The sequence below is a fragment of the Eleutherodactylus coqui genome, chromosome 1, assembly GCF_035609145.1.
Source record: "Eleutherodactylus coqui strain aEleCoq1 chromosome 1, aEleCoq1.hap1, whole genome shotgun sequence".
Classification (NCBI taxonomy): domain Eukaryota; kingdom Metazoa; phylum Chordata; class Amphibia; order Anura; family Eleutherodactylidae; genus Eleutherodactylus; species Eleutherodactylus coqui.
Window position 1 is genome coordinate 72,044,258 of NC_089837.1, and position 72,089 is coordinate 72,116,346.

At 42.4% G+C, this 72,089-nt stretch overlaps 1 protein-coding gene across 1 annotated transcript; it reads right to left on the reverse strand.

Moving 5' to 3' along the window:
• Nucleotides 1-27,160: 27,160 nt before the first annotated feature.
• On the reverse strand, nucleotides 27,161-50,954 carry TRIB2 (tribbles pseudokinase 2). Its single transcript, XM_066597107.1, has 3 exons — nucleotides 49,761-50,954; nucleotides 46,781-47,073; nucleotides 27,161-29,608 (listed from the first exon to the last, which is right to left on the reverse strand). Exons 1-3 carry the CDS (start codon nucleotides 50,028-50,030, stop codon nucleotides 29,140-29,142), a joined length of 1,032 nt encoding a protein of 343 aa, XP_066453204.1. The 5' UTR covers nucleotides 50,031-50,954; the 3' UTR covers nucleotides 27,161-29,139.
• Nucleotides 50,955-72,089: the final 21,135 nt, after the last annotated feature.

Sequence of the window (72,089 nt, forward strand, 5' to 3'; positions counted from 1 at the left end):
AGACGGGCGTTTTTTCGCGCGATTTGCGAATCGTATGACGGATGCGCATCCGCAAATCGCGTGACCGGTGCCCGAAAATCGCCCGAAAATCTGCTCCTAGCCGCGTTTCATTAGAAACGGGCCGGAGCTGTCCAGTGCATTGCATTCAATGGAGCCGGCAATACAGCGGCTCCATTGAAAGCAATGCGCTGCGGGCGAGTGTGGGATGAATTGTCGGGAAGGGCTTAAATATATAAGCCCTTCCCTGCAATTCATCCAGAAAAGTGTTAAAATAAAAAAATATATACATACTCACCTGCTCCCGGCAGTCGGAGTTCCCCGCGGGCGGCCTGCAGTGGGTGTGAAGGGGGTGTGAGTCAGACCTGCCCCCTGATTGGCTCAGCGCTGAGATTGGTCCCTGTGCTGAGCCAATGAGAGGCAGCAGTCACTCACCCATTCATGAATTCATGAATGGGTGTGTGAGTGAGATCTGCCTCTGATTGGTCAGGCTGTGACCAATTAGAGGCAGCTCATTCAGCAGGCGGGGATTTTAAATCCCCGGCTGCTGAATACTACTCACAGCTGTTCAGAGCAGTTCAGGAGGACTGCCGCCAGCCGCGCTGAACTCCGTCTGCCGGGACCAGGTGAGTATATATATTTTTTTTATTTTTACACATTTCTGGATGAATTGCAGGGAAGGGCTTATATATTTAAGCCCTTCCCGACAATTCATCCCGCAATTGCCGGCAGACCATTGCTTTCAATGGAGCCGGCTGTATTGCCGGCTCCATTGAATTCAATGGTCAGTGCTCGTTTAATCGAGACGAGTACCGCATGGTGCTCGTCTCGAGTAACGAGCAACTCGAGCACCCTAATACTCGAACGAGCATCAAACTCGGACGAGTATGCTCGCTCATCTCTATTCATCTGTCTATTATTAGAGTGTGGAGTAGTACAGTTTCTCCTTGGGAAGTCCAGCTAGTAGGCATGAAGAGACTTAAAAGACTCTGCAGTGCTAATCTAGAAAAGTTGGTATGTAAATGGAAGATCGTACAATGCCTCTATAGCACCAACTATTAGAAAGCCACTTTCCTACAAGTCAATGTCCGACCTTTTAACAAACCTTGTATCATGACTGGGCATACAAGCCAAAGAGAGACAGATGCCACTATAGAGATTGTACCATCTCCCATTTGCATACCAAATATACCAGAATAGCACTACATGGTGTTTTAAGTCTTGTCCCACCTAATAGGTCATCTCCACTGTACCCTATATCATAAGCCTCTCACCCAGCCAGCTGGAAACCCACTGTACACTAATGAGGGACAAAAGTTACAAAACAGCCTGCATGTATATAGTTATCTTTTCCTTCTAGTGAAGACTATGACTTTGGCTTATGTTCCCAGTCATGTTGCAGGTCATTTGAGAGATCAGGCATTGACTTGTAGGAAAGCTGCCTTCTAATAGGTAGTTCTCTAGAAGCATTCCACTATTAGAAAAACATTGAACAAGAATGGTGTTCATGGAAGGACACCATAAGGGAAGCTACTACTGTCCAAAAAAACTTTGCGCCATGTCTCAAGTTTCCCTTAGATCGCCTGGATGATCCGCAATGATTCTGGAAACATGTTATGTGGACAAATGAGACAAAAGTGGAACCATTTAGTATTAACAAATGCTGAAGACTCTGACACTTGTTGTATAACAGGTCATACAGTAGATATCCCATTCTGCCTGCCAGGGCACCAAAGGTGTTACAAAGCAAATAACGTGCAATATCTGAGCTCCCCCTAAATAAGCATACAATCAAAGTGTAGGCCTGTATCTGGCTCTCACCAGTGTCCAGTAGATCTTGGAAGATCTCAGTAGAGCAAGTGTCATAACAACTATAGCAGCATAATGTGTCACTCACCTGTACTGGTTGTGAGTTTGGTAAACCTCGATCCACATAGAATCCACATGAATCTTCATGGGATGTAGTACCAGGCATTAGTTTCACCCATTTTGAAGTGAAAATGTACCTGCATATAGAAGGTAATGACATCATAAGTACAGAAATGTGAATTGATCTTTTTAGCAGAAATGCACAACACTATGTTTGGAGGAAAAAGAACACTGCACATCAACACCAAAACTTCATCCCAACTGTGAAGCATGGGGAGGTGACATCATGGTTTGGGACTGCTTTGAAGCCTCAGCGCTTAGACGATTTCTGATCATTCAGGGAACAATGAATTCTAAGGTAGATCAAAACATTTGCAGGAAAAGTTAAGGGCAGCCGTCCATGACCTCAAGCTGGAGAGACGTTGGGTGATGCAGCAAGACAATAATGTAAAGCAAATAAGCAAGCAAATAAAATACACAATAGTCGAAAGACTTTTGTTTTGGAACATCTGAATCAGAGTCCTACCCTTGACCCTTATTGATATATTGTGGCATGGTATGAAGAAAGCTGTACATGCAAGGCATCCCAGAAATATTGATAAACTGAAAAACATTTGCAGGAAGGAATGGTTCAAAATTCCTTCTTAACTTCGTGCAAATCTTATTTACAACTAGAAGAAACATTTGGTGAGGTGATTGCTGCTAAACGGTGATCTACAGGTTATAAGGATTCACTTACTTTTTCTCCCTTCATTGACAATGATTACTCAACGTGCTCAATAAAAATTATGAAGAATACATCTTTTTTTTTGTTTCTCGTTAGATTCTGATTGTCCATAACTGTGACTAGGATAACAATCAGACCACATTTTATTAATAAACAATGCAGAAATCCGGGGAATTCCAAAAGGTTCACTTACTTTTTATATATCTGTCTGTCTCTTGTCCGTCTATCCATCCATCCTTATTTTTACTGGCTTACCATATATTTGCTTCTCCTTATCATGAATCACATTATCAGTATACATTCATGTCTATATCCACATACTGTATACACATAGTACATTTGTAGAGTAAGACATGATTTATGTATAAGACAAGTCTAATTACTGAGTTAGTGAGACGCTTCCCACTGAAATTTGGCTGAAAAGATAATATTTAAAAGCAAAGTGATTTTCGCTGCTGTAACATGGCCAAATCCAAGCAATGTGGATTCTCTCATGTTCTTAGATTTTGCCTCATTAATTTCAACTGTAAGTCTTACAACCTGTGTTCATCTGGAGCCAAGACACATGATTTACTTTATCCGCCAAGTCAATGTGTGATTATAGGGTGTTCATAAATTGACTTAACAAGACCTTTATTGGTTCACGCTAATACACTCATCTTTCCAGTTGCTGAAATCTTTCCAACACTGTATGCACGAAGTTTACTCCCGGGCGCTCACGCACAATATTTACCCCCTAATACCTCATAACATAGCGGGGTTTATGGTAGACAGGATGGCCGCCATCAATAATGGCCTACATTTACGAAACAGTTTACACTGAAAAAAAAAATTAAAAAGAGAAGACAAAGTTTAGGCCAAATGCATTAAGATGTGAAAATAGTGACCAGAAGTGAACAATGGGAGTAAATCAGAAACAGATGCGATACTAGAGATTAAACGTGAACATAGTTGGAGAGTCAAAGACTGATACGTAGTTCAGGAAAGTAGTTCCATTCCCAGGATGTTTCTGTGTCATTTCATCCTGTTTACTGAGTACATGGATGATTGATGAACCAGGTTTAAAGCTGCCATGTTTAAGGGGTTGTGCCAAGATAAAAAAGTTATCCCCTAACCAAAGCATAGAGGACAACTTTCTGATTGGTGGGGGAACCCAATCCTGAGAACAAGAGTCCTGAAATTCTCACATGAATTAAGCAATATCGCATTCGCCTCCAGTTGCATTTGGACCTTTGGGACCTCATTCTGGAGATCGGTAGGATTTCCAGTAGTTAAGCCCTCATCGTTCAGAATGTTACCTCTATCCTATGGAGAGCGGATAACTTTGTAACTTAGCATAACCCCTTTCGAATGGAAATACAATAGCCTTAGTTCCAGCTATAGGTTTTTGCCCTCCTTCTTCTTACTTTCTCCTTCACTATGTTCCCAGTTTTGCTAGATCATCGTTAATGAACCCTTGGCTCCTCTGACCACCCTCCTGAACTACCCTCTACTGTACCACATACTCGGTTTTGCTTGACTATTTTTACAAACCCTTCGCTTATCCAACTTTGCCTACTGCTTCACATCTGTATGTATATGACTCTCTTTGCCAAGTTCTGGACTGCCTGACCACACCTCTGATTCCATCTTCTGTATACCCTTCCTAAAAATTTTACATTATTGCTCATAGCAACTATATTGTATCTCTTATTGATTATTTGGTTTGGTTCTCTCCTGCTAAATGTTATTCAGGAAATTAGCCACCAAACCAGCTAGACACACCTAATTCCTGAGACGGTGATGATTACTCTCTCCATAACAGAAGTTGTGTTAAATGAGGGTGCTATACTACTGTCCAGTTGTTCTTTTTCTAGGAACTATTACAGTCAGCAACTGATCACTGTATTATAGAGTGAACACGGAGACAACATAAAATGTTGCTTTATCCTTGAATAGCTAATTCTTCAACTGCAGCCAATATGGCTGTACTTCCTGTCGCTGAAACAAAATGGCCACTACAATAAAGTCGAAAAATGTCAATAACTCTGTAGGTAGAACTAATACAATGAGCAAGCTAGCTGCTTTTTAAACTTATAATTTATTAATATTCAAACAATTTTACATTTATGGTTGACAATAGGATGCCAGATAGGTGTATACGTATGAACCCACCTTGCCACATATGGGTTTGTCTTAGGGCTATCTGCAGAGGCATTACCTGGGATACCCAAGTTTGCACCATTGAACCCCTCCAAGCGGGATAAGGTCTTTGTTGTAGGGTCCTCTGGCAGTTAATCTAGTAGATAGTCCCAGTGGTGCAACTGCTGATGCTGTGCAAAGCTGATGTACAGTACCTGATGGTGTGCAATGGAAAGTAGTAGGCAGGTGATGATCAAGGCAGGAGACAGAGATGTAGTAACAAGGTCCAGGCAGAGTGTCAGGATAGGCAGCGAGCAGAAGCAAAGTCCTGGAATCAAAGCCAAGGTCAGGAACACAGAAGTCTGGATAGTTAAGAGTCAGGCAGGAGTCAAAACTGGAAATGTACACAAACTAGGACTATGTACATAGCAAATGTCCGAAGGTATACAATGTCTCATAACTAGAGATGAGCGAGTATACTTGCTAAGGCACATTACTCGAGCGAGTAGTGCCTTAGCCGAGTATCTCCCCGCTTGTCTCTAAAGATTTGGGGGTCGGCGTGGGTGACAGGTGAGTTGTGGTGGGGAGCGGGTGGGGAGCGGGTGGGAACTGGGGGGAGAGAGGGAGAGAGAGATCTCCCCTCCGTTCCTCCCCACTCTCCCCAGCACTCCCCGACGGCCCCCGAATCTTTAGAGACGAGCGGGGAGATACTCGGCTAAGGCACTACTCGCTCGAGTAATGTGCCTTAGCGAGTATACTCGCTCATCTCTACTCTTAACATTTTCATGTTTTTAGTTCAGGAATTTAGTTTGGTCCATAAAATATTACTTTACTCTGATAGCTAGAATGCTTTACATGGAGGTGGATTCATTTACCACTCTACTATTACTAAGATAGCCAGGCAGGCTTAGCTTTGGGAAAAAAAAACATCTTGTTATTTATATAGCACCAACTTATTTTGCAGCACTTTCAAGTAATGTATTCATTACCATGACTATAAATATCCTGGCCAGGGCAAAGTCACTTGTTAGTACTTTAGCACCCGGGGCACATTCCCCAATAGTCTACCACTACACCCCTGTATAGTCCCCGGGCATTGCAAGTCCTAATATGATGATGATAAGATGCTAGTCATAGACCACCTCCTTGGCTCTACAGAACACACTATACAGGTCTTTGTCATGGGCCACAGGGTGAACCCCCCTAAGGCCATGCGTTGCTATAAACTACTTGTCTGGATCAACCTTTACATTTTTCACAGTTGTAACAGTTCAGCAATTCTCTGCAAAACCAGATGGTTGACAACGAATTCAACTTTTTTTTTGGAATATTTGGAGAATCTGAACCTTAACTAAAATATTTAAGTCTTAGAGTTATCCTTTTCTCATGTATTATTGTTCTTTTCAGGGTAACATGATACTATTACTAATCAAAAACGTCTCAACCAATGTACAGAACGCACTATCAACTGCATTCTCAGCCGCCTGCCGAGACAGAGCTCTCCTTACCATGAAGAGTTAGCACACTGTCAAGAATACTTTCTACTTGAGTGAACGACATTGTCAATACGTTACGAAACAGGTTTCTTTTTCTGTTGCCGTAACAGCTTGTGCTCCAATTAGGCTTCTTCTAGTGAATAACACATGTCACAAACAAGAAGAACCTGGAGATGACTTTGTATAATGGGCTTTTGTTCGAGTTTTCAGATTAATGTAGATGACATAAGTCTAGTGATTTGTCCAACAGTGATGTTGAAGACTTTGAAGTTTGGTGAAGTCAATTTAATTTTCAGCTTCAGTTCTATGTGACCTCAGGCAAGTTAAGTCATTTCACTCAGCCTGCGGCTATGGCTTGAATGGATAAACTCTCCGGGGTCTGTCTAAGACATCATGTGAGTAGGGAATAATGTAGTCTACACTGACATGGATGCTTAAACAAACAAGCTGAAATTTAACATTTTTATTAAGTAGGCAAAAATTCTTAAGACGTTGGCTTTACCGGCAGTCATGTTGTCTTTAAGGTCAACGCTATTAATAATGTATTCTCAAATGAACTGTATGTAAAAACCTACACTACATTGAGTTGAATTAAAAAGCAGTTTCAGCCTTGAGTGGTGCTCAAACCGTATGGTCTACCGAGAAGGTACCTACTATTAGGCAGTGGTCCAGGGGGCAAAGGAAAAAATACAACTATTATATTTGTCTAGGCACATAGAGATAAGAGAGATGGGCCCTGATGCTAAATCTGTAATGCCCCCCCCCCCCCCTCTAACTACCATGATGCATCATTTGCAGTACTGGTGCCCAAATATAGGGCAGAGGGGTCTTTCCGTTCCCCATATATGCTAAAAGATTGTTCACCGAACCTACAGATTTTGGATAGAACAGTTAACCATCTTATGTATATGGCGGTATCTTGACACACCCACAATGTCAAGAAAAAGAAAGATCGGGCATGTTGGATTCCAACATGCCCAATCATTTTCTCCTCGAGGGAGTCAAGTCTCTGCCAGAAGTGTCTGGCAGTATCTTCATCCCCTCTCCATTGAGAAGACCTGCATGCTTGGTTGAGCCGGTTGTGCATGTGTATAGGGGGTAGAGAGAACTAGCTGTTTGCCAAATAACCTTTTAGCCAACAGCTCCCTCTATATGGCTCTAGTAATGTGGATGGTCATGGTGAAATATTATCCATCGAGATGTTATGTTCCTTGGTCACATGATTGCAATGTCTAATGTCTTCAGTGCTGTCTGTTTATACCATGATTGTAGCTGTAAGGATAAAGCTACTTGCATAGTAGTTAACGTAAGCAGCTGTCAGTGTAAACATTCTTCTTAGCCTCGTCATCAAGAGTGACTCACGTCAGCCAAGTGAATGCGTTATACTATTAAATCCCATATTTTATATGCAGAGAACCCCTTTAAACTGTTATTGCTATTCGACAATCTGAGAAATCTGTCCAATGACTATAAGTTACCCATTAATGTATTCTTTTTATGCCCTCATATGGCTGAATCAATGGATATTTTACACCTTAGGGTCAAATGGTGGGATCGATGAATAAAGGGGTATTCCCAAATCGACTTTTATCAGCTATCCACAGGAAGTGACTGACAAAAGTCTGATCTATTGAGGTCCTACCACTGATAACCCCACCAATCATAAGGACAGGTCCTGTTCTCCACTTTCCCCTTCAGTGCACCACCTGTAGGAAGGAGTAGCTTGTCTGGAGTGGTGGCTGAGATGTGTGCTTCCACTCCATTCAATGCTATGCGACTGCTTGAGATAGCTAAGTTGTGTCTCAGCTTACCTTCAGCAGTTCCATAGAGTTGAATGAAGTAGCAGCACATACCTGGCCGCCGATCCATCAAACTCCTCCTTTGGAGAGTGCAGTAAGGAGAAAAGGGAGGGGCAAAGTGGTGGGACCTACATCGATTAGACTTTTATCACCTACTCTGTGGATAGGTCATAAAAGTTGATTCTAACTCTTTGAAGAGGTTGTACCAGAATTTCAAGTCGTCCGCTATCCACAAGATTGCTGATTGGTGGGGGTCTCACTGCTGAGACTGCTGCCGAATGGGAGTCCCATGTCCTCCATCCTCCTCACTGCACTGTTATTGCACCCCACCCCCACCCCCCGCATTGAGGAGGAGACTGAATGCAAGCGCACCAGTGCTTTATTCGCTTTCAGTAGGACTGTCGAGATACCCAAGCGGCACCTGCTTGGGTATTTTCGTCAGCCCCATTGTAATAAATGGAGCACTGAATGTACACGTGACAGAGTGATGTGACTGCAGGGAAAGAAGTGACCTCCACGACAAGGACTGGTGGAAATGACTGCAGCCTGTGTACGGCGCTGCTGAATATGTTGATGATATATAGATAATGTAACGTACAGTGAGGAGCAGCTCTACCAGCACTATGTAGAGCCATTTCCACTTCCTGTAGGTTAGCTGACTGCAGCTCCTGACATAATTTCCATCTACTTTTACTGTTTCTATTCGTGTTCCTAACGTTGTGTATTTCCCTGTGGGATAAGACAGGAAGCACAGTACAAGGCCAGTACATTATAAATATGAATGTAAAGACAGCCTGGAGCTCCAAACCTGGAATAAAGAATGTTAAATAGGAAAATATATGGCATAGGAGACAAATATATGTATTTGTACTGGTGGATTTACAGGACGTAAATATTAGATAGGAACTGCCTGTACACACAATAATTCTATCTATCTATCTCATATCTATCTATCTCATATCTATTTATCTATCTAATATCTATCTATTTATCCATCTAATATCTGTCATCTATCTACCTCATATCTATATCTATCTATCTATCTATCTATCTATCTATCTATCTATTATCTATCATCTATCTATCTATCTATCTATCTATCTATCTATCTATCCATCTATCTCATATCTATCTATCTATCTATCTATCTATCTATCCATCTAATATATATCCATCTATCTATCTATCTATCTATCTATCTATCTATCTATCTATCTATCATCTATCTATCTCTCATATCTATCTATCTCATATCTATCTATCTCATATCTATCTATCTCATATCTATTTATCTATCTAATATCTATCTATTTATCCATCTAATATCTGTCATCTATCTACCTCATATCTATATCTATCTATCTATCTATCTATCTATCTATCATCTATCTATCTATCTCATATCTATCCATCTAATATATATCCATCTATCTATCTATCTATCTCATATCTATCTATGTATCTATCTATCATCTATCTATCTCTCATATATATCTATCTATCTATCTCATATCTATCTATATCATATCTATCTATCTATCTATCTATCTATCTATCATCTATCTATCTCATATCTATCTATCTATATCATATCTATCTATGTATCTATCTATCATCTATCTATCTCTCATATATATCTATCTATCTATCTCATATCTATCTATATCATATCTATCTATCTATCTATCTATCTATCTATCATCTATCTATCTCATATCTATCTATCTATATCATATCTATCTATCTATCTATCTATCTATCTATCTATCTATCTATCTCATATCTATATCTATTTATCTATCTATCTCATATCTATCTATTTATCCATCTAATATATATCCATCCATCTATCTTATATCTCTATCTATCTATCTATGTATCTATCTACCTATCTATCTATCTATCTATCTATCTATCTATCTATCTATCTCATATCTATTTATCTATCTATCTATCTATCTATCTCATATCTATCTGCCTATCTCATATCTATCTATCTATCTATCTATCTATCTATCTATCTATCTATCTCTCTATCTCTCTCTCTCTCTCTGTGGGGATGAAGGATACCCTGCCGTGGCTGTCACAGCTAGCGCTGCTGCCGCCGCCCCCTTCGGTGGCCATGGGCGATAGTGTTGCTTTTTCTTAGCGCTGCAAGGGTTGAGTGAAGACAACACAAATGAGAAGTAAACCATTGAAAATCATTGGTTTCATTATCATGCATTTTCACTCACATCGCAAGAAAGCCTATCGCCAGTGTAAAACCAGCCTAAACCAATCAGTCCATGCACCACAGGACTTGTTGTAGCAGGGTTGTGAAGAAGGGCACATTGATACCCTAGGGGCCTTCTGCAGTGACAGGAAGAAGGTACTCATTGGCACTCAACCCCAAAGACACAGTCACATGGGCCAGGGCCGACATCAAGACATGACCCCAGCTTCACTTCCTGATTGCAGTCAGTGTGCCGCAACATCTAACTGTCTATAATTATAGGTATACAAGAGGCATGTGGTTATTTAAGGAAAAAGTGTATCTGAAATTCACTTAGAACTTCTTAGTCACTGCCAATACACAATTTTGCAGTGGTTACTAGTGGGCCTTAAGGTAGATGGTAACTTATTTTATGGCTGACACAGGAGTCCTATGCCAGATGGAGTGAGAACTTGGCTGTCTACTGAAGGGGCATATAATAGCATAGATGTAGGCTATGCTACGGGACCCTTGTATAGAGTGAGCTTGGCACTGGGTCGTTCTCTTCCTTTTGCCTTTTGAGGAACTGGTTCAAGGGTCATGGAAAAAGTGTAGAAGGGGAAATAAAAACAGACTCTTCTTTGTGTCATGGCAAAGGGCTAAATATCATCTTTCTTATGGGGCTCCTTTTCTTCTATGTAGACCATTGGCCAAAATACTACAATCTGACACAGTTATCACATTGTTTGGCATTATATTCACCTTTTAGAAACTGGATCTTCTGGTTACAGCAGTTGAAATTTACCACCCACCCAGCCCGCTTCCCTCTCCCTGGCCATTAACTGGCCATTCACTTGAAATTACTGTTTTCCAACAAAGATACACCCAGATTGGTGCCAATACTATAGCAAAAATTGTAGACTTATGTGCCTCAGGCAAGGTGTGTCTTCTTGACTTTGAATTGTAAAGTGGTCTAGAGCAGTAAAATGCAGGCAATTCTCTAAATAGAACAAGGTTTCAAAATTCACTCTATTTGTTATTGAGAACATTTTGTTATAAATACTGATTGCTATTTATCCATTTGTCATCATCAAGACGATTGGGGCAATTACAAATCCTTGTTTATATGCCCTATTAAAGCATATGAATGTCATTAAGTGGGGTCCCCTGCTCAGGACCACCCTCTATGACCCAAAAAAGAGAGTTTCTCAATAAGAGTGATTTCTATTCTGGCAAATCTTCTAACATACTTTAATATTGTTAGGACACTGGGTGTCGACCCACCATGCCACAGACTATTTTGGCTTAGGGGTACTCCTGAGGACAGAATCTTCAGTCCCCTGTTTTTCACTCTTTAACCCCACCAATTGTGATCTGGTCTTCGCTGCAGTGACCCCAGGCCATTACCTCACGAGTAGTCATTGTACTGTGGCAACTGACACACACATGTCAGGACAACTGTAGTGCGGTAGCGGAGGAGCAGACAGAGACGTGGGCAATATACAAGGCTGATGTCAGAACAGTTAAAGTTCTTACGTAATGGTAAAGTAGGCAGAGGGTCAGAGCAAACAACAGAAAGATATAACGTGGACAGAGATAGGTCAGGATAGCAGAAGACAGGAAAGCTGGGAGAAACAGACACAGATTAAACCCGGATTCAATCAGAATACAGAATCACCTTTGCAGAGCAATATGGAAATAATTGCTCAGGCACTCTCCAGTGCGGGAGAGTGCCTTAAATAACCTAAAAAACATCTGGATTGGGTGGGGGCAGGAAAGTTGGGCAGCAGTGAGAAAATGACAGCAGACACACAGGACAAAGGAAAGGCATAACCGATGGAAAGAAGAGGTAGGGGACATCATCAGCTATGGCTAGCTTCCATTACAACTAGATTTATCCTGCAGCAGCCACTGGAGGGGGAATTTGTAGCTGTCTGCAGCTGTCCTCTGCAAAATCAGCTCATTGCCTGGAGTGCCAGAAGTAATCAACCTTTTGCTTTGAACCCTGCATTCTGAGAGGGGCTGCTGTGCATGCTGGCACAACTCCTTCGATGGGGAATTCCAACCCCATATGTACGAATAATAAAATGTAATGAACTTACCTTTTCATTCCTAACCTGTTTCTTCTTTATTGATATTGTGGTCTCCGTTGCCACCTCCAGCAAGATAACACGATGTACTGTATACAGCATGACAAGAGGCAATGGAGCTTCATGGGCCTGACAGCACAGGGATAGAATGAAACATGGGCATAGTTGAAAGCATTGCAAGGGTAGTAGTTACAACTGGGTCCAGCTGTTTGAGGGAGCTTAAAGGTCCCTCTTCTATGTAAGAAGAGATGAACATTATAAATAACATGTTACGTGGTAGGTGACGACCTTTTATAGATTTTCTACTCCATTCCATTTGAGAGAATGAAAAAACATCTCTTCTAATATCAGATAAAACACAGCAACTTCAGAAGCAGCCGCTGATCACACCAGGGATCCCTTCATATACCGAATGGAGAAGAGAGAAGCACTGGAGAGCAATTACTGAGGTGGACTGGAAACAAAAAGGCTCCTCAATGAAAACAGTAGGTGGCGCTATTTTGTTATTGGTCCTGGACTATTTGGGGATAGAAACTTTTTTTTATAAGTGCAAAACGAAGAAATGCTTACCATCATGGGCTGAATTTAACTACATGCAATATCTTTGTGGCAACAAGCCCCTTAAAACAACATCAATAAAATCTCCCTTCCAAAAATCAGACAGGAAAAGCACCCATTCATTTTAATGATTGCATGCACATAGTCAAAAGAAGCAAAAATCACAACATGCCCCATTCTTGACCCACAAGAACAGCATGATCTCCCGCACATCGGTTTAAAAATCGTCCATGTGCAAGAAGCCTTAAACCCACCAAAAATTACAGCTGGATGCTTTACACATGCTTGTGTCACTTCATATCCAAAAAAAATTGTCTGGGACTATAAGGGAAAAATGGCGCCACATAAATGAGGAGAATAGGGGACACCAAAAAATGCTGAATAGGCTACAACAATGCAGGCAAATAATGGGTCTCCAAAAATTACCAACAAAGTTGGTAATTAAAATGAGTAAGAGGGAAGGCCAAAGAAATGAGAAAAATGATCGGAAACAAAAAAAAATGAAAAAAAAAGTAGGTCGCTAAAACAAGATAAACCACTTGGGCTCAAAAATGGGGACAATTATGTGTCATTAGATAGGGACATAGTTAAATTCACGTATAGAGTATTCTAATTATATTGATTATTTAAGCCTTGTCGTCCAACATGGGATTAGTAAAACAAACACAGCTGTAATTGCCATCTTTAGGTTTGGAATATATGTTACGCTGTTGTTTTGGGTGTTTCCGTTGTATTTCCTTCCTCCCCTTTACAAGCAAACAGCACTATAGTGTGTCTCCAGCATCAACAACAGATTATGCTTTTAATTCCTGTGACATTCCTAGGCTGTAATTAAGATGTCTGAGATGACTGGCTCAATGGGAGTGTAGTGGTTTAATAATGAATGGACTGGAGGGTCTAATAGCCAAGGGGCAAGAGAAGGAAGTGTTAACTCATTCCCAGTAGTCCCCATCCAGTAAAGTCTCCACTTGTTAAACAAATGAGAGCATCGAAAGGTCCTTTGTATTATACTGATGTGTCCTTCTTATAAACTGCATTCTTCAGCCTGTAAACAAGTATTTCACCAAACAGTACTTTTTCATGTAGGATTAAATGGTGGTAGGTACCCTGTTTCCCTGAAAATAAGACATACCCTGAAAATAAGACATAGCATGCTTTTCCAGAATTTTTGAGGATGCAAAATAAGTTTTCAGGCTTTTTGAGGATGCTTGATATATAAGCCCTACTCCAAAATTAAGCCCTGCTAACAATTAATTAAAAAAGTCAATTTAAATAGTGTCCAGGCAGCTATACATGTAAAAAAGTTAAACCTTTTTGAACAAAAATTAATATAAGACACTGTCTTATTTTCAGAGAAACACGGTAGTAGTAGAGGGCAGCAGTAGAGGGTGGTAAGAGAGGGATTTATGTGATACTCAAGTAGTAAAAAAAAAGGAATATAATAATAATCAGTAGATCCTTTTTTTTGGGTAGAACTTTGCTAAAAGCTGAGTTCGGGTTTGCACCGAACCAAACTTTTACCAAAGTTCGACCCGAAACAAAGTTATACTGGTTTGGTTCACTCAACTCTAGCCAGGTTGTTGACCATAGGATTAATATGAGTAGTTGAGAATCCAGCTGGGTGGAGACAAGATTCAGTTCTTCGATAATCAGAGGCACCAAAAATTTCTTTAGATATAGTTAAATCCTAAGCAACGGCAACACACAAGGGATCTATAGGAAGACAGCTGTCTTATCCTCTGTCTATGGCGAACCTTATCATCGCGCTTGATCCCTAGATTAGGAGGCAAGATGTGATCATGAATGTCTCAGTTTATAGATACTTGAAAAATAAATTGGGTCACTTCAGCAGTATCTTAGCACAGGTCTGGGAAACACAATTGTTCTACACCAAAGTGCACAGATTTATCATTGTTCTATACATCATTGCTCAAAAATCAATACTAATCTGTGCCGAGAGCTTTGTTCTGTTGTTGTGTGCCATGTTTCTTTCCTCTTTCAGCCAGTTATGTTTTCTGCCTCTTGTAGCTGGGTCCAAGAAGACGCTAAGCAGCCATTTTGAATACGCAATTATCATTTTGTTGCATATGCTTCATACAAATGCATAATCCCTACTTTCTCCTCATTTTTAGTAGTTCTATTGCATGTATGGCTTCTATACTGTATATCCTATACGTTGTGTTATTATGATATATAACACAAAATACCTGGTCCGGGGCATAATTTGTTGTCCTACAAAAATGGATATACTAACACGGAGAATACAAAATAATTATAATGAAACCCAAAAGTGGGGGGTGGGGAAATCTGACCATATCCTACTAATGCAATGAGACCTTAGCTAAAAGTGGAGCTCTTGCCCTGATGAGGACAACCCCACCTCAGCAACCTGGGACAACCCTGACTTTCTCTAGTTGGAAAACAGGGAGACGTTACTACAACAAATAATTATATACACAGTATTGATGCTAAACAGGCATAGAATGAGCCATGTGAAATAGCAGTGCAGAATTGCGATGAGCTCCCTGGACTAGCTGACTTCGCTACTGTCCTACATCTTTTTTTGCAGTTTACCAGTGACAGACAATGGTAGAGAAGGAAAATAAAAGAAAAATATAGAATAAAAGGGGAGAACTTCCAGCTTACTTGTAAAGTAAAACTCCTTTCTCTTTAACTCCACTGCAGAAAACTGAAACTGAACATTGTGTTACTGCAAGGCTTAAATGTGATCTGACCTAAAATTCACCAAATCCATTCCTTTCATAAACTAAGTAGGATTTAACCCAGCTCTCTGCAAAAGGGTGTTTATCCAGGGAGTTTCATCAAAGCCATAATCTGCTGCAAGTGCACAAGTCAAATTACTGCAAACATTTCTCTGTCTTGCCAGAGTCCAGCTGAACCTTTGCGCCCTGGAATGCGAAATGGTCCAAAATAAGACTCTAAGGGCTCCATCACACAAGAATATGCACAAATTCACACACTTTAGTATGCACGAGGTGCTTTTGCACGCATGTCTGTACTTTTTTGCACACGCAGGGCCTGCTAATATGCCTGTCAAACACCCCACCCCCCCTCTGCCCTGATTTAAAAGGCTATTTAGGCTAATGAGGTCCAGATGTGGTTTTGCGCTGTATTTCACGTATTCACTTGGGTATTGCGTACGCATTTGCACACCCACCATAGACTTCTATGCGGCCCTCTGGTGCGCAGATGCACACAACATAGAGCATATCTTTTTTGGAGGTGAATGCAAAAAAAAGGAAATGTGAATGAATCCATTGAAATCAATAGGTTCAATTCTCTGTGTATTGCGCATGCGCATTTTTTAATGCAAAAATATGCCCATGCAAAGGTCCCCTAGATAAAAGTTGGTTGGTGGTTGAACAACCGTAGACCAAGCAAACACCTGGTGAGCAATCTGGCCAAATGCGTTCAATAACATCGGTCAACAGATGAATGATCTTTCTGGGAACGAGGTCATTCATGGCTAGTGTGCTAGGCTCCCACCTCCTCTTCGCCCCTTGTTGGCCGCTAGCAATGGGAGGGGGCGGTGCTGAGGTCAGCCCCACCCTGCCTCCTCCCATTGCAAACAACCTGAGAGGAAGAGAGAGGAAAGGGGGTGTAAGTTTAGCAGTCACGCTGCTAAACTCCCTCCCACCTCCCTTCTCCAGCAGCTGTCATAGGCTCCCACAGGAGGCTCCCACTGATACCTTGTAGACCAATCAGAGGGGCAGTTTGTATTGGCCAGGCGTGAAAACCTGGCCGATATACACCCATGTGAATTCAGCCTCAGGCCGTATGCACACAGGCGGGTCCGATTCTGCGGCGTGCAAAGCAGGCATCCACGTGTACCTGTCTTCTTCTTTTCTGTACTGCGAATGGTATGGCTCGCCATTGGACATGCGCTGTAGAGATTTTTTTTTAATTCCTGCTTTTCCCGTGGAATCCGCAACCTGTCCGCAATGTCAATTGACATTGTGGACGGGCCACGGGTCGGACGGCTTCCATTGACTTCGATGGAAGCCGAGCGTGCGGAAACTGCCGGAAAATGGAGCATGCTGCGAAGAATCACTTTTGCATTGTATCCTATGGGTGGCATTTCTGCGTAATCCATAGGCGGACGCCCGCTCCGGATTCTGCAATTCAAATCTGCCCATGGCCTTTGTCTAGGGTATATGGGGACCTTTAGGCTACATGCACACAGGAGTCATATATTCCTCTGCCACTAGTGAGTACACACAAAGGACATACAGGTTTGTTTTACAGCTAGATTAGAGAGCGGCATATTTTTTCACTCTAAACAGGGTATAATAAAATGGTCCATTCAGTTCACATAACAAATTTGTATTCTTCTTTATCAAATGTCATCTATTTGTATTTGCAAATAATGTCAATCCCTCCTACTTCTTCCCTGTTATTTTGTTTCTACTTCAATAAAAGTCACATAAAATAATAAAGCAGAAAATTATGAAATGTTATGCATTATAAAATACAACACATCTATCATTCAGAGGGTTGGGTAAAGGTATTACACTATCCTACCAAAAGTAATTGCACACTGGAGCAAGAATCGAAAGTAGTATTTCTTTACATATGTTAATACATAGTGGGGCCATAAGGTCAGAATTTCTCTAATGTCTGACCCTTCTGCTGGTATTTCCTTCCATTCATCCTGCAAATATCTTACGAGTTCTCTCAAAGTAGATGGACACTGTTCATATTTCCTGACCTAATTCTTCCCACAGATGTTCAGTTGGGTTCAGGTTGGGGCTCTGTGCTATCAGTCCGATCATGGAACATCCATATCCTTAAGCCACCATAAAACCGCGTTGGATTTGTGACGAGGAGTGTTGTCTTGTTGGAAGTATTGCTGACCATTCCCAGAGTATTACCACATTGTTGGCAGCACATTATTGTCTAAAGTGTCGGGGTACACCTCCATGTTCATGGTTCTTGCCACTACAACCAACGGACCATGCTATGTAAAACATTCCCAGACCACTCAGACAAAAGGTGTTCCCCAGGCATCCTTCACACCCAGGTACGTCCATCTGATTTGAAGATGGAGTAGGGTGGTGACTCCAAAGAACATTCTTCCACTGATCAACTGTCCAATGGCGACACTTCTTGCACTATTGCAGATGAGCCAATCCATCTTGTTTGAGAAAACTTAGAGGTTTGCAGAATGAATGGAGAAAAAAAACAGCTGAAGTGGTTCAGCCACTAGTAGAATGTATGCCATGGAGAATATCCGATGTAATTAGGGATAAATGAGGCCCCACTAAGTATTACCATATGGAAATACAGTAAATGCTACTTTTGATACTTACCCAGATGTCTAATTACTTTTAGTAGGTCAGTGTATATACAAGAGTTACTCCTTGAGTATCTTATAGGCTAGGGCTACATAAGGACTTTGACACAGTTGGCACAGCCAAACATGGCAGTGCAGTCCTGTAACATTGGAATCTACTGGATGTGAGTCAAGTTGGGTTACGACTCGTAATTTGAGTGATCCGGTAGGTTCTATTTCTTGCAGTCATCGGTTATGGCAAGTTCCCAACCTCATTCACATTAATTAAATTCCACCGTTTTAGGGCCGCATGGCGATCTATGTCATGGCTAAAGTTGCCGTGTAGCCCTAGCCTTATGGAGTGCATTGAGGGAGTGGGTAAATTTGGGATGATTCCACTAGGATTTTACATCTGTGCAGAAACATCTCTCTACAAACAGTACAATGTAGGGCTCTGTTCACATTGGTACTCTGTCAAGGTTCCAAGGCTGATTTTGAAAATAAGTCTGTGTTATTGTCATTAACATTAGAGCCTGAAAGAAACCTGATGGAGTCCATTACTAGCTAATAGAATCTGTTGACATCCCTTTGCTAATTGATCCAACATAGCTGTAATGGCTCTGTTATAAATCGAAGGCACAATGCTAGTATGGACCAGAGCCTTTTAAGTGACCCTCTGGCTGTGGAGGACAAAATTTGTCCTGGGACCAGACAGGGGAGTAATATTACCTTCTGATCCTACAGTTCTGCTGTGGATTCGTTGGTTCTGGCACCTGTCCTCTTTTCAGGGTGTTCTTTTCAGTATTAACTTCACTCTCCCTTCTCTAGATATATTGCTGTTCTATAGGCCCGAAAAGGTCCAGTTTTGTTTCATACCTCCAGAGAACAAAATCCCCAAATTTCTTTTGTTTCTGTATAAGGTTTTGAGCCTATTGAAGCAAACTTTTCCTGTGCTTTTGGATCAGAAGGGGGGGGGGGGCCCATCTTGGAGTTCGTGCATGAAGACCTTCAGCATTAAGTATGCACCTCACTGTGCAAACAGTAATCTATAAGGCCATCTAGACACAACAATTATCGCTCAAAATTCACTCAAAAGCCATCTTTTGAGTGGAATCGTTGTGTGTAAATGTGCCCATCTTTCAGTTTCCTGCCGAACCATGGAATTCAGTTCTGCCTAAAATCCGTCATTCAGCAGAAGAGCTGATAAGACAGACTGCATGCTGTGTTCTGCTGGGGAAGAGGTGATAACAGCTGATTGCATTGTCTCAGCTGTTCTAAGCTGTCAACCCCACAGGCAGAACAAAGCGAAAGTATTCAGCGAACAGTGGGTGGTCTTTTCCCTGAATACAGCTCCTGGCGGCTCACGTGCTGCTAATTGGTACTAATAGGCATTATTACCAATTAGTAGTTTATGCAAAATCATTGGTTAAAAGCCATATTTTGAGCAATCATCTTTGTGTCTAAATGGGCCCATCTTTGAGTTTCCTGCTGAACCATGGAATTCAGTTCTGCCGGAAATCCGTCATTCAGCAGAAGAACTGTTAAAGGGACCGCATGCTGTGTTTTGCGGGGAAGACCTGATAATAGCTGATTGCATTGTCTCAGCTGTTCTAAGCTGTCAGTCCCACCGGCAGAACAAAGTGAAAGTATTCTGCGAACAGCGGGTGGTTTTTTTCCCTGAATACAGCTCCCTGCGGCTCACACACTGCTAATTGGTACTAAAAGGCATTAATACCAATTAGTAGTTTATGCTAAATCATTGGTCAAAAGCCATATTTTGAGCGATCATCTTTGTGTCTAAATGGGCCTTAAGTGTCTACTGTTACCAAATCTTGCTGCAGGTCTTTTGCAGTCACTTGAGGGCTTTTGGCCACCTGTCTCAGCAGGAATCTGGTGGCACTCAAATATAGCTTCCTTTTTCTGCTAAATACAAGCAGTATAGCCAGTTTCCTTTAGCTTTGAACTTGCAAACTATGCTTCCAACTGTATAGGAACATTCAGTGCCTTTGCTATATTTTTGATCCCTTTTTCCTGTTTGCGCATCATATGAAAATTTTTAGACCCCTATCTTGACTTAGCCATATTTCTAACATGCAATCAAATGTCACAGTCAACAAAGCCTGAGCCAGTCCAGATATTTGATATGTTTTATTTCAAACACACCTGATACAACTTGATTAGTTGCATCAGGTGTGTTTAAAATTTACAAATGTTTGCTCTTATGAGGGATTCCATTCTGGGAGGCTAAATAATCTTTAGACTGCAGTAGTCAGCAAGAGTGGCATTTTGTGATGAATTTGGAGAAACGCTTGTTATTTTAGTTGTATTGAGTTATTTAAATTGTTCTTGCATGATTGTTTTTTCGCAAACAGCTGGAAGTTTGTAAATTTGGAAAATAAACCTAATTTGCAATGAGGGTTGTATAACTTTGATTGCAACCGTATTCATATTCACATAAATACAAAAGTATATTTTTTCCTATATGTTACATCTTGTAAGTATATTGTCTTCAAAAAGCCAAAAAAGCAAAACAAAATCTTAGGTAAAGAAGCCAAAAACCATGTCAAAAAAATCTTCTACAACTTCCCTGAGTATTGAACGTGAAACATGTTGAAGCCATTAATCACTTGTCTAGACAAAGGTCACCGGGTTCCAAGTGTTATTGCTATTAACAATGAAGACTCATTCTGTGCCAAGTTCACAACACATGCCCTGTGGGATCCGTACTCTACCCCAAGCATTGCCAGCTTGGATGACATTGACAGATAATGGAACAAAGTATCACAGCATGAAAAGAATTGCTAACATTGTTATCCAACACATTGCCAACATGCAAAGGCAACGCTGATGCTTCCTCATAGGAATGCTGATGTGAAAAGAGTTTTACATAAAGCGACCCTCTAATCATCAATGCTGAATTCTGCTCAGGCAGAACATGCAGAGTCTCAGCCAAAGGACGCCATGAGGAATAAGTCAAAGGAGCTGGAGTGGAAAATGTGTGAATTTCACTTTTCTCGTTTTTCTGTGGGGGACAATGCTAGCATTCTGTCTGAATCATTTAACGGATGACAAAATATGTTCTTGACTTAAAAAGGTTTTGAGTGTATTATATACAGTGCGCAGATTTCACATGGATTCAGCCAATGAAAACCCAAAGAAGGAAAAACACTCCTAATCTGTACCCAGAAGCTACAATCCACATCTCCATTTTAAATCCACAATTGAAAGTCTTTGTGAAACTTATTGGGTCAGTAAAGACGGAGGACATAAATCGTGTGTGTCTTGCCTGTGCCTTGGGTTCTTCATTTTTCATGCAAAGCTTTAGTGGAGCTTTACTATATGCTAGGCAATTATACAACTTTTTCACACATAGTTTTTCTAAGTGCAAGAAAGATAAGTTTGGAGGAAAAAAAAGCAGGAAGAGAGGTCCTGCCCTATCTTTTTTGCACTATGTGCGAGAAACATAGGGCAAGTCGTATCTTCTCTCGCAAGTAGTAATAACTATAGATGAGCAAGTATACTCGCTAAAGGCAATTGCTCGAGCGAGCATTGCCTTTAGCGAGTATCTCCCCCGCTCGAGACTGCAGGTTCAGGTGCCGTCAGCGGGCACGGAGATGCGGGGGAGAGCGGGGCGGAACGGAGGGGAGATCTCTCTCTCCCTCTCTCCCCCCCGCTCCCTTCTGCTGACAGACGCTACTCACCGCTCCCCCGTGCCGGCACCCGAACCTTCTTTCTCGAGCGGGGGAGATACTCGCTAAAGGCAATGCTCGCTCGAGCAATTGCCTTTAGCGAGTATACTCGCTCATCTCTAGTAATAACGCGTAAGAATCTCGCTAGTGAAATTGAAACCATTGAAATCAATGGTTTTGTTTCATTCTGTTTTGCAGCAGTGATTTTCACAGCCGCAAAACAGGACAAAATCACGGTCGTCTGAAGACGCTCTTAGACACAACTCACTTAATCTCTCCGAGACATCCTAGGAATGTTGTTTCTTGTTGCCATCTACAGTAGGTACTGTGATTTATAACTCACTCCAGTGCTGGATCCTCTATCATTTTCAGGATGGAGTACATCTGATGCTCACAGAAGATGGTCTACAGTCACAGATACATTAAAGCGAACATTCAGCTGTGATCCAATGAAGAGCATATAAACATGAATGTTTTCATTCACCAGCAGCAAGTAGAGATATGCAAAATCTGCTACAAGTTTACCTTGTGTGCCCGTAGCAGAACCCTTTCTATTTTGATTGCAGTGTTGATGAGAAGATGGGACTAGCTTCCTTCTGTCACTGTGAAGGTCAACTATTTGCCACTTTTAGTCTGAAGACTATAGTCACCTTTGTGCATAAAAAAAAAATCAATACACACATATCTAAGTCCTGACAGAAAAAATGATGCATTTATCTTTTTTTTTTTTTTGATTGAGCTTTCCTTCTCATGCATTTAGAAAGCCTCCTACATTCAAGTTTCTGGTTGTGGAAGGTTTCCAGCAGTGATCAGCTGTTGTTTTTTTTTAGAACATGCACAAGTTCAGTTTCTTCTTCCCTCTACTCATTCAGAGGCTGTGTAGCATAACCATGCCCACTCAATACTACACATCCTCTATCTCATCCTTTCTCTGAGTATCTTCTGGACTGTTCCCTCTGAGTGCTGATAAAAAAGGAATATTCACCTGGAGTGAATTACAGCCCTCTGTAATAGTAGATTTCTCTGCTCTGTGTCCTCCTGATCTGCCCCACCATCCCTTGACACTGTCATACAGCCCTCTGCAATAGCTCAGTAGAAAAATAGTGAACGTAGGTTGGAGGAGGCGCTGAGAACCCGTCAGTTTACTCTGACTGACAGAATTTACTAAGATGTCAGTTCTCCACATACTTGACAAAGATCACTGTGTTGATCGAAACGTCGTATGTGTATGGAGTAATAAAGGAAGAAGTTTTTACTGCATCGCTGCTTGCTGCCACAAATTCTTCTCTTCTGTTTGCACTACTTTGGGGTCTCAGGATCCGGATCCCTTTTGTGGCGTGCACAAGGTTGGTCCCACCCTGTGGGTTGAGTGGAGTAGTGCTGCCCTGAATTGTATTATAAGTTCTCCACATGGTGCAATGCTGATGCCGACCCCATTGAAAACAATGGGTGATGTGAGGGCATGCCCAAAGATAGGACGTGCTGCGATTTGTTTCCTGCAGTGCATCGCGGTACGATGCAGGAAGAATCGCTCATGTGTATATTTTCATTTAAAAGAATATGGTTTATAGTTATGCAAGATTTGTGCATTTTGCACTACACAAATCTTGTGCCTTAATGCGGATTTTACTGCAGATCTGCAGCTAATTGAAAGGGTGTAATCTGTTGCAGATCCATCGCAAAAACTGCCCCAATTGTGCGGATATTGATGCAGTTTAGATTCAGAAAATGGACATAATTTTGCTGCATGTGAACGTACTCTAAACGCTCCTTCACACAGGCGTATTTGTGCATACAATATACAGACAATCGAATCCATTGTTTTCAATGAGTTTATTCTCAGTGTTCATGAAAAAGAATACAACACACTTTTTTTTGTGCGCACCAATGGCCCCTATAGAAATCTATAGGGGTGCGCAAATATGTACACGTAGGTATGTGCAAACCACTGGAACCTCATTTGGCTTAATTTAAATCGGGGGGAGGGTGATTCCTCCACCCATGTGAAGTAACGGTATTTGCTCAGGTATGCACACAAAACATTCTTTGACTGCGCAAATATGTTGCGCAGGAGCGAGTGTTTTTGCGCTGACACTTTTCTGAAGGAGCCATTATAGAGGGAAACACAAGAGGACAATGTACACCTTTATTTTGAGGCAGGAGCACAGTTATGGGGTAATGTGCAACGGGGCCCCTCCTTGGCACACTAGTATCGTTAGCATATGCCATCGCTTTATAACTGGTAGGGGTCTGACCTTTGGGATCTTCACTGGTTCTGAGAATGAATGGGTCCCTTCACAGCAAACTGCAGCCAGATCAATCTAGGTGAATGGGGGCCACATGGCAGTTCCTTGAGCAGTCGGGGAAGGTATGTTTTAATGCTTGGAAGGGGACAATGTTGGCTTTTTAATGTTGATATTCTATTTATAATAGAATCTGACAAATAGAATCGGGCAGCCATGGAAACGTGACAATGTTGTGGAGGTTTTCCTGTGACTCCCTTGTGTGTGCGGCCGAGCATTATCCTGCTGGATGCCTCTTGGAAGCCGCCACAAGAGGAACACATGTGGCTATAGGAGGTCCTGAACATATCGCTGAGCTGTCATTGTCCCTCGTACCACTACTGAGGGTGACCGACTGTTGTATGAAATGAGCCCCAGACCATCACACCAGCAGTGGGGGCAGTGTGCTGCTCCACAGCGAAGGTAAGATTGAGGCGCTCACCTCATGGTCTCCAGACACGGCAGTCACCAGTGCCCAGACTAAACCTGGATTCATCATTGAAGACAACCTAGTTCCACTTCATAGCAGTCGAGTTTTGTCATTCATGACACCCCTACAAACAGACGGTAAGTGGGTGTCAAAGGCAGTACATGTAATGGGCACCATGAGACCAAATGTCCTTCAGCCAAGAACCTAGAAATGGTTCTCACAGACACAGGGGCCTGTAACGATGGAGCTACCTATCTCTGCATGGCAAAAAGTTAAGGGCTGCTCGTGCTTGTTTGACAATATCAGACGTTCCTCTCTACTGGTGGTCTGTCAAAGGATTCCCGAGCCCAGTTGCCTTGTGTGTGTGCCCTCAAGCATCCACTGGCCCCAACACCTCCTAACAGTCTGGTCAGAATGGCAGGCAATTTGTGAATACGACTATTCAGCTTCTTGCATTCCAGTAATGGGACATGTCTAGTGGTCAACAAGCTCCACCAAGGGAAAAAAAGAGGTCCACTACACACAAGTAACCCATGAGAAACTTTTTGTTGTAGACTAAAGGGTGGAACTACTTTTAGGGCCTCGGGTGGCAAGACCGTTCATCTAAATTACACCCCAACTGTATTGCATATCTGCCTGAGATGGAGCTGCATGCAGAGTTTTGCAGCAAAATAACAACGTCTTCTAAGGGTTGGATTTGTTTTTGACAAAGTGTATTTATGGCTTATCTATAGATTTTTGGGTCTAACTCCTGGCACCCTCACAAACTGCTAACTGAAGGGCCGTGGGTACTAGCAAGTGCATGGCATCATTCACTAGGTAGCAACAACTGTGTGTAGCTCCGCGGCGAAGTCCATTCATACAAATGAGAGAGCTCCCACTAAACTTTATGGCACTTTACCTCGTAAGCAATGCAGGGAGGCCCTCTCAGCCAGCTGATCACCAGAGTGGCCAAAGTCAGACCCCCACCAATAGGTCATCAGTGTCCCATTGAATTTTGTACCTTTTATGTGTGGATTTTCTGCTTTGGAAAGTGTTGTTTTTTGTGCTATGGTAGTGGACGTTCCTTCACACTGTCAAACTTTATATTCAAACGTTAACAAATGCAGATTTTCACACAAATTCAGCAGCAGAAATGCTTCAAAATTCTTAACAAAATTCTCTTTGCAGATTTCGTCCTCCATTTATGTCCTCCATTGATTTGCATGCCAGAAATCCGCTGCATTTCCACATAGTTTCTGCATTATAAATAGACATCCTGCGGATTAGTTATCAGCATTTTACAAATTTCCGCAAGTGGAAATCCTGCATGTGTGAAGGCAGCCTAAGAGCTCTCAAGTTTTTGCCAGAGAAAAGGAGGTAGACAAAGGAGGAACGCTGTTGTGGAGCTGGTAACGCTGCTCCAGACATGTCATTAATGATCTGCAAACTGTGCCTACACCTAGCACTTGAAACTGCAGGGACCCATTTGATCATTTTGGCTACACCAAGGAACAGAAGACGTCTGCCATTTTGCTCCAAGTGACACCCGCTGCGCACCTCTTTGCCTTTACTCATGTGCCAAGAAAAGGCTGGACTGTTCAATAAACATTTTATTCTTTCGTGCATCTAAATCAGCATTATGTGATCGCATTCTGTATGCCTCATCAGCATCCAACTTCATGTCCCCCAAGTTAGAAGAATATGGGAGATTTCTCCAAGAACAAGTTGAACTGTATCCTTGCCTTTCAGGCTACTGCCCGCATTACCATCCCCATCCAACCAGCTCATACTCTTCTTATATGAGCATCATGGTTTATATCCAGGATCAGACGGTCACTTTAAAGGGGTTCTGTCATTAGAAAAAAAAAAAAAAAATTATACTTCCCTATTCCTCCCCAGGCAGTCTTCTTACTGGATCTTCTCCCTGCTAATCTTCTCCTGTCTCCTGCAGTTCCCCTGGGTCACCTCCAGCCAGCCGATTCTTCATCTTCCAGTGATGAAGCATCCATTGACAGCATTCTCCATCCTGCAGGGCAATGTACACTACATTACTAGTGATGTAGCGTTCACAGCCTAGTAGGGAGTGTTGAGCTGTTGCCGAGACTGCGCATGTGCGCTGTCTCTCTGCAATAGTAGATAAACTCATGGCGAGACAGTGCACATGCGCAGTCTCAGCAATAGATGGACATTCCTTCCTAGGCAGTGAATGTTACATCACTAGTAACGTAACCTACACTGACCTGCCAGAAGAAGAATGCCGAGAATGGATAGACCATAGCAAGAAGAAGAGGATCCAGACGATTTTCAGTGAGGTGACCCGGGGGACTGGAGAAGATCAGCGAGGAAAAAGACGCGGTAAGAAAACTGCCTGGGGAGGAATAGGCAAGTATTGATTTCCCAAACCCCCCCCCCCCCCCCCCAATGACAAAACCCTTTAGGCATTTCACATTTTCTTACTAAATCACTTTTCATACATCACTTATCTTTGCGTAAATTTGGGTATAGAGACCTTGTAAAATAGGTTGTGCTTGATCTGCTTTCCAATATTCCTCTTATGACTTCCCCTTTACCAAACCAATCAATGTTACATAAAAGTTCTACAAAAAAAATTAATAATAAAGAAAACCTTGGAAGGATTTTAGTTAAATATGCACAATTTATTGAAGAGATTAAGACAAAAACATTAAACCAAATACATAACATTCAAAGCACCAGAGGCAGTAATACCCCACCATGCACATTTTATCACCAGTCTCATCTTACTAAGGGTAGGAGAAATAAAATGGGTCTTATGGGCAATAAAAAGGAGGTTGAAATTTTTTTTTTGAAGAATCCAAAAAAACAAAAACCAAAAGAAAGTTTCAAATTCCTTCCAATTCAGCACCATCTCGAGTATTTATTACCACTCCTTTGACGATAGATACCAAAATAGAACCAAGGTCAGCTGCAGTTTTGTCATTTAGAAGTCAAGAATATTATAATATATACTGTCCTTAAAAAAATAAATCCAAGGGGGAAAAAAATAATCTTCCCACAGGGGCAGGCAAACTGTTTCCCAGAATTCGAATGCCAAGTAGCTGTACACACATGCCACATACTACAATTAAGCACAAATTCAAGTAACATTTACATACTTAGAGAGTCTACATGTACCTACCCAAAAAACTTGACCATTTCACAAAACAGATACAAGCAGGTTAAAAATCGGAAACAACTGAGGTACGGGGTAAAAACACAAATATTTATGCTTATATTTTATTATAGAGCAATACAGAGGTGGTGAGGGTGGGAAAATGCCTGTTATAGTCAATACAAGCTATATAAAAAAAAAAAAAAAACGTAAAAAATAAAAAAGTGCCAAAATACACACAGGAGAAATAAAAAGGAAGTGTTAAGTACAGCATGTAATATGTCATTGTAAGTCAACCCGTAATTTAATTGAAGTACTGGCTTAATACATCACTACTGTGACATTTTCATGAAAAATAAATAATTCTTGACAATACAAAAGGTGCACTTAATGCATGTCCGTGCAGGGGCGATGGAAAGGGAAGGGGGAAGCGGAGGAGACCTTAGTGGATAGTCATAAGCTTATAAAACTATTTCCTTTGAAATGTTATTTAAAATAAACTCTCCCAAAGTGGAAACAAAAAAAAAAAAAAAAAACCTAAAAAAATAAAATAGGATGAGGCGGGAGACGAGTCATTAGTAGGCCATCCCTTAATAATGGCGCTGCAGCTTATCTCATATATATATCACACTCCTGGCTGTAAGTGCAAGGTGGCATTTGTGGAAGCCAATAAAAATCAAAAACCCTGTTTATTTTTTCCAAAAAGGTAATCTTGTCTGCCACAAGCATAGCGATACTGCATCTAGGAGTCGGAATTATAGTAGCTTCCTGTAGCAAAAACCCATGGAACAGAAAAACAGAACAGCTTGTTAAGTGAATTACTTCCTCTTAAGGGAACAGAAAAAAAAAAAGAAACATTAAAATGTCATTTCCCGGACAGGAATATTAAGTAGTTTATAATTAGACCCTAAGAGGAATAAAAAAAAAAAAGGTAAAAAGAATGTGAAAAAAACCCAAAAACTAGCACCCACTTTTTAGGTCAGTGCATCCAACAAGTTTATTTTTGTATCTCAATGTACCAATTTGGCACAAGGAAAAAAAAAAGGAAAAAAAGCCAATTGTACCTTCCCTGAACAATGGCACAAGAAAAAATTCTAACAGTGCGATGCCAGGATGTGCGTGGCAAAACATTGACAAAAATTACTATTTAACAGGAGTGACAAAAGCTGCACTGGAATTGGCTTGTGCAGTCTCCTTGGCTCCATACAGGATGAAGCTACAGTTTTTTAATCCATGCTAGTTAAAAACAAACATAAAACACATTTATAAAATAAAAAGACTAACTGTATAGCAGCCTTAATGCTACATGTGTAGAGTAGTTCCTTGCAGACTTGTCTTCTCAAAACCCAAGAAGCCCAGTGTAGCTTTTTTTTTTTTAAACCAGCTACCATGCTGGGGCAATACAGATTTTGAATACTAAGGTCCGGAAGAACTCCTTCATGTGGCCATGGTCAACTCAAGTACCGAAAAAGGAAAGTCTTGTGCTCAGTTAAAAAAAGGGTCCGTTTCCTCATCCATATTGACATCAGGCACCAGTTGATCCAGCACTTCCTTAGCACCATATCCTGAATTCAATGCATTGAAATCTGTGGAAAACCAAGGATGGTCCAGAATTTCTTGAGATGTGAGCCTTTCTGCTGGATCCCGACGAAGTATGCTACGTATAAGACATTTTGCCTTAGGGGATAGTGTCTCTGGAATGTTAAACTGCCCGCGACGAATTTTGCTGAACAAGGAGCTAGGCTCAATGTCGTGAAATGGATATCGTCCAACCAACATGGTGTAGAGCATGACACCTAGACTCCAAACATCGGCAGCTTTGCCCGAATAACTGCCATTTGTGTTGAGAATTTCTGGGCTCACGTAAGCCGGACAACCATGTTTGTCTGAAAGAGAGTCATCATTTCCTGATAGAACATAAGCGTCCTCCAGGCTTTCCAATTTCACCTTAGTCCTGAAACGAAAGAGAAGAACTTCATTTAGTTCATATGTCAAAACAAAATAAGAAAACTCAACATTAAAAAAGGTACAAGAACAAAAATGTAGACCAAAACCCCTTTTTTTTTTTTTAATTTGTTACAATTTTTGTTTTCGGGTTGAACTATGCTAAAAATACAGTTCAGCACGAACCCAAACCTTGGGTGGTTTATCTCAGCCGAACCCACTAAAATCTCCCCTGTTCTAAGAAGGGAGGAGAAGTATGGTGGCTCAGTGGTTTTGTAGTGCTAGGATCCTAGATTCAAATTTGACCAAGGACAACATTTGCATGGAGTTTGTATGTTCTTCATATGTTTGTGTGGGTTCCCTCTTCATAATAATCACCTTTATTTATATAAGGCACATATTTATGAAGAAGAAACTCCATGCACATGTTATAGCCAAAAAGGAAGAAAAAGGGGCTTGGCGCTCCAACAGGAAAAAGATCTAGTGTGATCCTGAGATGGCAATACATTTTTCAGTCAGTCAGTGGACCTCCTTCTATAGGAGGGTACTACCGGCCAGACAGCTCTCCTGTCTCCACGTCAGGATAAAGGAAAGGACCTGTGGATCTTCTCCTCTGGGGATTAGATATACGCAAACCAGGACGTGAGGGGTTAGTGGGGGACCCCAATTAAGGTCATCCCACTGACGCCGGGTAAGTCCTGTTTCCCATGTTTATACATCTCTGTGTAAAGCACTGCAGCGCTATCCCTTATATATGAATTCTTGTCCATGCAGATGTTGTCCTTGGTCCAATTTCAGCCCAGCGCTGCAGAGGGAGAAGTTGTATGGCTCCCAAACAACGTAAAACACTGTTAATTAGAATTATTTACTAGAAGAACAGTGAGACTATGTAACTCTCTGCCACAGGAAGCTGTAATGCTTGACTTGTTGAAAAATTTTACAAAAAGGACTTTGCAATAAAAATTACAAATTTTGTGTGTTAATTAAAATTGTCACTGCATTTTCAGACAACTTGTCTTAATATAAATCATTTACCCGAATATTTCTATGCTGAAAAATCCCCCTAAAGTGCTGGCCACTAGGGGGCCTCACTTCCTTCTAGTTTGATAGAACTACCAGTGCCTGTTGTCAAGTCAAGTCTGCCTCTAGTAACAGACACCAAGATGCATAATAGAAAGGAAGGGGATGGATGTTGTCTCATGCTGCCCATAGAGGTTTATGCTGAGGTGAGAGGGAAGCTGCTGGAGGGAGACAGAAGCAGAGAGAAATGCATGCTACTGCAGATAACAGTAAGTGATTAGGTTACCGCTACTGAAGTCACATCTACACTGCTCAATACTGCTGTATGTAGTTCTCCATTATGCAGTTGTGTGTCTGTGTGTCTTATAGTTAAGGAACAGAATCTCCTCTTTTCTCCATGTGCAGTGTCTAGAGAACATCACAGCAGTATCCACCCACCAGCTCAGGTACAAATGAGAATTAGAGATGGAGCCTGCAGGGAGGAAATTGGTGATAAATGCAGCATGCAAGTCATATAATGGCCTGAAATTGCTATTTCTCATGTACACACAGCTTATTCTGAGAAGTCAAGTGAATATACTGGTACACTTTAACTACAGAAGGTTTGCTGATCCAAATATTTATTCAGATTGTCAAAGATTGGAGCCAAGAAGAAGTTGGCCTCATTGAAGTTATTTTGCCCTGAAGCGATACCATACAACAGGTTGAACTAGATGAACTAAGGTCTTTCAACTTTACTATTTATTATATGCGTCTATGCTATATTTTGGATGCATTCAGTTATGTCCAAAGAAACTCACAGAAAACAATGTTTAGAGGAGAACAATTAATAAGATGATTGTATACAATCATGAACTATCCACAGATAACCTTGAAGGACCTAACAGAGAACATTCTAGATAAACACTTTATTTGGACAACAGGTGTGACATATGTATACAGTGGTACGGCAACATACAATATCAATTAGTTTTGGGATGACCATTGTATGTTGAAACTATTGTACATGGAAACCATAAATCTACAGAAAACACGTAATTTGTTCAAGATTCCCAAAAATGGTCAACAAAAAGTAATACAAAATTAAGATGAATGAAAATAAAGTGGATAACTGGTACAGATAAAGCAAGTTCTTACAGAAAGAGCTTCTGGAAGCTATAAATTACTTATGTGGATGACAGAATCTACTTCAGAGCCTTCTACAGTGCAAACTGTGCACCATAAAAACAGTATGGAGCCACCTCACTTGATGTCCAAGGAGCAGCTATAGAGCAGTACAGAAAATCTAGTAGGCAGTCAACCAGTGCATACACTTCCGTAATACATGGGTTTTACCAGTGAAATGCCCATACCGATTGGCTGGATTGGCGGGATGCCCCAGATGCGGACTGTCTGACATTGTATGTTGAATCTGGTTTGCAGGCCAGGAAAGACTCTTGTATGCTAAAAATATTGTATCCTAAGGCTATTGTAACTTGAGGGATCACTGTATACATTTAGGAATGTCTTCAGGACACCCTTTATAGAAGGCATTGATCATTTCTGTTTGGGGATCCGCTAGATCAATATATATGACTGATTCGATTTTGTCTTAGTGCTGAAGTCATGTCAAAAGAGGAAGCAATTGAGGCTGTGAATGCTTCCCCATTAGTGGTGAATGAAACCGCAAAGCTTCAATCAGAGGCAGCCATGGCACTTAGAAACAGGAAATGCATCTTTGTCTCCATGGTAACAGACAGGGATCCCCATGCAAAACAAAAGGCACTTTGATAGGGAATTGAATTGCTGCATTCAACACTCTATAGACGTCTGTAGAGTAATGAAAACAACTAGATCAATTAAATTGTTAGAAAACCATTTCACAGATCAACACCTCTGTTTATAAACCCCCCCCCCTTCCCGATTCTGGAGACCACACGTCAAGCTCAAATTCTAATCTAACTTCTTTACTAATTAAAAAGGAGCTTCTGAGAATACAGAGGGGTTTACGTCCCCTTTTAAAAGCCCCTACAGAATATTTCCACGGAGGGGGAGATTGAAGGGAGCGTCTCGAAGAGAGAAATCTCACCAGAATGATTTTCACGGATTTCCCTGCCTGTTTCCAAGGAAACCAAGACGTAGGTTCCGTCTCTAAGAATTACTGCTGTACTTCTGTGGTTTTCCCTCACTGGTAATGGAAAACATTTTGCATTCAGCTTCATCTCTAAAGACCTGGTAATGCCTTTGCGTATTTTCAGTCCTCCAAAGTCAAACACTTATTAAGATAAGGGAAAGAAAATAAGATGACAGGTAATAGAAGGGCGGAGTACCCACCATCTCAGGGCAGATGAGGTCATCGATTATGTAGATAAGGAAAATATATCCATCACATACATATAATCAGCGGTGAACAAAACCTTCCACTTCATCCTTGGAGACCTACTTTAAGTATTAATTTAAAGGGATGGTACCAAAAAGAAGCGGCGAACAGTCATGCGTACAATTAATGGCACGTGACGGCCCACCGCTTATGGGTTCTGTGTTGCAGGCATTGGGGCTGAAGAGCTAGACTCGGAGCAGCCAGAATTTTTTATTGTCCCGTGAAACCCCTTTAACAATGTTTTCCATAGATTCTATATCCACTCTTGGGACTGCCTTCCAATACTACACCACTGCAAGAGCTGCGGCAGCTCCCATTTAGAAAGGGTTGCTTATAACAATTCAACGCCTTTAAAATACATTGCAGAGAGTTCCATAGTAAAGAACCATATGTTCAATAAGCAATATATACTTATATTGGTACAGTGACAGAAAAGGTATGTTCATTGCATACAAGGAATGGACTCATGCCTTGTTCCTGTATACTGTATAGGAGAACCAGACCTCACCATCACATCCAACTGGCACAGGTGCAAAGCTCCTTACAAGAAAAAGCTTGGATACATGTATTGAGCCCTGCACCTGTAATCACTTGAATGTGTTCAAAGATTTTCAGCCTCTGGATACAAAGAGTTTCCATTCTCTGTCAGCAGTCAGATCTTCGATATGCTGGGTCATTGATGCACTTGATGGAAAAAACCTGTTTGGGCTATGTCTGCTCCATTTCATAGGTAGGGCTGTGGAGCGGAAGTCAGTCTTGAGTGGAGTCAGTAGAAATTTAAATTATATATTAAAAGGAACCTCCAGTTTCAAGACAAAATTCAGTCCCAGGACTTGAGGAGAAGGGAGGTATATTGCTTGCAGTTTTTCTCAGCTGTCCCTCCAGTCCAACGGTTCCAGGTCCTGTTTTTGGCCATCCAAGATGGCCAACACAAACTTCAGACTACCAATGTACTACACCTGCTCTCTGATTTGCTCGAGTTGCTCATGTGATCAATGCACAGTATGCATTAAGTAGTTAGTAAATTGCAGCTGCCATCTTGGACAGCTGAAAATGCAGCTTGGAACAAGATGATTGGAGGGATAGCAGAGAATAACTACGGGTAATAAATCCCCTTCCACTGCTGTTCCAGGACAGAATTTTGTCCCAAAACTGGATGGTCACTTTAATATGTAATAAATTAACAAGGTGTTGCACCAAGATGCACAGCCCCTCCCAGAATGCGGGGCTCAGGGCAAACAGCTGATCGCCGTAGGCCCCACTCTCGGCACTTCTGTCAATGAGCAGATTTTGCCAGAGGAAGCCGTTTTCAACTACATATGAATGACCATCCATTAAGACCAGGAAAGCAGAAGGTCCACCAGAACGAGGAGCCACTCTCTATTCTGGCTCATAGCCTGGAGTCCTGAGCAGAGTCCCAACAGGACATATTAATAGGAATGCCATCTTGACACAAGCCCTTTAAGCTTAATGTTGTTGTTTAACTATAATAGGTTAATATTATACATAAGCCATTCATGAAGGAATCAGAGCAGAAGTATATGAAACTGTAAAAGTTGGAAGTTCATATCACCATCTACACAACTCTGCTTACAGAGGGGGTTCCTAAGTAGGGTTCCCCCTGTCTATGATGTCCATATGCCGTAATGGGCATATGGATAGAAGCTTTCTCTATGAGCCAACCCCGTTAAGTTTTTTTTTTTATTACCAATTTGATGTTTGCTGCATAAATGTCAAGTTTGCAAAATTAAACAACCGATCAAACAAATAAAAAAGTCCCTGTAAAAGTAGCCTACTATTACCGATCACTCCTTCTAATAAGTGTCTTTCATTTGAACCTGGCACAAGAGCCAAATGCCTGCGATATGGTTGACAGTCTGGTGTCAGCTGTCAGTGATACGGGTACAACTACGGTGCCAAGTTCCGGCAAAGCTATGATAACCCTGTTATCACAAGTTCATCGTACTATATGGAGCTGCCAACACTGAAAGGTCCACATGTGCCCCCCAAGCAAAAGTAACACCAGTTCAGATATTCTGTCAGACCATATTACTTGAGAATCTAAGTGGCAGGCCATGATAAATATGACTTAAAGTAAATCAATGGAGTTCTATACTCTGGCTGCCTAAACTATGCAGTGAAATGGACAATAACTAAACCCAGGTTGACAACCGTAAAGTTAAAAAATAAAATCAATCAAGTCCGAGGAAGCAGGCGCCAGCAATAAATTTCCAAAGGTATTTGTCTTGCTTCTGGCTTGTGTCCAGACTTGACTGGAAGCACCCAATTAACTATAGTAGGTGTGAAATTAGAACAAATGATGAACTATTCACCTTCAATAAAGAAACCGCAAGTCTACACGCGTGTAATATTAGAAGAGATGACGTCACAGATGCAACTTACTTGTTTCAGTAACACATCATAAAAATGGATGACGTTAGGAGTGGCCCTGGCAGTAGCCGGTCATATAAATGTAGACTCCAATGGGGTCATTTAAAGGAGTTTTTTCTCCTGATGAAGTGAAGCATTACATGGTGCTTATTACAATCAATGGGCCAGCTAAGTTAATGAATAGGCATGTTGGGTCTTCCAGAGTGAGAGACACTCTCATTTTTGACTAATTAATAAGGGTTGTAAATAGGGGACACTATTCAAAATTCGCTAAAATGTAGCAGACCAGAAAACCATAAAATACAGAGCTGCTGCTGCCCTCATCTTGGGTGTAAGAAGTGCCAACCACAAATCATTCCTGGTAATGGCATAATGATACCTTTGTACATTGCATACTCACATATCTAAAAGGTGTCCATATACCTTTAACAGCTGTCTGACAAATGCTTGAATGACTGATAGCTCCTTCTCCTCACTTCCAAACAAAACACGAATGCTCAGTTTGACCAAGCACTCACATGGTTACTTTACAGGGGAAATTTTTTTCCAGGAAGGAAAAAAAAGGATCGAATGTTGAACTTCAATGTGCCAAACACTTCCCAAGATTATGCATTATGGAAGAGTCAGTAGGCCTAGTAGAGGGATTGTACAGTAAAATAGCAATATTTGTAGAGGATGCAAAAGTATGTAAAGTAATTAACCCAAGAGAGGACAGAATATGGTTGCAAATGGATCTGGGTAAGTTGGAGGCAGAAAAGTGGGAAACCATGACACACTAAATGGGAAACCACTGGGAAACACTGACATGGAAAAGGACTTGGAGATTTTAGTTGACTGCAAGCTTAACTGGAGCAACCAATGTCAGGTAGCTGCTGCCAAGGCAAATAAGATCATGGGGTGCATCAAAAGAGGTCTAGGGGCACATGATGAGAACACAGTTCTTCTTCTTTACAAGTCACTGGTCAGACCACACATGGAATAATGTGGGCAGTTTTGAGCACCGGTACTCAAGAAGGACATATCAGAGCTTGAACGGGTACAAAGGCGAGCAACTAAAGTAATAAACGGAATAGGCGGACTACAATACCCAGAGAGGTTATTTAGTTCAGAAAAAAGACATCTGAGGGGCGACCTAATAACTATGTATAAATATATCAGGGGACAATACAGAGATCTCTCCCATCATTTATTAATACCCAGGACTGTGACAGTAACAAGAGGGCATCCTCTATGTCTAGAGGAGAGAAGGTTTCTACACCAAAACAGAAGGGTGTTCTTTACTGTAAGAGCAGTGAGACTGTGGAACTCTGCCCGAGGACGTGGTGATGGTGAATTCCATAAAAGGGTACAAGAGGGGCCCGGACGCCTTTCTGGAGTGTAAAAATATTATATTTTATAGTCAGTGTTTACTTCATAAGGGTCGGTGATTCGGGGATTATTCTGATTGCCAAATTGGAGCCAGGAACGAAAATTGGCTTCTACATTATTGGTTTTTTTTTGCCTTCTTCTGGATCAACATTGCAGGATAATAGGCTGAACTAGATGGACATATGTCTTTTTTCAGTCTTATATAGTATGTTACATGTGATAGTCGGCTGATCAAACCGAAAGCAGCGAGTTGGGATGACTCTTTAATGTGTAAGGGGATCTTAAGGAGACACAAACTGCAATTTTGCATTGCACTATAGTGTCGGAGACACAAATTCTCTTACCTTTTTGGCTGGTTGTATCATCAGAATGACTATGATCCTCAACTATCGATACTCCGTGCTACTCTTGGAAGTGCCCTAGAGGCAGAATTTCTGCTCAGTCCAATGAGCCACTCCAAATCTCTGACAGCTTCAGCGGTCTCCTGCTTAGACGCTACAGCAGTCAGTGGTGGAGCAACACTTTGGACAGATAGAAAGAGCCCGTGAGCTAGAGTTCCCACCTCCACAGCACTTCCCGAAGCGGCATGGAGCTCTGATCCAATGAGGTCTATAGATTATTGTATCGACCGTCAGATATTACAGAATGCATGTCCGATTCTCTTGAAGGAATACACATTTTAGATAATGAACTATAAAACAAATATATTGTTAATGCTCCCAGTAGCATACTGACAGCTAGCATTATATATGACCTAATCACTACCTGCCTCCATGAAAAACAACCACGTGGGTCAGAATGCTTGCTTCGCACTACTCAGCGCTGCATACAAACAGAATGCTGAGCAATGGTCAAAATTTACACATTGCTCATACGAGAATGTGCTGATCAGACAGCTTCCATCATATCCTCCTCTCGCTGCCAATGGCCTTCCCCCCTCCAACACAAAGCTTGTTTATTCATACACCAACATTGCAGTTTGGACTGCTGTCACAATATGACTAAATGTGGACTCAGCACATTAGACTTCATCCAGATTTAATATCATGACTGTGTGTTATATATTCTATGTAGCAGAGATTCACTGGATATATTAGTCAATTATGGCAGGAGTAGGGGGGGGGGGGGGGGGGGGGGGGTCAATAGCAACCCTGACAAGGTTTTCTCCATAGGAAAACTTTATCATGATTCAAGCAAGGTAATTCCTATATACTATAGCTCTATATTAAAATGCAGAGTTTAGAGAATCACTTCCAAAACAGGTATAAAAATAAACTTTAAAGCATTCCTGCACTTTTCAGATGACTTTTGTAAAGCTGCCATGTGCATACATGAGGAATACAACTATTCCTGGCCGTTATAAAACTTGTATCCTGCATTTACCACCAGTTTTCCCCTTTGCAGGCTATATTTCTAATTCTTAGTTTTCCCTGAGCTGATGGGTGCAAACTGCTGCCATGATGGCTCCCATACATAGCAAATATAAGAAGATCCTGCTCCTCTATATTTCTGTAGCACACCCTCAAAAGACTCATGAAGGACATTATACAGGAGTACTGAGCAGCGTAGATGTGAATCCAGTAGCTGTAAGACAATAAATCATATACTATTACCTGCAGCAGCGACTATGTTAGTTTCTGCTTCTCTCTCTATGGGCAGCATGTAATCCGACCTCTCAGGCAACTTTTAGCCCATCTTAGGGGGGGGGGGGAGAAATGGTTGCTAATAAATATAAGATTTTGCAAATCGCGACAAGATTTTTCAATCTTATCACCATTTGCGACTAGTCCCGCCACCATGGGCAGCTGTAATGCAAGAGTTTATTCTGCAGCTTGCAGGCAATATGCCCCACCTACTGACACTGACTGGGTGACAAATCTTGTGCCACAATTCCAGGCAGCTTGCCTATCGAGGAGAGGGGGCCGGGAGGTGAGCATCATATCTATGCATTGGGTAGGATGGGGAGGAAGCGGACTAGCCATGGACCTGTTGGAGCAGTGAGATCAGCTGCTTGTCTATGGACCTGTTGAAAGGAGGGGGGGGGAGTTGTCTCTGGCTGGTTTAGCCTTACTATAACGCTTTTTAGGGTGTTTCTCTTTAGAGTGTGTCTCCTTCAGGACGGGCTTCCTGTACTTTCCCACTGTGTTCACCTTGCATGTAATTATATTTTGTGTGAGGGTACTGTGTGTATGAGGGGGAGAAGGGCTGGATTTAATTATATGGGGGAGTGGGCAGTAGGGGCTAAATGTAATTTGCAGGGGTGATGGAGATGGAACGTTACTATACTGTGGGGAAGGGGACGCAGTAATTATACTTGAGTTGAATGCAGGGCACTTCAAATATATTTTTAATTATAATAGTACTTTTTTGTATTTCGTGACTAAATATTTTATTTGGCTTTTAAATTTTTCAGGCTAGGTAATTTTTTTCCCCTTTGGAGTCCTGCATATTGTCTACCATATAGCTTTCAGCAGATTTTGCGTAGAGCGATAGCTCATGTTCGAAAAAAGAAACATTTCTCTGATAAGATATACCACAAAGTTGCTTATATTTTGCCTGAACTACTAATTTCTGCAAAGTTTGTTGGAATAACACTTCTCCTTAGGGAGAGCACCTAGTAGGTGTGAGGTGACAAAGCCATCCATGCTCCTCTGGGAAATTTATGCAAATGAGATGACACAATGCCTCTACCACACCACCTATTAGTAGGTAGCAACCTTGCAAGTCAATATCCAAAATTTTAACAGGCCTTGTAACAACGACTAGCAATATAAGCCAAAGCCAGATTCTCCTCCAGAAGGAAAAGCTAACTATGCAAAGTTTGTTAAAAAGTTTAGCGACAAAGGGGAAAACAAAGCTGGCGACACTGAATAGGGGAGTATTCGTCTAATTATGCTGTGATATGGGCATGGTGGATGTTTCCAAGTGGTAACCTATCAGAAAGCTCTAGCGCTGATCACATCAACTAGGGACCGGACCTACAAAAAGGCAGGAGCCAAAGCCCATCAGTCCTCAATCGACTTCCTTTCACACGATCAGACAGGCAACAGCCTTCCAGATCCAGTAGTAAGCCTACTATAATTTTGGGAAGAACTACTGTGGAAGGGGGCGGTAATATGATTTTGTAACAATGTTACAAATATTACTAGAACCTTATACTGCGCTCAATAATTCTTTACACCTAGAACAGCCTATGGAATGTGCTAATAGAAAATCTGCTGAAACCAACCAAGTAGTCCTGAGAGGAGACACATGAGCTACACATATGGGAACAAGGACTTGGCCACCCACACACTAGTGAGGACAATCGGACTGTAAAGCCCTATTCAGAAGGAGTTTGTACACAAAACTAAATGGTGACATAACTGCTCCATCCAGAAGTTTACTCCAAGCAGGAAGCACGGCCTGTTTAGCTGACACATCATCATATTTTATGTAACCCAGATTATATTGTATTCTTTGCTAAAGCTGATTAACAATTTCCTCGAGCCCCATTTGTGCTCTATTCAGTATGACTGAGGTCAAGGAGGTTAGCACGACCAAAAGTAAATCAGCTGACTGCCATAAAATGACACAAGAAAAGCATTGTTAAAGGCAAAGGAATCCAGAGGAGACTGCTCATTAGATGGAGCTGGCTTCACACTGAGCAAGGAAAACAGAAACATTACTGCTTCAACACAATGGCCTATACCAGCCATTACCATAGTAAAAACACTGTAACAAAGTACACAAAGGCCTATACCAGCCATTAGCATTGTAAAAACACTGTAACAAAGTATAAAAAGGCATCTCCCGTGAAAGTCACTAGCCATTATAATACTCCTAAGGATTGTCACTCAGCTTCCCACCAAGTCTGTATTACATATACATTCGCAATGTTATACAGATTTGCACAGTCCACCACGTCTTTCCTCCTGCTGTTCTACTTTGTGTAAATGTCAGTCTTCACTGCAGTTCTTGCATTCTGTTCTTAAATCGGTAATTTTAAATGGATGAGCAACACATACTCAAAATTGTGCACGGATTTGTCCATATATAAAAATGTGTTTGTTCTTCATTGGCTCCTACATGTCTTGATGGATCTCAACCAGACTTGGTATACAAACTCTTCATGATCCAACTTACAGTACTTGGGGAAGTGGGGGGTGGAAAGGTTGAATTCTTTGCTGCTCATAGTAACCAATCACAGCACAGCTTTCATTTTACTACAGCGGATATGAGAATGATGATTGGTTGCTGTGTGCACAGTTTTCTTTTTACACAGTTTCAAAAAAATTAGGTTTATTGTATAATCTAGGATTAAATAAGATGCTTTGTGATTTAGTATGATGAAAAATTTAGACGTAGGCAAGAATGCCTCTGAAAAAATGTAAACCCATCAGGCAAGTCCAGTTGGAAGCAAAGAGAGTGAAATCAAGTGAACAACAACTTAAGAGGCCCCACTTCAGGTATTGCAGGAAAGAGCAACTACATCAAGGGTTGCAGAGACCCTGGAAAAGCATGAGGCCAGAATTCAAAAAGAGAGGCAAAGAGCTGGGACATCAAGGGCTGCAGAGACCCAGGAACAGCAGGAGGCACCAATTTAAGAAGAAAGGAAAAGAGCCAGTGCATCAAGGGCGTTAGAAACCACAGAATAGAATGAGGCCCAACTTCAAGTATGGCAGGAAAGAGCCACTCTATTGAGGGCTGCAGAGAACACTAAACACCATGAGGCCAGAATTAAAAACAAGGAAGACAGAGCCAGTGCATCAAGGCATACCCAGGCAACGCCAGGTACATAAAACTTGTGTTGGCATAAAATCATGCTTTATAATTCCATACTTCACCAATTCATAACACGTAATGCTTTAAGAGTGTTTTCCCATTACAGCTTTTCATGGCAAACTGCCCAAGCATTCTATGGTAAACTGCCCCATGTGAAACCACCCTGATGGCTAGCCATGAAAATTATCCTAGTCTGCATGTTTGAGAATGAAGAAATAAGCTCTAGTGGGAAAAAAATATGCTGCAAAATATAATAGCATTGTTACTTCAACCACATGCCACCAACTTCAAGTCAAACCCCAGAGCCCCCCATACTGCCATCATTTGGTACTCAATTTTGCACAGTGACAAGTTGCTGATTTAAAATGCAGCCATACTAGGCCAAGAGTCAGATTTAGAAGGCAGGAAAAGACTTCCAACAATGAAATATGTTGAACACTACAATGGTGTTTGAAAGAACCCTACGGCCTATATAGGTGGCAGGGGCATAACTATAGAGGATGCAGGGGATGCGGTTGCACCCGGGCCCAGGAGCCTTGGGGGGCCCATAAGGCTTCTCTTCTCCATATAGAGAGCCCAATACTATGAATAAAGCATTATAGTTGGAGGCCCTTTTACAGGTTTTGCATTGGGGCCCGGGAGCTTCAAGTTACGCCTCTGATAGGTGGCATGACTTTTACAAGATCATGGCTTAGTCTGCAGCATAACAGACATTGCAATGGTCCAATCTGCAAAACAATGTAGATAAATGCCTAGAAACAGTCTAGTATTTCTCCACACATGGTTATCCAATGGAAGATGTCCATCTTGGAAGCCTATCTCAAAGAGGAGAGGGAAAACCATAGCACTAACCAGCGAAGGCATCTGTGGTTGAAATTTTATAGAATTTGAGCCAGGCCACTGCAGGAGCCAAATGTCAGTAAGGAACTCAATGGGAATAATGTTCGGTTGTTTGAACATTTTTAGGAGGACCAAACTCCTTACTCCAGACATTTGTCCAGCTTTGACCTAAAGCCTTAATCTACATAACAAAATCTACCCAGCAGCTTTTTAAAACCGGAACAAATCTCAAAAGTGGTCAAACAGGTGGGTCTTCAGCTACAGGTTATCCACTATGACCTTAAGGAACCCATCATTCAGTCTTTATACTGGCACATTCCTCCAACCAACCAACCCCCATGTCTCCTAGATGCCAGGAAATGGATTTCGCAGTCATGACATAGAATAAACTAGAAGACTTTCCTAGTCACGGTTGCTACACACTGAATGGTGATGCGATTCAAAAAGACCGTACAAGGACAGGCTGATATTGTAGAATAAATATTATGTACTAGAAATAGTGGAGAAAATAGTCAAGGGTGATGAAACAAGGCACAACAAAGTCTCGAGATACAGTAAGAAATATCCTTTTGATTTAAAGAGGCCGTACAGATTAGGAAATCCATTTTCAAATCCATTTGTATTTAACTCTGTCCCGTGCCAAGGACCCTTATTTATTAGTCACAACTGGCAAAAATGGCATATCCTAACTCTGGTGGAGCTGTCAAGTCTGTGCATTACATGGACAGCCCATTCATTTTAATGGGCACTGTGTTAAATGTCACTTCACCTCTGATACCCTCACCAATCTCAAGAACAGGGTCCTGTGTTCCCCTCTGCCTGTCACTGCAGGGTCAGTCTACCTCCCGCAGTGACACCAAAATGCGTAGAGCGCTGGCGGAACATGTGCGGCCACCACTCCATTCATTTCTCCAGCAGTCCCATTAAATGGAGTGGCAGTGCGCTTACATGACCATTGTTCCCAGTCTACTCCTCACTGCAGAGGATGAAGTAAAAGCCCGTAGGGAGGAGGACAAAGGACATGGGATGGTCAGTGTGGCGTTTCAGTGGTGAGACCCCCACCAATCAGCAAGATCAGGTTCAACCCTACTAAAGCATGCAAGCTAAAACCATCATTAGTTCCATATGGGACCAGCTAGACGTGTTACCCTCATCATTAATATGGTATGGCTGATATTAGTAATGCAGCAATATTAGAGTAGGGGGTGCATTACTGGAAACAAGATAGATTTGCCATTCAGGAGTCTAGGAAAGCTGAGTAGTTGTAGTGACAGTTATATTTCTTTTTCTTCCAGCTTTCCCAGAAGCAGATACAGAGAATAGACTATCATCTAGAATCCCTTTTATAGGCTCAGTGTCTATGATTTTGCCATACAGCTCCGATCTAGGCACTCTGCGCCCATAGCATTGACTAGCTAGCATGCTTTGCATAGTACTGCTATACCGTAGGACTGTACAATGGTGCAGACATCTCACACTAAAATAAGCCGAGCCCCTGCACTGACACAGCTAATACCCGTTGAGAGATACACTGTACCATTATATTCCGCCTGTATCATGTGGAGATTATTTAACCACAAAGGTCAAATCTTCAAACGCTGCTAAATAGGCCATTACTGTAATCATTCGCTCAGGTCTGCGCACACGTTTTATGTTCTATACTCAAGGGGAAAGGAGACAAGAAAAAAAATGCATCATTTGGAAATGATGGCACTGGCAGGAGTTTAACATTAGGGACGCAATATGTGCTCCAGTACACTTCCAGATGTAGCAGAGCTGAGTTTGTGATTCAACTCTTTAGAGCTGTAGGTCTATGTAAAAATGAATTAACATTCTAGAGGATATCTTTTCAATACAGTTATGCCAACTCTCTGATATCAAACAGTTCTGCACTTGTGTGCAAGTTTGGCTCTGCTACATCTGGATTTTTTCTTCTTTTTAAGGCCAGTTTCAGAGGAGCATAGTTAAATATGTCCACAGCATGGATCCGTATTACGGATGCATTACAGCCGTATGTCATCAGTATTTCATCTGCATTTGCCTCCGTATTGTTTTGATTTTCTACTGGGGAAATACTGATCCGTATTTGCACAATATAACATAGTTACAATTTGGGGAAAGAAACGCAAAAAAATAAGTCATGTTGCATTTTTTTTTAAAAAAACAGCCATGAAAATATGGCCATGTGGACAAAGATGCATAGATTTACATTAATTCTGCATTATATAAATACAAAGTACGTTTGCCTGAAACTGGCTTGAATCGGGATGAACTTTAAATAGAAAAAGATTTCCATTAAGGGTAAATAAAAATCACGAGCTTTTTTTTTCAGTTCTGAAAAATTGGACTTTTTTTGCGCTATTTTCACGCAATATTTATGCGTTTGTGATTTTTTGTGTAATTTTGTTTATCCGTTTTGCATCCGAATTTTGATTCACTTATTAAAAAGGAAAAAAAAAAATGATATGCCAAATGATGCAATTAATGGTTCTACACTTGGTTATGGTTGTCATGATTGCATGCGATAAAAACGGATCTCAGTTGCATCAAATGAGTGCAAATCGTTCTTTTAATCGCACCCAAAGACTTGAATGGGCGTTTTTCATCTTAGAATGGTAACAAAATAGAACAAGCTACAATTTCTTTTGAACATGTGAATAAAACCAATTAAAATATACTTAATTTCCGGCCAATTTCAGCCTGATTTTTTCTGAAAATCAGTGGAAAGAAAAAAAAACAAAACAAACCAAAAAAAAAACGGTAGTTTGCATATAGGCTTACAGTTTTAAAACTGGAAATGCAAAGCAAAACAAAACAAAAAACAAAAAAACTATAAAAACCTCATGTGAATGTGTCCCTACAACTCCCAGATACAGTAGTGTTCATTATGATTAGTCAATTTCAATTAGTGTACATTAGTTAAGAAATAGTCACATGTCCACATTCCAGATGCAGGTACAATTATCTATCCCATGGGAAGAAGTCACTTCTCATATACTCCTTGTATACTAAGTGACCAGATGCATTTTGCTGCAGGATAACCTAAGGTCGGATACATTTACTACTCCACATTCCATACATTCCGCACGGTACATACATCATATACTGCCTGAATGTCCTACCGGAGCCTCCACTTTGTTAGCTTTTATTTATGGTAACCAAGTGCAGTTATCTTAACCCCTCATTCCCTTTAGATTGTGAGCACTTAGGCTAGGGCTCTATCTTGCTATCGCCATTAGTGGCTGTCTTTGTTATGGTATGGTAAGAGTACTGTAATTGTATATACTGTGTAGCCTAAAAGCCGAATCCAGCGTTATAGCTCAACAGTGGTGTCCTATATTGCTATAGCAATAGCGTACTTGTATAGGTAGGCATGGATGCGCTACACAATGATATGGAGCATAGGGGCCCGGAACATGGATTTCAATTTTGTGTTGTGGCCCCTGTAAGAGATATAGAGTAAAACCCAACTGCAAATTGAAGAGTAGCATGTGAGAAGCAGAAATCCACTTTCCACGTCTCACTAAGTCCCGATGGACCGCTGCTATGACTGAAGCACAGAAAGCGTACGCGAAGTGGCCTCCTTCTGTTACGATACATACATGGAGCCGTTCGACTGTGCAGTCCAGGACTGACGCTATCACTGATTCAATACGGACGCAATGCAAATTACTAGTAAGAGCATAACCCAATCAGAAGACAATGCAAATTTCAGCATGAATGTGTAGGTTTGAATTTGGCGCAGTTGCCTCTTAGGACATGTCTTCATTCCAGGAACTCTCAATGTGTACCTGAATCTCCTGTAAAAGACAATGGATGATGGTGGTAGCAGAAGGAGGTCACTTCGAAAACGCTTTCCTTCCTTCAGTCACAGCAACGCTCCCATGGGACTTGGAGAGACGCGGAAAGCGGATTTCTGCTTCTCACATACTACTCTTCAACTTTGCAATTGGGTTTTACTCTCTCTCTCTTATTGCAGGGACCACAAGACCAAATTGAAATCCATGTTACAGGGCCTCCAGGTGCCCGTGTACCATACCATCATGTAGCGCATCCATGTCTTCCTATTCAAATATGCCATTTCAATATAAAACACCAGTATTAAGAAATAGCACTGGATCCATCTTTGTGACTATACCCTGTATATTCCACAAGACATGGTAATACTTTTAAGGCATGTGATGTTGATGTTGTTCTATTATGCTTTCCTCTTGTATCAATTGAAAGAAAATAAATATATAGACGATACAAAAACCATAATATTTAGATAAATGTATTCTTGTGTTATAACAGTTGAGTTTGCAAGTTTTAGAAGAGCAAAGCCATGCAGGATTTTACGTAAGCATACCTACGGCACTAGGAAGGACAAAGCAACTCCATAGAGTTCAATTCAATACATTCAGCTCTGCTACATCAGTAAGCAAACTATAGAAATCTTACCGTTCTTCATCGTTGAAGACAAATTTTCTAAGTTTAAGATCTCGCAGCACAACCCCTCCATCGTGACAGTGTGCTACGGCCGACACAATTTGATAGAACAGTCTGGCAGCTTCTTCCTCTTTGAGCTTTTTGCAGGTACGAACAAAAGAATGCATGTCCCCATGGCTTTTTTCAAAGAACACGTAAGCTTTAGACTCTCCAAGAATGATCTCAGCTATTTGGTTAATGTTGCTGTGTATAGGTAGACAAAAACAGGGCGCCAAGGACTCCTGGTAGCAGCGAATATCGAAAACCTGCAGGGGGACGAGAAGAGGGAAGAAACAAAAGGATTGAGACAAGAGTGGCAGCAGACAGAAGCCTCACGTGGACTGGAAGTTGGAGAACTAAAGAACCATGCGTCCTGAAATTAACCATATGGCATTGGTTATAACAGCAGCTTGGATATACGCTCATATTAACTTTTTCGATTGCAACAGATCTTCCGTATAGAACCAGCCAGACACATATGGATCATATTGGATAGATCTGTAGACACCATTGAGGAGAATTTATGAAAAGCGGTGATCTTATGCCAGCTTTTAGCAGCTGTGCACTTGGGTAAGATGCACCAAGCGTATTAAGAGGCACATGTCTTAATAAATTTGGCGCATTGTTGGCCAATCCATGTGCCAGGAAAGCAAATCTGCATTTGCTATAAACTGGCATAAATTTACACTATGATTTATGCCAGTTCCTGGCATAAATTAGGGTAAACCTGTTAGGCTGTGGGAAGCCACTCCCCTTATTACTAAGCCGATCCACTTTTCTCAAAAAGTGTAAAAATGAAATAAAAAAAGCCTCAAGTTTTTTGCACAAATGTGTCAAAAGTTGAGGCTTCTTTCCACCAGAATTCTGCCACAGATGCATAGAACCCCCCCCCCCCCCCCCCCAAGTGTCTTCGAGGAACGCCCTACATATACTTCCTACATATGAGTCATACTCCAATAAACCATAGTCCACTTTCAGATGACTGTAATATGGGTGAATTTTAGACTCCACTGGGTTAAATTGTGCCAAATCTGGATACTGTGGTTTTGACACAGAGGCTAACAAACGTGCATATTATGGCCACAAAAAAGTGTGCCCATCAGCATAAAATGATTTGCTGATATGGGTCAATTCTAAATTGGCACAAGCACCCATATACATTGCGCTAATACAGGTCTGTGCTGTATGGATCCATAATACGCTGCTCATAGCCTGCTATGGGCCTATACTGTAACTGCAGGTTTATACAGAAGCTCAAGTGTTACAGCAATGGTTATAAGGGAGAACGTGGTGACTCATGGAGGCACCATATGGCGGAGTGCCTATGGATCATAATATAGACTAGTAGAAATGCCATAAAAGGTCCACGAATATGATTTTTAAAAAATGGGCTTCAGATATTTTTGCCTTCTCCTGGGTCCACAATGCAAGGAATACAGTAGTTTGACCTAAAATGACCTCCTAAATGAACGCTGTATGACTCCAACGTAAAAGAAAACCAACCCTATAGCCTTAAAATTTCAACAACGTACAGGCGTATTACACACTACAGCCGCACAACTGTTGCATGCATTCTCAATAAAACACAAAATTGCAGCATATGTTGCCACAGACACATAGAAGATGCAACATAATGTGGATGTTTCAGCATAAAGTTACATTTCGCATAAGGCTGAGGCTAGCTCCCTGGGTACCTTATGCAATTCAGGGGTCTACATTTCAACAAACTTTAGCAGAAAAATAAAGAATGAACGGCATTCATAAACAGGGCAAAGCATGAGTCATTCACAAGCAGCGATCACCATTAGTCTCCCCCTATAAATACATTTACTGCATGACAAAGTATTCAATTGAAAGCTTTCAGAATGGATTGCCATATTATCCTCCATAGGGAATTATGTGGCTGTCTACAGTTTGCAATTACATCATTCAAGCGCCATTGTTTATGAATGAATAAATGAATGGAGGAGACTGCTTTGGATGTTGCCTTTCTTACAGGATGGAGACAAACAATGAATGGAAACTGAGTGACATATGCAGGAGGGGGAAGAGATAGTTTGCTTAGGTGGGTTCCAAATATTGCAGACACAGCAATAATAGAGATGAAGTGAAGAAAAAAAAAATATATCAAAGGGCACCCAGTGATGTCTGTGTCTACAATGGCTTATTTGATCTGCAGCTTAGGTGCCACCAGGTACCCTCATAAAGGGTCTTTGTGTCCACAAGCTACTAGCAAATGAAAGATCAAAGCAGGTTCTTTTACCTTTGTGACTGCTAAGAAGTTATGTGCACACCTGCAGACTCTTATATTGAACCTCAAAGCTTGTGTGAAGCTTCTAAAGATCTATCAGTAACCTAGAACCCATCTCCAACCTAATGCAAGGTCAGAACCTCAAAGCTTGTGCGAACCTTCTGAAGATCAGTTAGTAACCTAGAACCCATCTCCATCCTAATGCAAGGTCAGAACCTCAACGCTTGCGCGAACCATCTAAGGATCCATCAGTAACCTAGAACCCATCTCCAACCTAATACAAGGTCAGAACCTCAAAGCTAGTGCAAACCTTCTATGGATCAGTCAGTAACCTAGAACCCATCTCCATGCGAATGCAAAGTCAGAACCTCAAAGCTTGTGCAAACCTTGCAGGGGGTCAGTCAGTAACCTAGAACCCATCTCCATCCTACTACAAGGTCTACATTTACAGACAGCATTAAAAAAAACAGATGCTATTGAATTAACAGGGCTTTATGATGTCTAAATAAACAAGTAGTAATAGGACACAGATATGGCAAACATTAACTTGACATTTAACCCTTTATAATAACTCAACTATCATGTACTACAATGCTGTAAATTGAGGCATCACGATGCACCCGTCATGTTAATGATTGCTACATCTGTACATCTTATAGCATGCAATAACGAGGATGACGACAACAAGGATCATGTATGTACCTTACAGAGCAGTTCCTCTCCACTATGCAGATGCACCGCTCGAAAAACGTGGTCTCCCTCCAGAGGCTCCAACAATAAGTATTTCCCAATGCAGGAAACGCAATGCGACGAGTTGGGAGTCTCTGGGGGGCTTGGGGAGCCGAGATTGGGGCTGAAGCTCTGGCTGGGTTCTGTGCACCTTATGGATGACAACTCTTCAAAATCCTGGTTCTTATTCCTAGATCTCCCATACCTTGTGATTGATATAGGGTTCGACCTTTGTATGTTCATGAGTATGAAAGAGCAGCCAAATCCAAGGCTATTTGGGGGGTGACTGAAGACTTTGTGCTTCTTTGAGGGTTTTTTTTCCCAATGGATCTGTGCAGAGAATGTCAAGGAAAAGGGGGACTGGGGTTGTGCAATAGCAAATAGGTCTTGAGTGGAAGAAAATTTGTCGTTTGGGGGGTAAGGCAGCTAGATCCTAGCTTTTCTGGAGGCGTTTAGAATGTTGAGAACTCCTCACACTTGATACATCAAGGTTCTAGAACGTTGGACTTGAGAGATCTAGAACGTCAGGACTTGAACGTCGGATCCAGTTCTTGTGCAAATCCTCAAGAAAATATAGAAAGAGGTCAAATCTTTACTGAATATAATTCCTTTTGCAAAAAAATAATCAATCCCAAGAAAAAATAAAATTCTTCTACTGATGGGTTTTCGGCCGCATGAGCTTCGACTTCACAAAAAAAGTTGGGCTCGGTGTTAACTGTAGATGGCGTGTGGAGCTCGGGCAATGATGTGCTATAGAGTCCTGGTGGAAGAATTAGCAGCAATGGGTGAAGCAGTCATGCACCAAGTGAAGGTGGCACATAAGATGGGTGAACAATAGGCAAGGATGAGCCCTGCATAGGAAAGTTCAACCAAGGACAACGCCGATCGGTGATGGTTGCTTCCTGTAAAAAACTCCAGCAGAAGACAATTGCAGCTTGTGAGGCGGTGCTTTGTGTCCTGGGTGGGAGATGATTGCCTTGCAATATAAGGTTTTTTCTAAGTCTATACTGTCTCCCCTATAGCGTCTTCTTCTGCGGAGGTAGGAGGGAGAGGAGAAGGGATGGCTCAGGCCGATCCCTTTCAGCAAGACATCATCTTCCTTGGTGTGTAGTAGTTACGTGGCCGGGAATGTCTCCCCTGTGCCTGTGTATGCTTCTCTTATGCTGCCTCACTACTCAATGTCAGCCGCTGTGCTCAGTTCATGAGCTGCCCGGCGCAGTGGAACAATGGGAGGTGGCTCCGCCCCTTTCTGCTGGAGGGATCTCTTCTGATTGGACGAAGAAACTGTCAGTCATCAGGCGAGCATTTCCCGCCCATTAGAGCCACACAGATTAGTGATGGGTCCTTCTCGAAGAGCCGGCTGCTTCTGAGAGCTGGAAAGGGCTCCTTTAAGTTACCTGTTCACTGCTGGAAAGGTGCCTTGTGCCCCTCGCAAGGACAATTGTTTGGGAGTTTAAGGGTTAATTAATGTAAACATTCAATGGCCACTGTGTCCTGTGAAAAGGATACATTGTATGCGGGGCCCACCGAGGGCTTTCCCACAGCCAACAGCTCAGAGGCTTTCTGCAGTGACAGGAAGAAGGCAGCAGCACATTGTCATGCGGAGGTTCCTGTGAGTCTCCCCCACAGGGAAGTGCGCTCTCTGGAAAGCTTGGATGTCATTGTTTATTCCAGTCACTCCAATCACAAGTTATAGATTCTGTTACTATGTTGCAAAAAAGGAGAAAAAAACAAACAAACTGCAATACAGCTGCAAGGAGGGCAGAAATGATGAAAAGGCTGAATGTGGGTGCATTTTTGGTGGGGATGCATTTTTTCTACGTTTTTCAGGCACGCAAAAAAAAAAAGCAGAACACCCGATTGGTGGCATATTGGGGCGGCTTCACATGAGCGCACGTTTTTGCACGCACATTGCACGGAGAATAGAACCTATTGTTTTCAATGGGATCATTCACACTTTCACGCAAAAAAAGCGTCAGGGCTCTTTCCCCCGAGCGCATATACGGCGACGGCGTTTTTCTGTTTTCACCCCGAATAAGTGCCTGAATGTTTTTTTTCCCACAATCACGGACAGCGTTTCCTCGCCAATTCACACGAACGTGTGCGTCATTTTTAGCGAAAAAATACGTCGCATCCTGAAAAAAACCTTCGCTCTGGCAAAATCCTCGGGATGCCTTCCAGTGTCTATATAAAGGCACCTTTTCGCAGCGTTGGACGCTGCCAAAATGCCTCCCCCTCCTTTCTTTTTTTCTGCTCCCATAGAAGTCTATGGGACACGCTGGCATATATTGGCCAGAACATAGTTCTAGAACTATGTTTTAGCTGGGCGTATATGCGCCGGCCGCGTATATGTTCTATTTTTCATGCTACCGGCGTATTTATGCGCCGTATATTTGCCCGTGTGAACGGCTGCATTGGAAATCAATGCTTCACATGGGTACCGTATTTGCGCCCGGGCGTAAAAAATGTGCCGTATATGCGCTGGTAGGAATAAAGCCTTATGCTGTATTTTTGTGTGCATTTGCGCAGCTAAGGCACCATAGGAGTCTATGGAGCTGCGCAAATGGTCACCCGATCCCCGCAAAGTTGCACAATGAGCTGTGTAAATTTGTGGGGAAATCGGAAATACCAACGACTAATTAGGCTGCGAAGCCTTTTCCATAATAGAGCGGGTGTGAACGATCCCTGGAAGGGACGAATGTACAGTAAGGCCTCTTTCACATGGGCGACAGCGATATGGGCGCTATGAAATCGGTGTGATATCGCAGCTTTGTACACGTGATTTTGCAGCGTCAGTGATGCTTTTCCTTGTGAAAAATCTCGCATCGTGCTGTTGCTACCTGCAATTTTATCACAAGAACGTTAATAGGAGTTTCTAATGTTAAAAATGTATTGCATCGCACGAAAATCGCAAGTTCGTATGTTGCGATGTGATAAGCAAGGATAGGGAAACATGGGCTACAAAACATGTGAAGGAACCCATAGGAAAGCATGGGATTCACAAACATGCAATTCGTAGCACTGTGGCATCGCGAGAAAATCATGCGATTTTGTTGCTTGTGGAACAGCAGCCTCAAATACACGCAATTTTGTAGCCCGTGTGAAAGCAGCTTAAAATGCGCTAAAACGTGCATGATAGTGCGACCTTCACTGCGCAAAAAGTCACAATTTTTTTTGCACACATGCTCATGTGAAGCCGCCCTTAATTTTGCCCACTGTCTCCTGGCAACATGCAGAAAATGCAGTGAAAACACGTGCAACTGCGCATTTGTTGCATTACTAAACAATCTTGAAGACTTCAAGGGCTTGCTCAAACGAGGTCATTCGCGTATGTGCATGCACAAAATCTACGTGCGCGATGTGTAGAGAAGGGAGACCATTGTTTTCAATGGGCTCATTTTCACTTTCGCATTCGTGTGCACATTTGTTCACCAATGACACAATAGGAGCCTGTGGGCGCACCAGATACCTAAGCAATTGTGCTAACTGCGCAATTTTGAAGGGAAATCAACACACAGGGGACTAAATAAGGCAGCACAGCGCAAAAAATAGAGTAAAAAGCAAAGATAAAATAGAGCATGCTGCGGTTTCTCTTACCCGCGTAACATATGCAATGACTACATGCAAGTGTGCATGGGTCAATGAAAACCCATTTACTTACAATGACTCTCTTCACCGCGTATTAAGTGCGCCATATACCTGTGCGTAATATGTGGTGAGAATACATCAGTGTGACTAACCCTCGGTGCGATGCATTTTTATCACACTACCACAGAAAATTATAGGCGATTCTTGCAGTAGAATCGCAGAAAATTGGACATGCTGTGACTTTTCAACTTTACATGATCGGTCATCCAAAAATTCACACGTGCTTGAAGGGCTCCTACCCACTTGCGGTTTTTTAACCGCGAATGTCAAAAACTTTCTAATGTTAAAAACGCATCGCGAGTTTGTGCTTTGTGATTTTTGTGCTATGCATTTTTAACATTAGAAAGTCCCACTGACATTGCGAGCAAAAGGAGCTTTAGGGAGGTATACTAAAGTACACTTATCTGGAATCCTGCAGTGAGTGTTAAAGGGGTTGTCCCACTTCTAGCTGTTTACAGACAGCTCCGTACATTGTGCAGTGGCTTGGGTTGGTACTGCAGGCTGAATCCTATTGAAGTGAACTTGATTCAGCATGCAGTACCAACCTGGGCCACTGTGCAATGTACAGAGCTGTCTGAAAACAGTGGGAAAACCCCTTTAATGTTGTCTGTAAAGATGGCCCCTCAGGGTGCCTTCATACTTGCGATAAAATTGTGAATGGAAACGCAGGATTGTGAAACCAGTGATTTTCAATGGGTTCACCCCCCCCCTGCCCCAATGTCTGTTAGCGTTTCCAGTCTTCCTGAGACATCTGAAGATGGATGATAGATTGTAATTAAACATTGTCTTGTCCTAGAAGGAAGCGGAGCACCGAAATGTTACTTTCTCGAGACTTCCTGTGCTCGCTCCAGACGACTTATGACTTGCAGGGGTTGTTCTAAGCCGGCATGCATGCTTTTCAATAGCTGTCTGGCACTGAAGGGGCTGTATAGTGGTCAGTGTTGGCATTGGGCATGCAACTCAAGTCTTCCTATCAATTCCTACAGAATCTGTGTTTGACTTAAGCTTCTGATGCAGGTGGCAACAAAGCCTGGACCTAGCCTAAGGTCCCCTTCAAACGGCGTATTTGCGCTTGCAATACGCAGAGAATAGAACCCACTGATTTCAATGGCTTTGTTCACATGTGTGGATTTTTCCTGCGCAAAAAAACCACAGCAGGTTCTATTTTTCTGTGCATTAAAAGTCCCCATAGAAGGCAATGGGGATGTGCAAATGCATGCGCAATACACTAGGAGAGGTGTGAAGCACTGCATATTTACGCAAGGAAATCGATGAAAGCTTGTGAACGGTTGGGGGGCTGAAGGCCCCAGTACATAGAAAGGTCCCAAAATAATAACATTATTTTCACCTCTCTGGCTATCCCCCACAATCTGCCCCAGTCTGGGCCCTGTCCCCTCTCTTGGCATGTCTGTTGTAGTAAATAGTTGTATTCCCCACCATATAGCAATTCTGGAACATCTTTTCCCATAGCTGTGTGGTGTGCCGTTCCTCTGTTAATTCTAATAGACATTTCTGAATAAATTGACAACTGAGTGTTAACGGTTTGTTCTTGTCAAAGGGGTGTGTCCTTACATTTTGGTATTGTCAGCACTGATTGGATAATGATGACACCCAGTTCTTAATTTATTCCTACATTTCTCAGAGGAAGAACAAAAGAACAGCACTACTAACCACTCTTGTTCTTTATATGCATCATCACTATCCCAGTTTTCTGTAGAAGAGATTCTAGAAACATTTCCCAAAACTGCATTGGATGGATTGATGAAAACTGATAGATTGGTGACCGTCCAACCGCTCCGATCCTGAGAATGGGGTACTCATGTTCCCCCTATTTCACATTTCAAGATCCATTCTCCCAATTCTGTAGTGAAGAACGGAGACGGTGGTCTCTACATGCACAGTAACAGCTCCATTCCTCTTAGTGGTGCAAGCAGATAGCCAAGCACTGTTCACAGAAATGGGACAATGTATCTAGAACTGTGACAACATGGGAAAACAGGTCCCCCATTCTTGGGATCAGTGGGGTACTAGTAGTCGGACCCCCATCATCCAGTGGGTGGCTGAAAACTAAAAAGAAATATGGCCATTGCTGGAATACCCCTTTAAGGGTCCATCTTTACTAACAGCATGGACATTTCACTATAGGATCCCAAATAATTATACTTTAGTACACCTCCCGAAATATTACTTTCCCAAGACTTCCTGTGCTCGCTCCCAAGACTTATGACTTGCTGGGAATGTACTAAACAACGACATGCATGCTTTCCATAGATTGCACTAATACGGCCGGTTAAAAATAAATACCAGTACTGGCCTTTGTACTTAATTACCCGCCGAGCTGGTAGTCTACACACAAGCTTGCCGTAGACCGCACTTCCCTGTGGGGGAGACTCACAGGAACCAACAAATGACAATGTGCTGCCTTCTTCCTGTCACTGCAGAAAGCTCCTGAGCTGTCGTCTGTAGGAAATCCCTCAGCAGCCTCGGCTTACAATGTGCCCTTCTTCATGGTCCTACAGGACTCAGTGGCCATTGAATGTTTACACTGAATAACCCTTAAACTCCTGACTGATTGTCTTTACTCCTGTGTGAGGAGCACAGGTCACCTTTGCAGCACTGAATGGGTTAACTTGTGTAACTTGCAAGAACCCTTCCCTACCCTCAGATAGACCCATCACTGGCACAGATCTCATTCTGTGTCCTCTACTCATCCTAATCCCGTAGAAAGGAAATAGAGCATTAAGAAGCCGTATCCCTCCGCAGGGGGTGAGGAGGCTCAGGTGATCCTGGAGCCCTGTGATGTATGCTCTCTAGGTAGAGGGGAAATAGTGTAACGACATGTTCATCCTACAAGGTCTACGAGGGGAAGAGTCTTTTTTGTCAGTACAATGTATTATTAAGTGCATTTGAAAAGTCCCTTTCCACTTTTTTACATTTTGTTATGTTGTGGTCTTGTACAAAACTTTAAAAAAATCTAAGTTTTTCGCCATCATTCTGAACCCATAATGACAAAGTGTTAGAAATCTTTGTCATTTTTTTTTAAAGGAATAGCTAACATTTTGCATTGACATAAGTATTGAGATCCTTTGGTATGACACTTGAAATTTAGCTCTGGGGGAGTTCCAATATCTCTTGATCATCTTTGAGATGTTTCTACACTTCGATTGGAGTCACCTGGCTAAGTTCAATGATTGGGCATCATTGTATAAGCACACCCCTGTCTGTATAGGGTCTCACAGCTCACAATGCATATCAGAGTCAAAACCAAGGCATATGGAGGAGAGAGCTACATGCAAAGCTGAGAGACAGGATTGTGTGGAGGCACAGGTCTGGAGAAAAAGATCCTGCTGCACTGAAAGTTCCCAAGAGCCCAGCGGCCTTCATAATTCTTACATGGAAGAAGTTTGGAACAACCAGGATTCTGCCCAGAGCTGCCGACCCACCAAACTAAGTAATCGGGGGAGAAGGGCCTTGGTAAGAGAGGTGACCAAGAACACAATGGTCACCCTGAATGAGCTCCACAGATCCTGTGTGCGGAAGTTCCAGAAGTTCAACCAACATTGCAGCAACTCACCAATCTGGCAGAGCGACCAGAAAGAAGGCTTTCCTAGTTAAAGACACATGAAAGCCAACTGGAGTTTGCCAAAAAGCACCTAAAGACTCTCAGACTGCGAGAAACAAGATTCTCTCGTCTGATGAAACCAAGATTGAACTTTCTGGCCTCAATTTGAAGCGTTATATCTGGAGAAAACCAGGAACAGCTTATCACTTGCCCAATATCATCCCTACAGAGAAGCATGGTGGTGGCAGCATCATGCTATTGTGTTGGGGTTCAGCGGCTGGCACAGGGAGACCGGTCAGGGTTGATGGAAAGCTGAATGGAGCAAAGTACAGAGATATTCCTAATAAAACCTGATCCAGAGCGTAAGGAACCTCAGACTGGGTAGAAGGTTCTCATGCCAACAAGACAATGACCCTTAGAACACAGCCATGTCAACACAGGAGTGGCTTAGGGGCAACTCTAAGAATGTCCTTGAGTCCCCAGCCAGAGACCTGACTTGAACCCAATTAAACATATCTATGGAGACCTAAAAATTGCTGTTCACAGACGGCCCCCATCCAACCGGACAAAACTGGAGAGGATCTGCAGAGAGGAATGGCAGAAAATCCCCAAATTCAGGTGTGTAAACCTTGTGGTATCATATCCAAGAAGACTGGTGTTTGAAATTGTTGCCAAAAGTGCTTCAACTAAGTACTGAGCACGGGGTGTGAATACTTATGTCAATGCAAAATGTCCGTTTTTTTATTTTTAAAAAATGTTAAAAAATGTCCAACATGTTAGTAATTATGAGGTGTTGTGCGTAGAATGATGGAGGGAAACTTGATTTTTTTTCTTTGGACAAGGCCACAATATAACCAAATGTAAAGAAAAGTTAGGGTCTGAAGACTTTCCAAATATGAATACCGTTTTTACAGTGTTTGCTGCAGCTGCATCAAAAATAGTTGTGAATTACCCAAAAGATGCATCTGTTAGTAATATGCACCTTTTTTTTTAGTGCATCCCGGTATTCCACAACTCTCCTGTTATAGTGATGGTTTTGTTTCATCCGTTTAAATACATTCAAATACACGCCCATGTGAAGAAGTCCTAACTGTGATAACTTATTACATATCTTCCCAACATTCACACACATGCGCAACACGACAATTTTTTTAAATTTAAAGCCATACCCCTAACCCTGCCAAGTCCCTTTTTTGCTCGTACACAGTAAGGGTGGCTCTACAAGAGACAGCTATCCACAAAATAGTCGATAAAGCAAGCTATTAGTATGTACGAACGACTTCTGTTTGTGTGCTTTTACCACAGCGACACGTATGTTGCCAGGAGATAGAGTACTTTAGAGAAGTACTGAACAGTGTAGATGTGATTTCAGTAGCTATACTTACTATCAGCTGCAGGTACAATCTTTGTGAGTCTCTCTACCTCAAGCAGCTCACTCCTCTACCCCATGCCCTCCATAGACTTCTATAAGCAGTATGAGTCACATCAATTGACATCAGACAGTGGGCAGAAAGTAGAAGGAAGGGCAACCCCTAGTGGATAGCACTGAAGGTGCTAGTACCCTGTTGTATTGCCTCCAGCTTGCATACAAAATGTGATATGGGCGACCATGGAGGCTCTAGTACACTATTGTAACACCTCTAGCTTGGATAAAAGATGTGATATGGCGGCCATGGAGGCTCTAGTACCCTGTTGTACCACCTCTAGCTTGGATACCAGATGTGATAAGGCCGGACATGGAGGCTCTAGTACCCTGTTGTAATGCCTCTAGCTTGGATACCAGATGTGATACGGACAGACATGGAGGCTCTAGTACCCTGTTGTACCGCCTCTAGCTTGGATACAAGATGTAATACAGGCGGGCATGGAGGCTCTAGTACCTTGTTGTACCACCTCTAGCCTGAATACAAGATATACAAGATGTGATACGGCCAGGCATGGAGGCTCTAGTACCCTGTTGTACCGCCTGTAGCCTGGATGCTTGATGTGATATGGCTGGGCATGAAATCTCTAATACTCTTTTGTACTGCCTCTAGCTTGGATACAAGATGTGATACGGGGGGCATGGAGGCATACAGGTTCCATATGGTATCCTGCAGCATATCGCTCGACATTTGCTGTAACTGAGCCTCTAGATTGTGCAAACTCGCAGGCTGTCAAAGTTGGCATCCCAGATGGTCCCATACATGTTCTATTGGTGATAAATCTGGCGACTGGGCAGGCCACGGAAGTGTGGCAATGTTATGGAGGTATTCCTGTGACATCTTTGCTGTGCCCGGCCGAGTATTACCCTGCTGGAAAATACCTCTTTGAAGCCGCCATGAGAGGAGCACATGTGGATGCAGGATGTCCTGAACATATCGCTCAGCTGTCATTGTCCCTTGTACCACTACTAGGGGGGACCGACTATTGTATGCAATGCTTCCCCCTCAGACCATTACACCAGAAGTGGGGGCAGTGTGCCACTCCACAGCAAAGGCAGAATTGAGGTGCTCATCCCAAGGTCTCTAGACACAAACACAACCGTCGTCATTGCCCAAACTAAACCTGAAAATAACCCAAGTTCTACTCGATAGCAGTCCAATTTCATCATTGATGACACTATGGCAAATGGAGGAGATGGTGGGTGGGTGTCAAAGACAGTACACATAATGGGCAGCATGAGACTAAATGTCCTTCAGCCAAGTGCCTGGAAATGGTTCTGACAGACACACGGGCCTGTAACAATGGAGCTATCTCTAAATGGCAGACAAAGAAACAGTTTGAGCGGCTTGTTAGACGATCAGACGATTCTCTCTACTGATGGTCTCTCGGGGGCATCCTGAGCCGGTCGCCTTGTGTGTCCCCACACATCCACTTGTCCCAACACCTCCAAACAGTCTGGTCACAACAGCCCGGGTGGCAGCAGTTTGTCAATAAAACCATCCAGCTTCTCACATTCCAATAATGCGCCCCTCTCAAACTCTGTTAACTGGGTGACATCTCTTCTCTGCGTCATAGAGGCGTCTACTGGTCAACAAGCTCTACACAAGTGGAAGAAGAGGTCAATACACACAAGGAGCCTCCGAGAGCCTTTTATAGGCCAAGAGTAGAACCACAATTAAAGCCTCAGGTTCATCTAATCAAACCCCATATCCAATTATTTGCATATCTGCCTGAGATGTAACTTCATGCCGAGTTTTGGAGCAAAACAGCAACTTCTTCTAGGGGTTGTTTTATCTTGTTTTACAAAGAGTGTATTTAAAGCAGTCTTTCATTACATTGGATGTCTGCAACACTTAGACTCGGCCGGCATACAAAGGTGTATTACTGGTCACTAAAGGATCAAGGGAAACATCCAACAGGATTTCTTTTTTCTTACATGGTGGTTATAAATGTTTCTTATCATAATGTTAATGTTTGTATCAATTACGTGAGAATTTATTCTGTGTTTACCTTTGAATATCATGTACTTTGGATACAATATTGAGCAACTTTGGAAATATCTTATACTATGCTGAGTTTCGCATTATACTCCACAGCTGCACTCACTATTCTGCTGGTTGCCATTGGAAACATTCAACAGCTTGTCAACAGATAGCTTACCTAAACTTCTGTAATTCAGAGGGAAAGCTAGTTTATCTTCCATTATGACATAGCAGTGTCTGGTATAAGGATAATGCTTTCCAGAATGCAAATCACCAGAGTAGGCTCTTTATAGACAGCATACAAGGATTGCTGGGAGATTTCAGCTCTGAAGCCTGGAGAGTTGTGCATTCAGATCTGAGCTTTAATACAGGTTTTAATTCAGTATCTGAGTATCAGTACAAGATATGTAATATAGTGTGTACTTGATATCAATAAACACAATTGCAGACATCGGATTGAAATAAATACCTAAACACCCCAAAAAATGACCCTAAACCCTATTAAAAAAAAAGTTGCAGATGATTTTAAGCAATCCCTTGACCAGTAATCACCACTCACTACTGAGCCCCCTTGAGACACCTTAGGCCGGATGCAGGCGGCCGGGTTTGCATTGCAGGATCCGGAGCAGGCGCCCGCCTCCGGATTCCGCAGCAAATACTGGCCATAGCATGCTATCGAAAAGCACTTTTTTCCTGCGCACGAGCGGAAATCAATTGCGATTTTCCACTCCCAGGGGAAAAATCGCAGCATGCTGTATTTTTGTGCTGGCTTCGCACAGACAGCTTCCTTTGAACTCAATGGAAGCCGACCGACCCACGGCCCTTCTGCAATGACATGATGGAAAGATCGCGGGTACCCGCGTCATTGCCTCACAGTACAGGAAAATAAAGAAAGAAGCACGACGACCGCTGGGCACTGAGTCAGATTTCGCTGCGGGATCCTGCATCCGGAATCCAACCCGTTTTTGTGCAGCCAGCCTTAAGGTCATGGCACTATCCCTTGTTGTGGCCACACTACCACCAAAAAAAAGTGCCATCCACAGTGCCAGTTTGTGCCACGGTCCCTTTGCCACATTGGTATGTATTCCTTCATAATGGCTCATAGATTGTAAAATCTAAGTATGTGTTGTATACCGCAGGGCAAGAAGTGGTGGCGCATGACGTATGCAGATTTGGCCTAGTGGGAGAGCCGTTGTGCCAAGCTTATGTGCTTACATCATGGAAACAGGCAGGATGGCAGCCATGAGAGTAATACGACAAGGGAGGCACGCGTGTTCTGATTCGTCTGGAATAATGTGGCAGAGCTCTCTACTTTTTGCTCAAAGCTATTTTCATTCATTTGCAGACTAATGTATTAGGTGTAATTAAGTAGGAGGATCCAGTCTACCTTGTCCGTAAACCGATATCATCAGAACTCCCCAGGAAGACGTTGTAATGCAGACTGTAACACTGTTTTATTAACTAATAATTGTACGCTGCCCTAACGTGTAAACGATACCGTGTAAGCTAATAAATGTCTCTGGCGTGATGTCTGATATCAGGTGCCAGCTTTAAGGAGCAAGACATATTTATTTTTTTATATTTTTTTTATATATTTATACTTGTTTTTACATTTAGTTTTTTATGCTTTCACATCTGCGCTGGGGATCCTGTTTTCCTGTTCCGTTCGGGAAGCAGGAAAGGGGAATCCCCACAGCTGAACAGTTTCATCTCTATGATGGAACCCAACAGTGCCGGGTGGACCCCATTGACTATAATGGGGTCCCCTCGCTTTCCGCCCAACTGCTTTTGGATGGAAGAAAAAATTTCTGCATGCAGCGCTTTTTCTTCTGGTATTTTCAGCCGGATCTATTATTATTATTTTGTTTTTACTTGTAATTATTTTTAAGGTCTCCCAGCAGAACATTGCCCAGAGCATCATCCTGCCTTTACCGTCTTGCCTCCTTCCTATAGTGCATTCTGCTGCCATCTGCTCCCCAGATAAGTGATGCACACACACCTGGCTTTCCACACGATGTAAAAGAAAACGTTATTTATCATACCAGGCCATATCAGATCAGGACTGGGGTGACATCACGGCGTTAGCCATGGCCTATGTGATCCACACACTGTTGCATACTCAGTGTCATTCTGGTGTCAGATGCCAACATGAGCACTTCTCTGTTGGTGTGTGGATTGATTTTTTTGGCTGTGACGCATGTGACCCAGCCAACCAATCAGCACATGCCTGCACACATTTATTCTGGATGCTCCTCTTTGAGAATGCTGGTTATACATTTAATCTGAAGGCAGGGTCGTAACTAAGGGTGCCTGTCCACGGGCGTGATTTAGCCGGTGGTAAACTGCCGGCGAATCACGCCAGCCGACGCTTTCCATAGCATTGCTATGGAAAGCACCGACACCTGTCAATGAGCAGAGAATCATTGTGATTCTCCGCTCGCCGCGGGCCATTCGCAGCATGCTGCGATTGCCCTGATTCTCCATGCGCAGCCTATCTATCAGATAGGGCTGACCGGCGGAGAATCAGCGGCGGCTCCTGCTCCCGGGCGGCGGCTCCCGCAGCGGAGATCTGCCGCGGGACTTCACAACACCCATGGACAGGGGGCCTAAGGGCTCAGGGGCCTGGGTGCAAAAGCTCAGCTGGGGCCTCCCCGTCCTCCATCTGTACTCATACCCAGTAACTTAAAGATTCGGGGCCCCAATGTAAAATCTGTAATTGGGCCAACAACTATAATGCTTTATAGTACTTGGCTTCCTATATGGAGAAGAGAGGCCATTTCCCCCAATTTTGAGTTTCGTTTTAAATATTTTGTATTCTCTGCGTTAGTATATAGAGTCAATATCCATTCCTTTCAGACAATAAATTACATCCAGCATCCAGCTTGGACCTAACACTGCCTTCTTCCGGTCCAGTTCTGATGCTCTGATGCTTTTGGTAATGGACAGGGTCAACATGTTTACCATTCTGGGGCTATGTGGCCCCATATACAGGAAGCTACAATGTCCTCTGTGTTCTGACACTACACTATCATAACCAACATGAACTATTTTAGCAATTTGTGGCTTTGTGTGGGATCCGACCATACGTGCTAGCCTGCGTCCCCACAAACATCAATGAGCCATGTGCACCCATCACCCTGTGACCAGATACCCTGGTTCCCTCCTTCCTCTGACTACTTTTAGTAAGTACTAATCAGTGTATACTGGGAACACCCCACAAGACTTGCCATTTTGAAGATGCTCTGACCCAGTAAAGCCATCACAATTTATCCTTTGTCTAAGGGCTTAAACGCATGGGTGCATGCGCTAATACCATTGCCGCTACAGAGCGCATTAGCGCATGAACCAAAGTTGTTTTTTTTTAATATTCAAACTATGCGTTATAGCATATGACTTTGAAAAAAATAGCAAGAATATACGTCCTGCTCAGGGGCGTAACTATAGAGGGTGCAGGGGATGCGGTTGCACCCGGGCCCAGGAGCCTTAGGGGGCCCATAAAGCCTCTCTTCTCCATTTAGGGAGCCCAGTACTATGAATAAAGCATTATAGTTGGGGGCCCTGTTACAGGTTTTGCATTGGGGCACGGAAGCTTCAAGTTATGCCTCTATGTAGCATGGTTTAGGTATGGGTACGGGTACAGATACAGATAGAGGGAAGGCCCCAGCGCACCTTCTGCATCAGGGCCTCTGAGCCTTTAGTTACGCCCCTGGTCCTGCTGTATCTTTCTTGCAAGTAGTACTAATGCGCGAGAATCCCGATAGTGAAAACAAAGCCATTGGAATCAATGGTTCATTTCATCCCGTTATGCGGCCGCGATTTTTTTACCGCCGCCTAATGGGAACAAAGCACGCCCATCTGTTTGAGCCCTCACTCGCTGGGCCCCCTACATGTGGCCATTCTTCCTGATTTCCAACATCATCTACAAGGCCCAACTGTGCTGCATAATATGACCATCAGCTGCATTGTCACAGAATAAACAATGGTATTCACTTCACTTGTCAGTAGTGTTGTGTGCGTATGTATGTATATATATATAAAGCTTAAATACTTTTTTTTTCGCGCTGTTCATTTTTTTGCATAGTGAAAAGTGATGCAAATGCTAGGACATATGTCACCGGAACGAAAGCAGGCTTCTTGCAGTTTCTGATGTAACACTGTGTAATGTCAATGCTCACGGTTTAATAGTTCCTGTGTTAATATTGACTTAAGTATTATTTTTTCCTACATGTCATGTGCTCTGTTATGATAGGGTTTCCTCCATAAGGGATAACAGTGAGCTGATTATATTGTAAAGCCTTTATATATGCGTCCGCTGGCTGGCTGCTGTTTGGCCTGGATTCACTTGCTTTTGTCTCTGTAATCAAGTTACACTTACCAGACTTTCCAAATGTCACATTCATCTGCTACTGGCATTCAGCGAGGCAGTGTTTTTTCTTCTCCTAGCTAAATTTACATTCCTTAAAAGAATGTTTGCTCTTAAAGAGGACGTACCAGAAGAGGTTTTTTTAAAGTGTCCATTAAAAATGGGGAAAACTTTTTGTCTCGAAATGTATTTATTGAACTTTGGTAACCAGGAATGGGAAGGGAGGAGCACCGGGGAAGGTAATATAGTGGTATATGGAAATAATAAGAACTTTTTGTAACTTTTTGTAAGGGTGGTTTTACATAGGACAACTAGTGTCCGAACAGCTACTCAGAATAGTTGTTAAAACATATGAAGGACCATTGTTTGTGTGATTTTTACACAGAGCAATTGTTGGTGACTTGTTCAACTTTGAGACCGCTGAATTCAAATTGTTTGGAGCATTTGCATGTGTGGAGGTAGGGGCAGGAGATACAGGAACCAGAGTATTATGCAGACACCAGGTTTATAGGTTTATTATGACAACAAAGTTGGAAAATAAGTTGGCAATAGAAGATTATGTTAACAGATAAGCGGTATGCAGGTAATACAGAAACGTTGGATAATATAACTAACTCTAATTAAGGATATGCACAACTCTAAGTATACAGAATATTCTAATAATCTGTTATGAATCATACACATCAGCAATACACCTCAGGCCTCAGTCACTCGGGCGTTTTACGCATGAATTTTTGAATGTTATGCGTTCAAAAATTTGCGTGACTGAAGTGGGTGTCACGGCGGAAAAAATGCTGCTAGCTTATATTTAAAGCGCTTCCCCGAAAATCACTGCAGCACTGGCTGGCAGCCTATTGTATTGCCGACTCCATTGAATTCAATGGGAGAACATTGCTCTCCTCTGCCACAGCTGTGTAAAACCTCGCTTCTCTTGTCTCTTATTGGTTAGACTGAACAATTGGGGCTATAGCATCTTATTCTTTTCGCCTGCTAGGACTTTTTCTTTTGTTTGAGCCTTGGTTCATCTGTGTTCTGTCAAAGGTCAACCAGCGAAAAACCACAGCACCGAGTGTATTTTCAAGCACCAAAACCAGCTGAAACCATAACAGTGAGTGTCCTTTCAAACGCCAGCAGAAGCTTTTAGTCGAGGGTCACCCATACATATTTAGGTCTTTTCGGGGACCAATGAGCGTTAACTGGAAGGGCAAAATATTTTTTAAAAGGCAGGATCAGTGTTCAGTGGAAGGCTCACACCAAACAAGCACGGAGCTACCTGCAAAGTTGTTGGCTAGTCGTTGAAAGACAACAATTACCTGTTTACAGTAGACAATAATGAATCAACTAATGAGTATTTATAGTTAAGCTGAAACTAAGCGACTAGTAATCGAATTCTCACTTGTCACCCGATTGATGGCTGTATTTACATGGAACAACTGTTGCTTACACTTGCTCTATTGAGCAACTGTTTGGAAGATAGTTGTCCGGGTAAAGGCCACCTTTATCCCCAGCTAAGGTGACCTTCATAGTACATACCACATAGTGGTTTCTGTAGCTTTGAAGGTGCATTTTCTGAATGTTCTCCTCACTTTATGACTTGAACCTCTTTCTTGCCTTGTATGCAACTATTTCTGGATTTGACTTTGACAACACCTGTCAAGTTGGTACCTTGCTCATCAGTTGTCACCGATGGGTGAGAGGCACAATTTAGACATCTGACTTGGAAATTCCAGATGTCCTTGAAGGATGAAGTACAGGAGGTCTATAGAATGCATGTCCATAGACATAAATACAATTTCATAATGCTGCCCATAGATTGTGAGATATGTCACTGATCGGTAAGACATCACCCTATTTACAAAACTACAAAATAAATCCTTAGAGGAATCCAAAATATCTAACAATTGCAAAGAGCTATTTCAGCATGTAGGAAACTTTATTTTATATCTAGTGCAGAGATTCCCAACCGGAGTGAAATGTACCCCAACCTACCTTGGGGTGCCATGAGAGCCCATCAGGGGTGCCATGAGAGCCCATTGGCATTCCATGAGAGCCCATCAGAGGTGCCATTTCTTTTTAGAAAACTCTGCACCTAAGAGTACAATTGAACATTTGCACTTCTGCTACAAGTACCATCTTAACGCTGCCTACCAGAGACAAGTGGGGGAGTGTGACCATTACTCAGTGAGTCCATCAGCACTACCACCATCATTCTGCTCTGATCAGTATAGGTAGGATCGGGTCTCAGAATATGATTACAAGGGTGAGAAGCATGCAGCTCCAGATGTGATTACTGCGACAAGGGGGGACAGTAAAGCTCTGGATGTGATTACTGCGACAAGAGGGGACAGTAAAGCTCTGGATGTGATTACATTTATTGATTACACTGGGGTTCCTCTGTAGGGCTTGATTACTTTAGGGGAGTCATACAAGTGAATTAATTTTGCTGTAGGGATTCTGAATCAATTTTGTTGTGCAATGCCTGGAGTCAGAATTTTGGGGGGATCTGAGAGCTGAATGAATTGTAGAATCTGACATCTGTATTAATTTGGCAGTATTACGGCTCATTCACATGGGTGCATGCAATTCTGGTCCATGAAATGCTCACCATTTTCACTACATGTGTATGTGAGTGTTGCATGTGTTTTTGGTGTGTATGCGTTTTTTTACATCCGTATTTTGTCCATAGGCACTGTGCATTTCACATGTGTGCGAAAAAAAAAAGATGCAAGAAGGCCAAATGAATGTCACTTTATTTTCCACTGTATCCTAAGAAGAGAGGAAAAACACAGTGAGTACGCATGCAACTGCATATTTGCTGAATTTTTATGCAATTTCATAGAATTATTGGGCTATTTCGGTCTGCAAAAAATCAAACGATTGGTTAGCAAGAAAAGTGATCATCTGAATACACCAATGCAAATCAATGGTGTTGTATGCTGTCCGTATTACATCCACGAAAAATACATGCATAATACGGACAGAAAATGCCTGTATGAATGGACCCTAATACAAAGGGTGCAATTTGCAGCAAAATCCATATGCACTGCATGCAGATTTTGTAGCAAATCTGTTGCAGTTTGGCTGTGAATCTGTGGCAAATCCAAGATAACTTTTTCCATGGTTTTAGCAGTGCTAAAATAGTTAGGAACAAGTGATATAGAGCTTATGATTGTTAGTCATGGTACTTTTACATGGGCCAACAGCTGTCTGGGCAATTTTCATTCTGTGTTGGAATTCAAGAAGCTGGATGGTTATATCAAGATTAGGAGGTGTTGGTACAAGGTGACCGGGCTCAGGACACCTTCAACAGACCACCAGTAGAGACGATTGTTTGATCATCCGACAAGTATGAGCAACTCCAACTGTTTTGTTGTCCACCATCCAGAGACAGTTGGCGTCATCGTTACAGGCCCCTGTGTCTGTCAAAACCATCTATAGGCGCTTGGCAGAAAGGCATTTGGTCTCATGGCACCCATTACGTGTACTGGTTTTGACACACACTGACCGTCACCTCTGTTTACAGTGGTGTCGTAAATGACCAAACTGAACTGCTACAGAATGGAACAGAGTTGTCTTCAATGACGAATCCAGGTTAAGGTTTGGGCTCTGATGCTGCCCATCTTCTTGTCTGGAGACCATGGGGTGAGCACCTCAATCTTGCTTTTACTGTGGAGCGGCACACTGCCTCCACTGCTGGTGTGATGGTCTGGTGGGCCATAGCATGTGGCAGTCAGTCACCCCTAATAGTGGTACGAGGCACAATGACAGCTCAGCGATTATAGTCAAGACACCCTGCAGCCACATGTGTTGTCTCTCGTTGGCAGGGCTTTCAAGAGGCATCCTCCAACAGGATAATACTCGGCCGCACACAGCAAGGGTGTCACAGGAATGCCTCCACAACATTGCCACACTTTCGTGGCAGCCAGGTTGCCAGGTTTATCGCTAATAGAACGTACTTGAGACCATCTAGGATGCCAACTTTAACAGCCTATGAGTTTCCATGATCGAAAGGCTCAGTTATAATAAATGTGGACTACTTTGCTGTAGCATACCATACAGAACCCGTATACCTCCATGCCTACCTGTATCGCATGTTGTATCCAAAATAGAGTTAAGCCAACAGGGTACTAGAGTGTCCATGCCCGCCCGCATCACATCTTCAATCCAAGCTAGAGGCGGTACAACAGGGTACTAGAGCCTCAATGCCTGCCCGTATCACATCTTGTATCCAAGCTATAGGTGACCCAACAGGGTACTGGCGCCTCCATGCCCGCTCATATCACATCTTGTATCCAAGCTAGAAAAGGTAAAACAGTGTACTAGAACCTCCATGCTCGCTCGTATCACATCTTGTATACAAGCTAAAGCTAGTACAACAGGGTACTAGAGCCTCCATCCTCACTAGTATCACATTTTATATACAAGCTAGAGGTGGTACAACAAGGTAGTAGAGTTTCCATGCCTGCCCTTATCACACCTTGTATCCAAGCTAGAGGTGACCCAACAGAGTACTATAGCCTCCATGCCTGCCTGCATCACATCTTGTATTCAAACTAGAGGTGGTACAACAGGGTACTAGAGCCTCTATTCCCACCCATACCACATCTTGTATCCAAGCTAAAGGCGGACCAATAGGGTACTAGAGCCTCCATGCCCACCTATATCACATCTTCCATTCAAGCGGGAGGTGGTACAACAGGGTACTAGAGCCTCCATTCCCGCCATATCACATCTTGTATCCAAGCTAAAGGTGGACCAACAGGGTACTAAAGCCTCCATGCCCACCTATATCACATCTTCCATTCATCCTGGAGGTGGTACCACAGGGTACTCTAGCCTCCATGCCCACTTATATCACATCTTGTATCCAAGCTAGAGGTTGTACAACAGGGTACTAGAGCCTCCAGCTAGGCCTGTATCACATCTTGTATCCAAGCTTGAGGTGGTACAACAGGGTAGTAGAGCCTCCGTGCCTGCCTATATCACATCTTGTATCCAAGCTAGAGGCGGTACAACAGGGTACTAGAGCCTCCATGCTTGCTTGTATTACATCTTATATCCAAGTTAGAGGCTGCCCAAAAGGGTACTAGAGACTCCACGGCGGCTCATATCACATATTGCATTCAATCTAGAGGTGGTACAACAGGGTAATAGAGCCTCCCTTCATGCGATCAGATTTTTACAATAAATTCTCCTTTCGCTCTCATATTGTAATCACTTATATTAACTTTTCAATCACACAGAGAAAGTTTCATTTGATTCCGACAACTCCTTCTAGGCGCTTGATTTTTTTTTTGGACAATAATTGTATTACTCTTCGCATGTCCATCTCCAGGCTAATCTATATATAAGGTCTCCCACCTCTCCTCACACCACATTGTATTTCCTATACCTGTGTCCATACAACATCATCCAGTGCCCAACACAGCTCATTGTTATGTATACATCAGTTGCCATTCCAATGTGTGCAAACTAGTTCTTGCCAAATGCATAGTTTGCTGCATAGAGAACAGACAAGAGACATAGGGAAAGGCACAAGGGCGAGGTCTACACCCTAGACTTACAAACAAGATCCCAGACAGTATAAGAATTAATAACAAGTCCTTTTCAGTAGATGGTTGCAAACAAATGACTATTCCTGGAGCATCAGCATAGCTTCCTCCCTGGTAATACACAGGTTAGAGGAATTTGCTCTGCAATTTCCTGGTCCACTTGTCTCTTATTTGTGGCCCAAGGCTATGTAAACAATGCTGCATTGACCACTGTTGTCTTGAATACATAGTCTTGTCCTGTGCTGCAGGTTCAAGCTCTTGGGTCCATGGAGTTGTAGATTGTTCTGTTGTCGGTCTGATTTAACCCCTGAGTGACGAGCCTACTCTGTGCTTTAAGGGCCCAGTTATTTGAATAGTCGCATTGCAAGAGCCATAACTTGTTGACATTGCCGTATGACGCCTTGTTTTTTGTGGGACGAGTTGTGTTTTTATTAGCGTAAGCCTGGGCTACATATAATGTATTGTACAACTTTTATTTTTTTTATGTGGGGTTGGGGGAGGTAAATGGAGAGCCCCACAAAAATTATGCTTTGAGAAAGGCCTCAGTTGAGGTTGAAACGTCACATATAGGCTGGCGTTTTCATGGCTGGACGATATACACTTCCATCTAAGCAGCTCCCCCCTTCCCTCCCCCTCACCGGCTCTCTGCTTCTCTCCTCTAAGCGGTTTGCAATGGGAGTGGGAAGGACAGGGGCGGAGCTAAGCTCACGTTCCCTCCCTGCCCCTTGTCCATAGCCAGCAATGGGAGTGGGCCGGACAGAGCAAAGCTTAGCTCCACCCCCGTCCTGCATCTTCCCATTGCAAACGCCGGACTGGAGGAGAGAGGCAGAGAGCCAGTGAGGGAAAGGGGGTAACTGCTTAGATGGAAGCATATATCGGCCGGGCGTGAAAACCCCACCGATATACGCTCGTGTAAATAAGCCCTAAGACCCATAGCAATTTTATTTTTCCAGCAACAAAGCTATGTGAGGTCTTGTTTTTTTTTGTGGGAAGAGCTGCAGTTTTTATTGGTACCAGTTTGAGGTACATGTGACTTTTAGATTGCCTTTTATTGCGTTTTTGGGATAGGGGAACAGAACAAAAACTAGCAATTCTTCAGTTACGTTTTTTTTTTAACTATTTTTATGACAATTGACAATAACAACATATTTTTATTGCTTGGGTAGATATTAGAGATGAGCGAGCGTACTCGGAAAAGCACTACTCGCTCGAGTAATTTGCTTTATCCGAGTATCGCTGTGCTCGTCCCTGAAGATTCGGGTGCCGGCACGGAGCGGGGAGCTGCAGGGGAGAGCGGGGAGGAACGGAGGGGAGATCTTTCTCTCCCTCTCTCCCGCCCGCTCTCCGCTGCTCCCCGCTGCGACTCACCTGTCAGCCGCAGCGGCACCCGAATCTTCAGACCCGAGCACAGCGATACTCGGATAAAGCAAATTACTCGAGCGAGTAGTGCTTATCCGAGTACGCTCGCTCATCTCTAGTAGATATGAATGAGGTAATACCTATTATGTGCTACTTTTAAAAAAAATGCTTTGGTATTTTATCTATTTAAAAAGTGTTATTGTGAAGAAAAATGTTTTTTTCTTAAACTGGATTCTTTTAAAATGACATTTTGTTTAACTTTTTTGGACACCATTTTTTAGTCCCTCAAAAGGACTTTAAGATGTGATTGTTCAATTACTAGGATAGTACACCGCATTATTAATGTAGTGCATTCTACAATGCCCATGACTGCATTCTATTAGATTCTGTCGGAGACCTGTTACAAGGCAG

Bases quoted from the DNA above. Each gene is read 5' to 3' on its own strand.
- TRIB2 (XM_066597107.1), bottom strand. From the start codon at position 50,030: ATGAACATACAAAGGTCGAACCCTATATCAATCACAAGGTATGGGAGA. The intron at 47,074-49,760 runs GTACATACATGA...GTCCCCCTGCAG, and splicing joins GAGAGGAACTGCTCTGTAAG to GTTTTCGATATTCGCTGCTA. The intron at 29,609-46,780 runs GTAAGATTTCTA...CTTTCGTTTCAG, and splicing joins GTCTTCAACGATGAAGAACG to GACTAAGGTGAAATTGGAAA.